At 45.8% G+C, this 72,089-nt stretch overlaps 1 protein-coding gene and 3 pseudogenes across 1 annotated transcript; 1 reads left to right on the top strand and 3 right to left on the bottom strand.

Moving 5' to 3' along the window:
• The first annotated feature begins 13,068 nt into the window (after positions 1-13,068).
• LOC147987215 (uncharacterized) lies at positions 13,069-14,006 on the top strand (annotated as a pseudogene).
• A 16,477-nt stretch (positions 14,007-30,483) lies between these two features.
• LOC147987214 (uncharacterized) lies at positions 30,484-31,588 on the bottom strand (annotated as a pseudogene).
• A 1,155-nt stretch (positions 31,589-32,743) lies between these two features.
• Positions 32,744-42,964, bottom strand: LOC147987212 (uncharacterized). The gene is made up of 4 exons (XM_087545180.1): positions 41,996-42,964; positions 39,045-39,213; positions 34,300-34,375; positions 32,744-33,314 (listed from the first exon to the last, which is right to left on the bottom strand). Exon 1 carries the CDS (start codon positions 42,962-42,964, stop codon positions 42,032-42,034), a length of 933 nt encoding a protein of 310 aa, XP_087401306.1. The 3' UTR covers positions 32,744-33,314; positions 34,300-34,375; positions 39,045-39,213; positions 41,996-42,031.
• Positions 36,624-39,026, bottom strand: LOC147987213 (uncharacterized; annotated as a pseudogene).
• Positions 42,965-72,089: the final 29,125 nt, after the last annotated feature.

The following is a 72,089-nucleotide window of genomic DNA, read 5'->3' as shown; positions in this document are numbered from 1 at the left end:
GGGATTTTGGAATCACTTGATTATGAATCACTTGATGCTTGCGAACCATGCCTCATGGGCAAGATGACTAAAACGCCGTTCTCCGGAACAATGAAGAAAGCAACAGATTTGTTGGAAATCATACATACTGATGTATGTGGTCCGATGAATATTGAGGCTCGCGATAGATATCATTATTTTCTGATCTTCACAGATGATTTGAGCAGATATGAGTATATTTACTTGATGAAACAAAAGTCTGAAACATTTGAAAAGTTCAATGAATTTCAGAGTGAAGTGGAGAATCATCGTAACAAGAAAATAAAAGTTTCTACGATATGATCGCAGAGGTAAAATATTTGAGTTACGAGTTTGGCCTTCAGTTAAAACAATGTGAAATAGTTTCACTACTCACGCCACCTGGAACACCACAATGTAATGGTGTGTCCGAACGTCATAACCGTACTTTATTAGATATGGTGCGATCTATGATGTCTCTTACCAATCTACCATTATCGTTTTGGGGTTATGCATTAGAGACAGCTGCATTCACGTTAAATAGGGCACCATCTATGTCCGTTGAGACGACACAATCTGAACTGTGGTTTGGCAAGAAACCAAGGTTGTCGTTTCTTAAAGTTTGGGGTTGTGATGCTTATATGAAAAAGTTTCATCCTAATAAGCTCAAACCCAAATCGGAGAAATATGTCTTCATAGGATACCCAAAGGAGACTGTTGGGTACACCTTCTATCACAAATCCGAAGGCAAGACTTTTGTTGCTAAATTCGGAGTTTCTCTAGAGAAGGAGTTTCTCTCGAAAGAAGTGAGTGGGAGGAAAGTAGAACTTGATGAGGTAACTGTACCTGCTCCCTTATTGGAAAGTAGTTCATCACAGAAATCTATTCCTGTGACTACTACACCAATTAATGAGGAAGCTAATGATGATGATCATGTAACTTCAGATCAAGTTACTACCAAATCTCGTAGGTAAACCAGAGTGAGATTCGCACCAGAGTGGTACGGTAATCCTGTTCTGGAAGTCATGTTACTAGACCATGACGAACTTGCGAACTATGAGGAAGCGATGATGAGCCCAGATTCCGCGAAATGGTTTGAGGCCATGAAATCTGAGATATGATCCATGTATGAGAACAAAGTATGGACTTTGGTTGACTTGCCCGATGATCGGCAAGCCATAGAAAATAAATGGATCTTCAAGAGGAAGACGGACGCTGATAGTAGTGTTACTATCTACAAAGCTAGAATTGTCCCAAAAGGTTTTCGACAAGTTCAAGGTGTTGACTACGATGAGATTTTCTCACTCGTATCTATGCTTAAGTCTGTCCGAATCATGTTAGAAATTGCCGCATTTTATGAAATCTGGCAAATGGATAAACAAAACTGCATTCCTTAATGTATTTACTAAAGAAGAGTTGTATACAATGCAACTAGAAGGTTTTGTCGATCCTAAAGGTGTTAACTAAATATGCAAGCTCCAGCGATCCATCTATGGACTGGTGCAAGAATCTCGGAGTTGGAATATATGCTTTGATAAGTTGATCAAAGCATATAGTTTTATACAGACTTGCGGTGAAGCCTGTATTTACAAGAAAGTGAGTGGGAGCACTACATCATTTCTGATAAGTATATGTGTATGACATATTGTTGATCGGAAATAATGTAGAATTATTCTGCAAAGCATAAAGGAGTGTTTGAAAGGAGTTTTTCAAAGAAAGACTTCGGTGAAGCTGCTTACATATTGAGATTCAAGATCTATAGAGATAGATCAAGACGCTTGATAAGTTTTTTCAATGAGTACATACCTTGACAAGATTTTGAAATAGTTCAAAATGGAGCAGTCAAAGAAAGAGTTCTTTCCTGTATTACAAGGTGTGAAGTTGAGTAAGACTCAAAGCCCGACCACGGCAGAAGATAGAAAGAGAACGAAAGTCATTCCCAATGCCTTAGCCATAGGTTCTATAAAGTATGTCATGCTGTATACCAGATTTATTGTATACCCTGCATTGATTTGGCAAGGGAGTACAATAGTGATCTAGGAGTAGATCACTGGACAGCGGTCAGAATTATCCTTAGTGAAATAAGGATATGTTTCTCGATTATGGACGTAACAAAAAGGTTCATCATAAAAAGTTACATCGATGCAAGTTTTGACACAGATCTGGATGACTCTAAGTCTCGATCTAGATACATATTGAAAGTGGGAGCAATTAGCTAGAGTAGCTCCGTGCAGAGCATTGTTGACATAAATATTTGCAAAATACTTACGGATCTGAATGTGACAGACCCGTTGACTAAAATTATCTCACAAGCAAAACATGATCACACCTTAGTACTCTTTGGGTGTTAATCACATAGTGATGTGAACTAGATTACTGACTCTAGTAAAACCCTTTGGGTGTTGATCACATATCGATGTGAACTATGGGTGTTAATCACATGGTGATGTGAACTATTGTTGTTAAATCACATGGCAATGTGAACTAGATTATTGACTCTAGTGCAAGTGGGAGACTGAAGGAAATATGCCCTAGAGGCAATAATAAAGTTATTATTTATTTCCTTATAATCATGATAAATGTTTATTATTCATGCTAGAATTGTATTAACCGGAAACATAATACATGTGTGAATACATAGACAAACAAAGTGTCACTAGTATGCCTCTACTTGACTAGCTCGTTAATCAAAGATGGTTATGTTTCCTAACCATGAACAATAAGTTGTTATTTGATTAACGAGGTCACACCATTAGTTGAATGATCTGATTAACATGACCCAGTCCATTAGCTTAGCACCCGATCGTTTAGTATGTTGCTATTGCTTTCTTCATGACTTATACATGTTCCTATAACTATGAGATTATGCAACTCCCGTTTACCGGAGGAACACTTTGGGTACTACGAAACGTCACAACGTAAGTGGGTGATTACAAAGGAGTACTACAGGTGTCTCCAAAGGTACATGTTGGGTTGGCATATTTCGAGATTAGGTTTTGTCACTCCGATTGTCGGAGAGGTATCTCTGGGCCCTCTCGGTAATGCACATCACATAAGCCTTGCAAGCATTGCAACTAATGAGTTAGTTGCGAGATGATATATTACAAAACGAGTAAAGAGACTTGCCAGTAACGAGATTGAACTAAGTATTGGATACCGACGATCGAATCTCGGGCAAGTAACATACCGATGACAAAGGGAACAACGTATGTTGTTATGCGGTCTGACCGATAAAGATCTTCGTAGAATATGTAGGAGCCAATATGGGCATCCAGGTCCCGCTATTGGTTATTGACTGGAGACGTGTCTTGGTCATGTCTACATTGTTCTCGAACCCGTAGGGTCCGCACGCTTAAGGTTATGATGACAGTTATATTATGAGTTTATGCATTTTGATGTACCGAAGGTTGTTCGGAGCCCCGGATGTGATCACGGACATGACGAGGAGTCTCGAACTGGTCGAGACGTAAAGATTGATATATTGGAAGCCTATGTTTGGATATCGGAAGTGTTCCGGGTGAAATCGGGATTTTAGCGGAGTACCGGGAGGTTACCGGAACCCCCCGGAAGCCATATGGGCCTTATTGGGCTTTAGTGGAAAGGTTAAAGGGGCTGCCCATGGTGGGCTGCACGCCTCCCCCCTCCCCTAGTCCTATTAGGACTAGGAGAGGTGGCCGGCCCCCCTCTCTCTCTTTCCCCCTCGGGGATTCCTAGTCCAGCTAGGATTGGGGGGGGGAGTCCTACTCCCGGTAGGAGTAGGACTCCTCCTGCGCCCTCCTCCTGGCCGGCGGCCCCCTCCCCCTTGGCTCCTTTATATACTGAGGCAGAGGCACCCCAGAAACACACAAGTTGATCCACGTGATCTATTCCTTAGCCGTGTGCGGCGCCCCCAGCCACCATAGTCCTCGATAATATTGTAGCGGTGCTTAGGCGAAGCCCTGCAGCAGTAGTACATCAAGATCGTCACCACGCCATCGTGCTGACGGAACTCTTCCCCGACACTTTGCTGGATCAGAGTCCGGGGATCGTCATCGAGCTGAACGTGTGCTCGAACTCGGAGGTGCCGTAGTTTCGGTGCTTGATCGGTCGGATCGGGAAGACGTACGACTACTTCCTCTACATTGCGTCAACGCTTCCGCAGTCGGTCTGCGTGGGTACATAGACAACACTCTCCCCTCTCGTTGCTATGCATCACCATGATCTTGCGTGTGCGTAGGAAATTTTTGAAATTACTACGTTCCCCAACAGGAGGACGGCGGCACGACGCGGGTCAGGGCGGGGACGACGGCGGCGCGGCACGGGGAGAGGGTGGCGGCGGCGGTTGGGGGAGAGAAACGAGTCGAGGAGAGGAGACGTGCAGCGAGTGGAGGAGAGGAGGGCGTGGAGCGACTGGATAAGGTTGGACCTAAGCCGACGGCCTAGCCGTCGGCATAGGCTTGGTACCACCTGCCAGCGACCGAGCCGAGTGGATAAGGTATGAGATATGCCGACGGCCTAGCCGTCGGCATAGGTACTTTGCATTTTTTTTATTACGGCATTTTTTAAATTTTTTTACGGCATATTTGTTTTTTATAAATTCAATTATTATTATTATTCAGTTTGTCGTGTGTAACCTGTGGTGGCCCTTTCCCCCCTTCGTGAGATGGCGGCAGCGATGCCTGTGAGGGTGGCACACCCCGGAGCCGCGGGGAGGGTGGCGGCGGCTAACGCCCGGCACGCGTCTCCGGGGTGTGCTCCCCTCACGGACGGCGCCGCCGCCGGCACCTGGAGGGGGGAAACGGACGCGTCGGGTCTACACGGAGGGGATCTTGCCGTGGGTCTGCCCCGGATGTTGCTCCAAAGTGTTCCTATGGGCTGACCTAACACAACCGGATGCATACGTCCACTGCTCAAAGCCCGTCCGTGCAAAGTCAAAGGGGTAGATCCCGTGGTCAAACGCTACAGGGTTAGCCGGGACGGGGGCCCTGGGGGGTAGCAATGCCACCCGAGCGTCGCACCGGGCCCTCATACATGAGGGGTGGTGTGGTGGCATGTCCGAAGAGGCAGCACGCGTCTCCGGGGTGTGCCCCCCCCCCTCACGGACGGCGATGACACGGTAGTAGACATTCTGCGGTAATGATGCGGCGTGAATATTATTAAATACTCGGAGCGCGATAAAATCAAGAGTTTTTTACGACATGGGCACATGTGCTGTAGGACTGATGGTAATTTTTCATAATTGTTCATGATGGAGTACTACCTGAACAATTCCCTCTTACGCGGATTGCTCTTCGCGTGTCTACGACTGTGTCCGGCGGCCTCCGGGGGCTAGCATGCCACCAAATCTTGCGTAGGCGGCCTCTCATAAGTCTGGAAGTGTTGTGGCGGGTGCAAACGCCCGGCACGCGTCTCCGGGGTGTGCCCCCCCCTACTCAAGGATGGCGCCGCCGCCGGCACCTGGAGGGGGGGAACGGACGCGTCGGGTCTACACGGAGGGGATCTTGCCGTGGGTCTGGCCCGTATGTAGCTCCAAAGTGTTCCTATGGGCTGACCTAACACAACCGGGTGGATACGCCCACTGCTCAAAGCCCGTCCGTGCAAAGTCAAAGGGGTAGATCCCGTGGTCAAACGCTACAGGGTTAGGCGGGACGGGGGTCCTCGGGGGGGGTAGCAATGCCACCCGAGCGTCGCACCGGGCCCTCATACATGCGGGTGGTGTGGTGGCATATCCAAAGAGGCGGCACGCGTCTCCGAGGTGTGCCCCCCCCTCACGGACGGCGATGACACGGTAGTAGACGTTCTGCGGTAACGATGTGGCGTGAATATTATTAAATACTCGGAAGTCGATAAAATCATGAGTTTTTTACACGACGTGGGCACATGTGCTGTAGGACTGATGGTAATTTTTCATGATTGTTCATGATGGAGTAGTATCTGAACAATTCCCTCTTACGCGGATTGCTCTTCGCGTGTCTACGACTGTGGCCGGCGGCCTCCGGGGGCTAGCATGCCACCAAATCTTGCGTAGGCGGCCTCTCACAAGTCTGGAAGTGTTGTGGCGGGTGCAAACGCCTGGCACGTGTCTCCGGGGTGTGCCCCCCCTCACGGACGGCGCCGCAGCCGGCACCTGGAGGGGGGAACGGACGCGTCGGGTCTACACGGAGGGGATCTTGCCGTGGGTCTGGCCCGGATGTTGCTTCAAAGTGTTCCTATGGGCTGACCTAACACAACCGGGTGGATACGTCCACTGCTCAAAGCCCGTCCGTGCAAAGGCAAAGGGGTAGATCCCATGGTCAAACGCTACAGGGTTAGGCGGGACGGGGGCCCTGGGGGGTAGCAATGCCACCTGAGCGTCGCACCAGGCCCTCATACATGCGGGGTGGTGTGGTGGCATGTCCAAAGAGGCGGCACGCGTCTCCGGGGTTTGCCCCCCCTCACGGACGGCGATGACACGGTAGTAGACCTTCTGCGGTAATGATGCGGCGTGAATATTATTAAATACTCAGAGCACGATAAAATCATGAGTTTTTTACACGACGTGGGCACATGTGCTGTAGGACTGATGGTAATTTTTCATAATTGTTATTGATGGAGTAGTATCTGAACAATTCCCTCTTACGTGGATTGCTCTTCGCGTGTCTACGACTGTGGCCGGCGGCCTCCGGGGGCTAGCATGCCACCAAATCTTGCGTAGGCGGCCTCTCACAAGTCTGGAAGTGTTGTGGTGGGTGCAAACTCCCGGCACGCGTTTCCAGGGTGTGCCCCACCCCCTCACTTACGGCGCCGTCGCCGGCACCTGTAGGGGGGGGGAACGGACGCGTCGGGTCTACCCGAAGGGGATCTTGCCGTGGGTCTGGCCTGGATGTTGCTCCAAAGTGTTCCTATGGGCTGACCTAACACAACCGGGTGGATACGTCCACTGCTCAAAGCCCGTCCATGCAAAGTCAAAGGGGTAGATCCCGTGGTCAAACGCTACAGGGTTAGCCGGGACGGGGGCCCTGGGGGGTAGCAATGCCACCCGAGCGTCGCACCGGGCCCTCATACATGAGGGGTGGTGTGGTGGCATGTCCGAAGAGGCAGCACGCGTCTCCGGGGTGTGCCCCCCCCCTCACGGACGGCGATGACACGGTAGTAGACATTCTGCGGTAATGATGCGGCGTGAATATTATTAAATACTCGGAGCGCGATAAAATCAAGAGTTTTTTACGACATGGGCACATGTGCTGTAGGACTGATGGTAATTTTTCATAATTGTTCATGATGGAGTACTACCTGAACAATTCCCTCTTACGCGCATTGCTCTTCGCGTGTCTACGACTGTGGCCGGCGGCCTCCGGGGGCTAGCATGCCACCAAATCTTGCGTAGGCGGCCTCTCATAAGTCTGGAAGTGTTGTGGCGGGTGCAAACGCCCGGCACGCGTCTCCGGGGTGTGCCCCCCCCCTACTCAAGGATGGCGCCGCCGCCGGCACCTGGAGGGGGGGAACGGACGCGTCGGGTCTACACGGAGGGGATCTTGCCGTGGGTCTGGCCCGTATGTAGCTCCAAAGTGTTCCTATGGGCTGACCTAACACAACCGGGTGGATACGCCCACTGCTCAAAGCCCGTCCGTGCAAAGTCAAAGGGGTAGATCCCGTGGTCAAACGCTACAGGGTTAGGCGGGACGGGGGTCCTCGGGGGGGTAGCAATGCCACCCGAGCGTCGCACCGGGCCCTCATACATGCGGGTGGTGTGGTGGCATATCCAAAGAGGCGGCACGCGTCTCCGAGGTGTGCCCCCCCCCTCACGGACGGCGATGACACGGTAGTAGACGTTCTGCGGTAACGATGTGGCGTGAATATTATTAAATACTCGGAAGTCGATAAAATCATGAGTTTTTTAGACGACGTGGGCACATGTGCTGTAGGACTGATGGTAATTTTTCATGATTGTTCATGATGGAGTACTACCTGAACAATTCCCTCTTACGCGCATTGCTCTTCGCGTGTCTACGACTGTGGCCGGCGGCCTCCGGGGGCTAGCATGCCACCAAATCTTGCGTAGGCGGCCTCTCACAAGTCTGGAAGTGTTGTGGCGGGTGCAAACGCCTGGCACGTGTCTCCGGGGTGTGCCCCCCCTCACGGACGGCGCCGCAGCCGGCACCTGGAGGGGGGAACGGACGCGTCGGGTCTACACGGAGGGGATCTTGCCGTGGGTCTGGCCCGGATGTTGCTTCAAAGTGTTCCTATGGGCTGACCTAACACAACCGGGTGGATACGTCCACTGCTCAAAGCCCGTCCGTGCAAAGGCAAAGGGGTAGATCCCGTGGTCAAACGCTACAGGGTTAGGCGGGACGGGGGCCCTGGGGGGTAGCAATGCCACCTGAGCGTCGCACCAGGCCCTCATACATGCGGGGTGGTGTGGTGGCATGTCCAAAGAGGCGGCACGCGTCTCCGGGGTTTGCCCCCCCTCACGGACGGCGATGACACGGTAGTAGACCTTCTGCGGTAATGATGCGGCGTGAATATTATTAAATACTCAGAGCACGATAAAATCATGAGTTTTTTACACGACGTGGGCACATGTGCTGTAGGACTGATGGTAATTTTTCATAATTGTTATTGATGGAGTAGTATCTGAACAATTCCCTCTTACGTGGATTGCTCTTCGCGTGTCTACGACTGTGGCCGGCGGCCTCCGGGGGCTAGCATGCCACCAAATCTTGCGTAGGCGGCCTCTCACAAGTCTGGAAGTGTTGTGGTGGGTGCAAACTCCCGGCACGCGTTTCCAGGGTGTGCCCCACCCCCTCACTTACGGCGTCGTCGCCGGCACCTATAGGGGGGGGGGGAACGGACGCGTCGGGTCTACCCGAAGGGGATCTTGCCGTGGGTCTGGCCTGGATGTTGCTCCAAAGTGTTCCTATGGGCTGACCTAACACAACCGGGTGGATACGTCCACTGCTCAAAGCCCGTCCATGCAAAGTCAAAGGGGTAGATCCCGTGGTCAAACGCTACTGGGTTGGGTGGGACGGGGGGCCTGGGGGGTAGCAATGCCACCAGAGCGTCGCACCAGGCCCTCGTACATGCGGGGTGGTGTGGTGGCATGTCTGAAGAGGCGGCACGCGTCTCTGGGGTTTGCCCCCCCCCCCCTCACGGACGGCGATGACACGGTAGTAGACGTTCTGCGGTAATGATGTGGCGTGAATATTATTAAATACTCGGAGCACGATAAAATCATGAGTTTTTTACACGACGTGGGCACATGTGTTGTAGGACTGATGGTAATTTTTCATAATTGTTAGTGATGGAGTAGTATCTGAACAATTCCCTCTTACGCGGATTGCTCTTCGCGTGTCTACGACTGTGGCCGGCGGCCTCCGGGGGCTAGCATGCCGCCAAATCTTGCGTAGGCGGCCTCTCACAAGTCAGGAAGTGTTGTGGCGGGTGCAAACGCCCGGAACGCGTCTCCGGGGTGTGCCCCCCCCCCACCCCCTCACATACGGCGCCGTCACCGGCACCTGGAGGGGGGGAACGGACGCGTCGGGTTTCCACGAAGGGGATCTTGCCGTGGGTCTGGCCCGGATGTTGCTCCAAAGTGTTCCTATGGGCTGACCTAACACAACCGGGTGGATACGTCCACTGCTCAAAGCCCGTCCGTGCAAAGACAAAGGCGTAGATCCCGTGGTGAAATGCTACAGGGTTAGGCGGGACGGGGCCCTGGGGGGTAGCAATGCCACCCGAGCATCGCACCGGGCCCTCATACATGCGGGGTGGTGTGGTGGCATGTCCGAAGAGGTGGCATGCGTCTCCGGGGTTAGGCCCCCCCTCACGGACGCGATGACACGGTAGTAGATGTTCTGCGGTAACGATGCGGCGTGAATATTATTAAATATTCAGAGCGCGATAAAATCATGAGTTTTTTACACGACATGGGCACATGTGCTGTAGGACTGATGGTAATTTTTCGTAATTGTTCGTGATGGAGTAGTATCTGAACAATTCCCTCTTACGCGGATTGCTCTTCGCGTGTCTACGACTGTGGCCGGCGGCCTCCAGGGGCTAGCATGCCACCAAATCTTGCGTAGGCGGCCTCTCACAAGTCTGGAAGTGTTGTGGCGGGTGCAAACGCCCGGCACGCGTCTCCGGGGTGTGCCCCCCCTCACGAACGGCGCCGCCGCCGGCACCTGGAGGGGGGAAACGGACGCGTCGGGTCTACACGGAGGGGATCTTGCCGTGGGTCTGGTCCGGGTGTTGCTCCAAAGTGTTCTTATGGGCTGACCTAACACAACCGGGTGGATACGTCCACTGCTCTAAGCCCGTCCGTGCAAAGTCAAAGGGGTAGATCCCGTGGTCATGACGCTACAGGGTTAGGTGGGACGGGGGCCCTGGGGGGGTAGCAATGCCACCCGAGCATCGCACCGGGCCCTCATAGATGCGGGGTGGTGTGGTGGCATGTCCGAAGAGGCGGCACGCATCTCCGGGGTTTGGCCCCCAGCAAGTGACGGCGGCACTGCCTTGCGTGCCGAGGGGCACAGCGCGGAGCCCCAAGACGGGCGTCTACGCATGCCTGAACACTTTCACATATGCATCGGGACCCGTGCGATGTTTCGGTGACATAGCTACATCCCGAATCCCCCCACCAACCAGAATTCCCTCTGTGTCGACAGTTTCCCCCCTCCGTGACACGGCGATAGCGACGTTCGTAACGGGGGGCAATCGATATACCATCGGGGTATGTTTATTTAGATAAGGTATAATTATCTTATGCAAAAACAAAACTAAAATAAAGTAAAATAAAAATATAAAGTAAAATAAATGTATGCCGACGGCAACGCCGTCGGCATATCTGCACACACTCGGAGGTTGTCCCACGGATCGATGACGTGGCATGGCACACGGATCGATGACGTGGAAGAGGGGCCTATGCCGACAGCAAGGCCGTCGGCATATCTATGCACACACGGAGGTTGTCCCACGGATCAATGACGTGGCATGGCACACGGATAGATGACGTGGCAGAGGGGCCTATGCCGACGGCTATGCCGTAGGCATACCTCTGCCACAGATATGCCGACGGCCGCCGTTACCTCCCGTCGGCGTAGGTTCAACGCCGTCAAATGGTCAGCGCTGACCGGGCAGGTGGGCCCGGGCTATGCCGATGGCCGCGCCTATGCCGACAGGCCCCGTAGGCGTATCTCGGGCGGTCCCGACGGCCTCGTCTATGCCGACGGGGATATGTGCCGACGGCTTTTCTACGCCTACGGCCTATCCTTGGCCGTCGGCATAGGTCCATCTATGCCGACGGGGGCAACCCAAGATTTTCTGGTAGTGTTTCGTCATCCTGATAGCCACTACAGGATTTATTTCTTCCTTCTCATGCTTGAAGCGATTACGCGAGTGCCATATGGACCACATAATGGTTATAATCTTTGTTCTTTCTGAATCTGAAAACCTGGGATCACACAATATGTCCCTTGCACACGAGCTAGGATGTAGCCTGGGTAACCGAAGATCAAACCAAGCATAAGTTTCCTTCCAGAAACGTTTGGCATGTGAGCATGAAATCAATGCGTGATGGAGATCTTCATCCATGGCAAGGCAAATATTGCATCTGCTTACTTCTCAAAGTGTATTCATCAGGAAGAATTCCACGGAGAACTCTTCACCAAAACACTCTGACTTTGGGCACCACATTGAATTTCCAGAGGGCTTTCCACATCTGTTCGCTGTTCCGTGAGGTCCCGGTAGCCGCCCCTTCCTCTAGAGCAGATCGCTCTTTTTGAGTCACTAGAGCACGGTACGCCATCTTCACAGAATAGTTGCCCGATCGATCGAACGCCCAAGCGAAGAAATCTTTCCCACCACCATGGCGTAGCGGGATATTCAGAATGGCCTCAGCGTCGGGTGCAGTAAATGTGTCCTTGATTAGCTGCTGCCGCCAAGTCCAGTTCTCAGTATCTATCAAGTCTGAGACTCGATCAACTAAAGTATGAGCTGGTTTTACCAAAGGGGACATGGAGATCGTCCCTGGTATCCACTTATCAGACCACACTGAGATGGAAGCTCCATCTCCCACTCGCTTCAATAAGCCAACCTTTAGAGTCTCCCTGCCTGCTATAATTGCACGCCAAGTCACCGAAGCGGTCTTAGGTGCAGTAGCTTGCATAAAATCACACTTAGGGAAATAGCGCCCTTTGAGGACATGGGAGCAGAGTGAGTCTGGCTTTGTCATTAGCTGGAAGCCATGCTTGCCCAAGAGAGCAAGGTTAAATTGTTTCATGTCACGGGAATAAATTGACCATGGGATTCTAAAAAAAACATAGAAGGAGATGATAAAATTCTAGGAGACTTGTCTCTAGCAAGTCATGCTACAACTTTTTTTTGCGGGGTATGTCACGCTACAACTTGGCCCCATCTATCAATAAAGAGTTTCTATGCTAAATGCTTATAAATTCTAATGACAGGTGGTATTGAATTAGGGATTGTCTAGGGCATATCTAGATGTGCATAGTTATTGCACATCTAAGTGACACAATCAAGTATGAAAAGGAAAAGAAAAACAAAGCAAAAAAAATCCCACACGAATCTCCGCATAATACCGATGACATAGGACTTAGATGTGCAATATTTATGACACATCTAGATATGATTTAGCAATTTTTTTAAGTTATTCAGTTTTTACTTTTTAAGTACGTTCCTGCATAACAGATTCAGTCATTCTCTTCTTTTTATTGTTTACTTTCAAGAATCTAAATATGCAGTTGTACGTCTTCCCCTTGGCCAATCCCCACCGTTAGATCTGGAATGAACGTCAAATAAAGGGGGGAAAGCCACCTGGTCTCTTTCCCATCCTATCCCAGCCACTGCCGCCGCCGCCGTCGCCGTCGTCGTCGTCCCCGCTGCAACCGCCACCTTTGATTCGGCGGAATTGGAGGGGAAGACAATTGGACCTGGCCGCCACAGGTATTAGTCCTTATTTCTCTTGCCCGTTGGTGGTTTGTCTTTTATTTCCCTGGTCGATCCTCTTTGCTTTCGTGGAAGGGAAGTGCATGGTTCTGGGGCATATCATTCATCATCTAATTCGTGATCTTTCTTTGTTGGTAGGATTGGTGAGCAATGAAGGCGCGGAAGTTCATGAATGTTGTGGTGCAGAGGTATGGCAGTGGCAGAACCTGGTATACGGTGAGTCGAATCAAGGCCAGCGAGCATCTCTTCTACGGGTCCACGGTGGAAGCACGGGCGGCAGCAAAATCCAAGGTCAATATGGATTGGCCATCACCAGGCGTGGTGCCACCATGGATGGAGACCGTCTCGTCGATTGCTCCGCCCAGGCTCAGGTTCGAACGGTCCATCCCAGACAAGGAAAGAACGGATTTCCTGCCCTTCCATGAACGAGGCAGCCGTGTTGCTAGCAAGATCCTCTACGTGGATGCTGCTGGCCACGCCGTCTTATACGACATGGACGCCGGCTCCCTCCAGCCAATTCCACACCTCAACAGTCCCAGGGGAAGTAGGCCCATCAGCTTCTCCGCCACTAATCGTGAAGCCTCCGACCCCGAGCGTGCTGATGTCTTCTACGTCATGGGGAGGTTCCCTTCCAGCTACGACCCCTACAACTTCGAGGTACTCATGTACAGTGACCCTTCCAATGGCAGGACGATGAAAGGCTGGAACTGGCTCAAGCTACCATCACCGCCTGCCTATGCTGACAATTGCATTGTCAATTCCATGCGCTGCTTGACGTTGAAGGTGACATGATTCTTGTTGTCTCCTCTGGAGAAGAAAGCCTTGGCACCTACTGCTTCAACACGGCCAGTCGCAAGTGGTTCAAGGCTGGCTCCTGGATGCTGCCATTCTTAGATCGTGCTGTGCACGTACCAGAGCTCAACAACCTCGTGTTTGGCATTGCCAACAATGTAGATGAACACTACCCCTTTGCCAGAACACTACCCCATTCTTGTTTCTTTTTTTCCACTTCCAATTCCAATATGCGTGGAGGCATAGCATGCATGGACGCCGGAGAGGCCAAGGAACCTGTCAGCCATGTGGCATAGATCGTCACCTCGCCTCTCGCTGCCATAGACGCTACAAGCAAGATTTTCTTGGCCTGGGCAACAATGGCAAAGGGAATGATAAGCAGGCTGTAGCCGCTATGACGGGTCATGAGCACGGGCGCACTTCGTCCAACTTCCTTGATCCTGCGTGGTATATGGATATAGGAGCAACGAGTCATCTCACTAGCGAGATGGGCAAGCTCTCCATTCAAGAACCATATCGTGGCCATGATCAGGTGCACACTGACAATGGAGCAGGTATGCGCATCTCCCATGTTGGTCAGGCTTCACTTCTTGCACACAATTTTCGCAAGCTGCATCTTTCTAGTGTCCTTCGAGTTCCCTCTGCCACACGTAGTTTGTTGTCTATTCCGCAACTTACTTGTGATAATAATGTCCTTGCTGAGTTTCACCCTTTTCGTTTCTTTATCAAGGATCGGAACACGACGGCCGTTCTGCTTAGCAGTCGTCTTCTCCATGGCCTGTATGCACTTGACGCACCGCTTGCATCTCCTACGCAGTCTTCTCCCCAGGTGTTCAGTGGTGTTCGTGTGTCGCCTATGCACTGGCATGCGCGCCTTGGTCACCCTGCTGCTCCTATAGTTCCTCATGTACTGCATCGCCATGAACTACCAGTCGTGTCCAATAGAAGTGTTGAAACTATCTGTGATGCCTGTCAGCAGGGCAAGAGTCACCAACTACCCTTTTCAGAGTCTAGTCATGTTGTGAAACATCCTCTTGAGCTTGTGTTTTCTAATGTATGGGGTCAAGCCCAAACGTCTGTTAGTGGCCACAATTATTATGTCAGTTTCATTGATGCTTACAGTCGGTTTACTTGGCTATATCTTATTAAGCGTAAATCTGATGTGTTTGACGTTTTCATTCAGTTTCAAGCACACGTTGAGCGTCTCCTTAAGCACGAAATTCTTCATGTTCAATCTGATTGGGGGGGTTAATATCACAACCTCAATTCGTTTTTTAGCAAGCTTGGGATCTCACATCGAGTGTCTTGTCCTCATACACATCAGCAGAATGGCGCCGCTGAACGTAAGCATCGTCATCTTGTAGAGACTGAACTTACGTTACTAGCTCATGCCTCCGTTTCGTTTCGGTTATGGAGTGATGCTTTTTCCACCGCCTGTTTCTTGACAAATAGGCTTCCCTCGTGACTTATGAAAATGAAAACCCCTCTTGAGCTCTTGCTCAATGATATCCCAGACTACACGTTTCTCAAAGTGTTTGGATGCGCGTGTTGGCCGTACTTGCGTCCGTACAACAAGCGTAAGTTAGAGTTTCAGTCTAAGAAGTGCGTTTTCCTTGGGTACAGTTCTCTCCACAAAGGGTACAAATGTCTACATGTTCCCAGCAATCGTGTCTACATTTCTCGTGACGTCGTATTTGATGAGAATGTGTTCCCGTTTCATGCACTTCCGAACCACTCTACCACTGCTATACCACCTGTGCACTCAGTTACACCTTCGCCTGATCAATTTGTGGATGTTGCAAATGCTCCTGTGTTGCTTCCTAACCATGCTGCAGGTATTGGATGTGGTGCTCGTCTTGAACTCCTTGATGATGAAGCTACGGACACCACTCACGATGGGCACGTCGATCCTGCACATGGCTCATGCATGGCGGGTTGTGCCCGCCAGCCCGACACACCCGCACCGGCTCCACGTGTGCCGACTGCACCCGCAGCTGCCCCGCGAGCGTTGGCCTCGCCCGGCTCGCCTGGCCCGGTGGCCGCTTCGCCTGGGCCTGCTGACGGGTTCACCCCGCGGGCGTCGCCTTCGCCCGGCCCAGCGGCAGGCGGCCCAGCGGCTTCTTCAGCTGCGCCGAGCAGCCCCACCTCAGCCCCCTCGGCTCCTCGTGAGCTGGCCTCGTTGCCGGATGGACTAGGCAGCCCTGCCTCGGCCACGTCGCATGCCTCTGAGCCAGACGACTCTGGCTCGTCCAACTCGGGGTCAGGGTTGGCCTCGCCTTCGTCTCCTGTGGCAAGCCCAGAGTTGCTGGCGATGCCTGCTACGGTTGTTCTTTGTCCCCACACACGCAGCCGGTCTGGTATTTTTCGTCCAAAGGAACGTTCAGACTGGACTGTTACGTGGCTTGCCTCTTGCATGGCTCATGCTGCTGCGGATCCGACGGCCGAGCCGTGTCACTTTGAGGCTGCGTTGGGTATTCCTCACTGGCGTGCTGCGATGGAGCAGGAATTTCAGGCTTTGCTGAAAATGGCACTTGGCAACTTGTTCCTCCGTCTCTGGCATCAACATCATTGATTCCAAATGGGTGTTTAAAGTAAAACGACATGCGGACGGTTCTATTGAACGCTACAAGTCACGACTGGTTGCCAAGGGCTTCTAGCAGAGGTATGGTCTTGATTATGAAGACACGTTCAATCCAGTTATCAAGCCTACCACCATTCGTATGCTGTTGTCTCTTGCTGTTACTCGCGGGTGGTCTCTTCGTCAGCTTGATGTGCAGAATGCCTTCCTACATGGAGTTCTGAAGGAAGAGATTTATATGCGTCATCCACCGGGTTTTGTTGGTCCTACGCGTCCTCATCATCTCTGTCATCTGGTCAAGGCGTTGTATGGACTTAAACAGGCTCCTTGTGCGTGGCATGCATGCCTCGGTTCTGTTCTCTGGGCTCTTGGGTTTGTTCCCTCCACTGCTGACACGTCACTGTTCCTCCTTCGGCGTTCTAAGGTTACGATGTATCTATTGGTTTATGTTGATGATATCATCTCGTCAGTTCCTCTGATGCTGTTGCTGATCGCCTTGTGAATGCGTTAAGTGAGGATTTTGCTGTCAAGGATTTAGGTTCTCTGCATTACTTCCTTGGTCTGGAGCACTAGTAGAAAACGGGCCTATTGTCCCGGTTCGTAAGGGCCTTTTGTCCCGGTTCCTGAACCGGGACTAAAGGGTCGTTACTAATGCCCTGACCCTTTTGTCCCGGTTCTAACCAGAACCGGGACAAATGGGCCTCCACGTGGCCTGTGCGCTGAGCCCAGGCAGGAGGGCCTTTGGTCCCGGTTGGTGGAACCAACCGGGACCAATAAGCATCCACGCGTCAGCATTTCTATGGCTGGGGGTTTTGTTTTTTTTAAGGGGGGGGGGGGGGGTTGGGGGTTTTGGGGGGTTAATTTAGGTATTTCATATATTGTGTTAGCTAGCTAATTAATAGAGAGAAGTGTCCTCTCTTATGTCCGTGCTTGGTCGACGCTACGTACTATACATACGTATAGAGAGGACTAGACACGCTAGCTAGCTAGTAAGCAAACGAAGGAAACAGAAGATCGTCATGAACATATATGCATACAGAGAGAAGTGATATCGACCACCTCTCCTTCTCCGAGAGATTGGTCGAAAAAAAAGTTCTCGTATATCTATCCGACACTACCGGCTACATATATACAATAATTATCTCTTACAAATATAATCTCCTAAATTACGGACGCATGGTCCACATAGTATTCTCCATCTTCAGCGATCACGTGGTCAAGAAACAATGCCGCCAATTCCTCTTGAATTGCTCGCATGCGATCTGGTGCTAGGAGTTCATCCCTCATCCGGAACATCTAATTTGAAGAAGGGGGTCAATACATATATATATGAATGAATGAAAATCAACACAAATGATGGTAATAAAATAAAATTGTGAATATTGTTATTTACGCACTTCATATTGTTCGGCAGAGTAGCCCCGCTCACAGGTCGTGTGGCGGATGGACTCGCAAACGTAGTATCCACAGAAATCATTCCCTTGGTCCTACCACAACCACTTTACAAGAAATAGAGGTCAATCAAACAGATAAGCAAGAATGCCAAATGGTATTGATGAAACTAGCGCTTGAATCAATAGCTAGGAGATGCGCGGAACATGCTACTATAGTACTTACTTTCGGGTGTCTAAATTACAGCTCCTTCGGCAGTCCCGGAGCTTTTTTGGTGAATTTTCTCCAAACCCTGCCAGACAAAGAAAACAATTACTTGATATCAGAAATGAACAAAGTTGCTGATATGGTGGATAATGATCGATTTAACTTACTTCTGGAGTATTTGAGTCATGTCCGCATACTCTTGGGGATCTTTTCGTTTATAGTCCAAGACAGTTACTACTCCCTGCTCAAGCCTAATCTCTAGGAGAATATAGTGGTACCTACGCACGCATGCATAACTCATCAATTAATTTAACTTACTTCTGGAGTATTTGAGTCATGTCCGCATACTCTTGGGGATCTTTTCGTTTAGAGTCCAAGACAGTTACTACTCCCTGCTCAAGCCTAATCTCTATGAGAATATAGTGGTACCTGCGCACGCATGCATAACTCATCAATTACATTACTATAACCTGGACTAATATATAAGGGAACCCGAATATGCACAAGACAGTAACACTCACTTGAAGTTGTAAGGAAAGAGTATTATATCTTTGTTTTCATTTATTTTGAATGATCGTAGTTAGTTGGCCTCGGTATCTGCGGCATGAAATTTAACCTCAGTTGCATCTATGAGATATGTGTTAATGAACCCAATATCACCGACTTGTCTTTTCTTCAATTCGACGATCTTCAATCTGCATAATTAATATAGTGAGGATAATTATAAATACATGCAATGAAAGAGCTGAGCTATATAGAGAGACTTAATGATAGAAGTAGTAGTACTTACAGACAATAGCAGGTGATCGTTGCTTTATCGAGGGCCAATCGATTGAAAAACTGATAGAACTCCTCAAATGGAATAGGCAACAGATCAATTCCAACGAGGTCATGCTCCTTTTTAACTCTCAGATACAAAGTATTCCTCCCCCCAGACTCTCTGCACATTTTCAAGTACCAATCATGCAATCTTCGCATCATCGTTGATAGAGATCTTTCATCTTTTACGAGAGGCTTCCCGTACTCGTATCTGTGTATCTGCACGTCCATGAAATCACAATGTACATCGTCGGGCAGGTAATCTCCAAGATTGCTATAACCAGGCACCATCCTCGGATCGACGATGTCGCTAGACACCTTGAGCGGGGGGCACGATTGATTCCCTTGTTCGCCGAGCTGGGCAATTTGTTTCCCATCTGCTCATCGTTCTTTCATCCTTTGATCACTGACTGTACTTCCCGACCGCTCCGCTTCGGCCCATGTCTTTCCAATAATGCGCTCATAGTTGCTTTTTGGCGGAGACTTGGGTGGTTTTGCCAGGGCAGCCAGAGTGCACTTCGCTTTCACCGGATCTACCTTCTCCTCCGGAGGTGGATGTCTCTTTGCTTTCAACCCTTGAAACCAGTCATCCACTTCGGTTTGCGTGATCTTCGCGTTCTCCTCCGGGGTCCTCTCGTATGGTAACTTCTCTGGAGTCTTCAGAGAAGGACCGAATCTGTATGTCCTCCCACCTCTGGCTGTACTGCTAGACGCCGGCCGAGAAGACGGAGCAGTTGTCTTCTTTACTTGCTTACGAGGCGGAGGAGAAGGACTACGACGCGCCGGAGCAGCTGCCGGAGCGGCGGCGGGTCTCTTCCACCCTTGCTGACGAGGCGGAGAAGGAGGAGGCTGGCTGCTCGGGCGCGCCGGCGCAGGCGGCGAAGGAGGCAGAGTGCCGCCACGCGTCGGAGAAGGAGCCGGCCGATTGCCCTGATCGTCACTCGCCGGAGGAGGAGGCGGAGTGCCCTGACTCGCCGGAGGAGGAGGAGGAGGCGGAGGCGTCCAGTTCGGAAGGTTGATGAGCTCCTTCCGCCATAGGCATGGAGTCTTCAGACAAGAACCCAGCCGAGTCTCCCCTTCTCCGTTAGGGTGGTCAAGCGGGAGGTCCTCAAATCCCTCCGTTATTTCATCCACCATCACCTTAGCATATCCTTCTGGAATCGGCCGGCAGTGAAAAGTTGCGCTGGGTTCATTAGGAAAAACAGAGCCAATAGCCGCCTTGACCTTCATATTAATCCATTGCGTCATAAGGTGGCAATTTTGAGACTCCGTGATAGCATCCACGGGATAGCTAGCAGGAGCCGTCAAGACATGCTCCGGCTGAAGCAGATCGGTGGAAGCCACGCTGCTTCTTCGCTGAGATGGCGGGGTAGCTTCAGGGGAAGCTTTAGCAAGTCGTTTGCTGCGATTTGCTTCTCGTTCCTCTATCGCTTCTACCCTTGCGTGCAGCGCCTGCAGTTCGGTCTGCTGCACTTTCTTCCTCCTCTCGTGGCATTTGTAACCGCCTGTGTCCGAAAACCCAGCCTTCCACAGAATGGAGCCTGGCGTGCCTCGTGTCCGTCCAGGGTGCTCAGGATTTCGGAGGGCCTTTGTGAGCTCGTCGTTCTCTCTGTCTGGAGGGAACGTCCCTTTCTGCGCTGCATCGATATAGTACCGAAGTTTCTTGAAGGGTATATCAAGTTGCTCGCCCGTCCAAATGCATTTCCCTGTTACAGGGTCCAAGGATCCGCCAGCCCCGAAGAACCAAGTCCGGCAACGGTCTGGCCAGTTCATTGTCTCTGGTTCGATCCCTTTATCAAGCAGATCAGTCTCAGCCTTTGCCCACTTAGGCCGTCCTTTGAGGTAGCCACCTGACCCCGTGCGATGGTGAAGCTTCTTCTTCGCAGCATTTTTCTTGTTTGTCTCCGACATCTTCTTACTCTTATCCGATGTCTTGTGGGCCACAAATGCGGGCCATTGATCTCTGATATTCTCATATTTGCCCTTGAATTCTGGTGTCTCTTCTTTGTCGACAAACCTTTTCAGCTCATTCTTCCACCTCCTGAATAGCTCTGCCATCTTCTTAAGAGCAGCAGACTTAATTAATTGCTCTATAACCGGCTTCTCCGGATCCTCCTCTGGCAGTAGGGTGAAATTTGCCTTCAGCTCATTCCAAAGATCATCTTTCTGCATATCATTGACATAAGACACCTCAGGGTCTTCTTTAGCCGGCTTAAACCATTGGTGGATGCTGATCGGGATCTTGTCCCTAACAAGAACCCCGCACTGAGCAGTAAATGCATCCTTCGTCCGGATGGGTTCAATCGGTAGGCCGTTGCGCGCGATTGCTGTGATCTCAAACCTTTCATCCTCGTGCAACTTTTTCTTCGGGCCTCCTCTCTTTACCGAAGTTGTGCTCGATCCGGAGGGCTAGAAAAAAGAAGAAAGATGAGAGTTAATTAATATGTGTACATACCAAAACAATGAATGCATCAATTAGCTAGTCTCAGCACAGGCTTAACTAATATATTTACCTGGCCGGACTCTGTTCGGTCACCGGAGCCGTCACCCTGTTCTTCCGGACCTGCTTCTTCACCCTGCTATTCTTCCAGACATGCTTCTTCACCCTGCTGTTCTTCCAGACCATCATTGTCGTTAAGAAAACACGACATGACATCACCTCCGTCTAAGATTATGTCCCGCAACCTCTCTTCTGCTTCCTCGTCTCATCCGTGCTCCATTGTTTCTACAAATATATATTACAACATGGCAATTATTACACAAGCATGACAGCACATGGATATATTAGTTTGGGTGTACTCCTCGAGAGTTTTCATTGTCGAAGTTATCCGGGAGGGGGTAATATCGACAACGATGAGATACATACACGGAAAATAATGTTATCGGGGAGCGGGTATATCGACCCCCCCCCACATGTTGAAGTTATCGGGAGGGGTACATTTATATTGACAACGATGATATACGTACATGGGAAAATAATATTATCGGGGAGGGGGTATATCGACCCCCCCCCCATGTGTTGAAGTTATCGGGAGGGGGTATATCGACCCCCCCTCGTGTTGAAGTTACCGGGAGGGGGTAATATCGACAACGATGAGATACATACACGGGAAAATAATGTTATGGGGAGCGGGTATATCGACCCCCCCCCCACGTGTTGAAGTTATCGGGAGGGGTTTATATATCGACAACGACGACATACGTACATGGGAAAATAATATTATCGGGGAGGGGGTATATCGACCCCCCCCCCACGTGTTCAAGTTATCGGGAGGGGGTATATCGACCCCCCCTCGTGTTGAAGTTACCGGGAGGGGGTAATATCGACAACGATGAGATACATACACGGGAAAATAATGTTATCGGGGAGGGGGTATATTGACCCCCCCCCACGTGTTGAAGTTATCGGGAGGGGTATATCGACGACGACAGACCCGATAAAACATAACAAAACGAAGAAGAAATAAAAAGAGGAGAAGAATAAAGGAATAGCTAGAGGAGAAGATCGAAGAAAAAAAAGAAGCAGAAAAAAGAGGAGAAGAAGAGAAAATAGAATATATTCTATTTTCTCTTCTTCTCCTCTATTCCTTTCTTCTTCTCCTCTTTTTCTTCTTTTTTCTTCTTCTTATTTATTTCTCCTCTTCTTCCTCTCCCCTCTTCTTCTCCTTTCTTCCTCTTCTTATTTCCTTTTTCCTCTCATTCTTTTTCTTCTTCTTCCTTCTTAAAAATACATGAAGTAGTATTCCCTAATTCATTGTTCATATGAATATACAAACATTTGCATATTTACAATAATTAATATCACCAAAAAATCTATGAACAGAAAAAAATCCTAATTTTTCTAAAAAACTATCTTTTGCATATATACATGAACATATATATACATAGAGAACATATATACATATATATAAAAGACAAGCATATATATGAAAAAAAGCATATATATGAAAAAAAATGCTAGCTAGGGAGGGCGCCGGCTGGACCAGGAGGACCGCGGGGTCGGCGGCGAGCATGGCGACGGGGCAGTGGGCGCGCGCTCGGGGTAGGAGGCGCGGGCGACGGCGAGGGCGGGCCGGGGCGGCGCGCGTCGGGTAAGGGGCCGGCGAGGGCGGGCCGGGGCAGCGCGTGTCGGGGCAGGGGCGCGGGCGACGGCGACGGGGGCCGGCCGGGGCGGCGCGCGTCGGGGCAGGGGCGCGGGTGATGGCGACGACGGGGGCGGGCCGGGGTGGGCGGCGTCGGCGTCGTCGGGGGCGGCAACTGCAAGATGAGAGTGAAAATTTCCTAAGTGTGGACTTATATAGCAGAGCCTTTAGTCCCGGTTTGTGGCAGCAACCGGGACTAAAGGTGGGCATTAGTCCCGGTTGGTGCCACCAACCGGGATCAAAGGCCACTTTTCAGCAGCCCAAAGGGCGGGAAGCGGCGGCCTTTGGTCCCGGTTGGTAGCACCAACCGGGACTAAAGGGGGGCATTGGTACCGGTCCGTGGCACCAACCGGGACCAATGCCCACCTTTAGTCGCGGTTGGTGCCACCAACCGGGACCAAAGGCCTTGTGCTGATGCGCCCGCGTCGAAAGTTTAGTCCCACCTCGCTAGTTGAGAGGGGTGCGCAGTGGTTTATAAGCCCCACTGCCGCACCCCTCTCGAGCTTCTCTCCATTGCAGGCTTACGGGCCTAATTGTCACTGCTATGCCTGTGGGCCTACTGGGCCTCCTGCGGGCCTGAATCCTGGCCATGGATGGGTTTCTAGTCGTATTCAGGCCGTGGGGGCCCAGTAGGTGGCACTTTTTTTGTTTTTTTGTTTTTTTGTTGCTTTATTTATTTTATTTTCTTTTGTTTTTTGCTTTATTTTTTAATTCTTTATGCTTTTAGTTTTAGAAAAATTATAAACTTTTTGTTAATGCCATTAGTTTTCAATTTTGAAAACACTTTTTTTGTTTTTTTGTTTTCTTTGTTGCTTTATTTATTTTATTTTGTTTCTACTTACAACAAAATACTTATTGTTGCTATTTTTATTTTTTTCAGTTTTTTGATTTGTTTTCTGCATTATTTATTTTCTTTTGTTTTTTGCTTTATTTTTTTAATTCTTTTTGCTTTTAGTTTTAGAAAAATTATAAACTTTCTGTTAGTGCCATTAGTTTTCAAATTATAATAGTTAAAATTTGAATTCTTTGAAATTTTGTGAATCACAAGTTTGTGATTAACTTTACCAATGGCCCGCGTGGCTGCCCTATTGAGAGTGTTCTTGGTGAGAACATTTTTGACAAGGAGCGAGCCGGGATTAATGGTATTACGAGGGCCAAACCATAAGACATTAAAGCATTTGAAATGAACTCTGAAAAAGTTGGCATAGCATGTGCATGTACAAAACGGAGAATGGTATCATACTCGTCTGTTACAAAGTTGGCATGGTATCATCATAATAGTTGCGGGAGAAAGTCTTCACTTTTTCTTCGCTTGTGTCATTTGCTTATTGCGCCGTAACCATGGATAATCTTCATCGTTTATCAGGATGCTTGGGTCCCTTGACTTTGAAGGGAGGAATTTCATGAAACTTTTCATAATCTTCAGACATGTCTGTCTTGCCCTCCACTCCCACGATGTCCCTTTTTCCTGAAAGAACTATGTGGCACTTTGGCTCATTGTATGATGTATTCGCTTCCTTATCTTTTCTTTTTCTCGGTCTGGTAGACATGTCCTTCACATAGATAACCTGTGCCACATCATTGGCTAGGACGAACGGTTCGTCAGTGTACCCAAGATTTTTCAGATCCACTATTGTCATTCCGTACTGTGGGTCTACCTGTACCCCACCTCCTGACAGATTGACCCATTTGCACTTAAACAAAGGGACCGTAAAATCATGTCCATAGTCAAGTTCCCATATGTCCACTATGTAACCATAATATGTGTCCTTTCCCTTCTCGGTTGCTGCATCAAAGCGGACACCGCTGTTTTGGTTGGTGCTCTTTTGATCTTGGTCAATCGTGTAAAATGTATTCCCATTTATCTCGTATCCTTTTTAAATCAATACAGTCAAAGATGGTCCCCTGGACAATAAGTACAGCTCATCACAAACAGTGTTGTCACCTCTGAGACGTGTTTCCAACCAACTGCTGAAAGTCCTGATGTGTTCACATGTAATCCAGTCGTCGCACTGCTCCGGGTGTTTGGAGCGCAGATTGTTCTTGTGTTCATCGACATACGGGGTCACCAAGGTAGAGTTCTGTAAAACTGTGTAGTGTGCTTGAGACCAAGAATATTCGTCCCTGCATATTATTGAGTCCCTTCCAAGCGTGCCTTTTCCAGTCAGTCTCCCCTCATACCGCGATTTAGGGAGACCTATCTTCTTAAGGCCAGGAATGAAGTCAACACAAAACCCGATGACATCCTCTGTTTGATGGCCCATGGAGATGCTTCCTTCTGGCCTAGTGCGGTTACGGACATATTTCTTTAGGACTCCCATGAACCTCTCAAAGGGGAACATATTGTGTAGAAATACGGGCCCCAGAATGACAATCTCGTCGACTAGATGAACTAGGACGTGCGTCATGATATTGAAGAAGGATGGTGGGAACACCAGCTCGAAACTGACAAGACATTGCGCCACATCACTCCTTAGCCTTGGTATGATTTCTGGATCGATCACCTTCTGAGAGATTGCATTGAGGAATGCACATAGCTTCACAATGGCTAATCGGACGTTTTCCGGTAGAAGCCCCCTCAATGCAACCGGAAGCAGTTGCGTCATAATCACGTGGCAGTCATGAGACTTTAGGTTCTGGAACTTTTTCTCTGGCATATTTATTATTCCCTTTATATTCGACGAGAAGTCAGTCGGGACCTTCATACTGAGCAGGCATTCAAATAAAATTTCTTTCTCTTCTTTCGTAAGAGCGTAGCTGGCAGGACCTTCATACTGCTTCGGAGGCATGCCGTCTTTTTCGTGCAAATGTTGCAGGTCCTCCCGTGCCTCAGGTGTATCTTTTGTCTTCCCATACACGCCCAAGAAGCCTAACAGGTTTCACGCAAAGGTTCTTCGTCACGTGCATCACGTCGATTGAAGAGCGGACCTCTAGCTCCTTCCAGTAGGGTAGGTCGAAGAATATAGATTTCTTCTTCCACATGGGTGCGCGTCCCTCAGCGTCATTCGGAACAGCTAGTCCGCCGGGATCCTTTCCAAAGATTATGTGTAAATCATTGACCATAGCAAGTACGTGATCACCGGTACGCATGGCGGGCTTCTTCTGGTGATCTGCCTCACCTTTGAAATGCTTGCCTTTCTTTCAACATTGATGGTTGGTCGGGAGAAATCGACGATGGCCCACGTACACATTCTTCCTGCATCTGTCCAGGTATATACTTTCGGTGTCATCCAAACAGTGCATGCATGCGTGGTATCCCTTGTTTGTCTGTCCTAAAAGGTTACTGAGAGCAGGCTAATCGTTTATGGTCACTAACAGCAACGCCTTTAGGTTAAATTCCTCTTGTTTGTGCTCATCCCACGTACGTACACCGTTTCCATTCCACAGCTGTAAAAGTTCTTCAACTAATGGCCTTAGGTACACATCAATGTCATTGCCGGGTTGCTTCGGGCCTTGGATGAGAACTGGCATCATAATGAACTTCCGCTTCATGCACATCCAAGGAGGAAGGTTATACATACATAGAGTCACGGGTTAGGTGCTGTGATTGCTGCTCTGCTCCCCGAAAGGATTAATGCCATCCGCGCTTAAATCAAACCATACGTTCCTTGGGTCCTTTGCAAACTCATCCCAGTACTTTCTCTCGATTTTTCTCCACTGCGACCCGTCAGCGGGTGCACTCAACTTCCCGTCTTTCTTACGGTCCTCACTATGCCATCACATCAACTTGGCATGCTCTCCGTTTCTGAACAGACGTTTCAACTGTGGTATTATAGGAGCATACCACATCACCTTCGCAGGAACCCTCTTCCTGGGGGGCTCGCCGTCAACATCACCAGGGTCATCTCGTCTGATCTTATACCGCAATGCACCGCATACCGGGCATGCGTTCAGATCCTTGTATGCACCGCGGTAGAGGATGCAGTCATTAGGGCATGCATGTATCTTCTGCACCTCCAATCCTAGAGGGCATACGACCTTCTTTGTTGCGTATGTACTGTCGGGCAATTCGTTATCCTTTGGAAGCTTCTTCTTCAATATTTTCAGTAGCTTCTCAAATCCTTTGTCAGGCACAGCATTCTCTGCCTTCCACTGCAGCAATTCTAGTACGGTACCGAGCTTTGTGTTGCAATCTTCGCAATTGGGGTACAACCCTTTTTTGTGATCCTCTAACATGCGATCGAACTTCAGCTTTTCCTTTTGACTTTCGCATTGCGTCCTTGCATCGACAATGACCCGGTGGAGATCATCATCATCGGGCACATCGTCTGGTTCCTCTTGATCTTCAGCAACTTCACCCATTGCAGCATCATTGGGCACATCGTCTGGTTCCTCTTGATCTTCACCAGCTCCCCCCGTTGTAGCATCACCGTATTCAGGGGGCACATAGTTGTCATCGTACTCTTCTTCTTCACCGTCTTCCATCATAACCCCTATTTCTCCGTGCCTTGTCCAAACATTATAGTGTGGCATGAAATCCTTGTAAAGCAGGTGGGTGTGAAGGATTTTCCGGTCAGAGTAAGACTTCGTATTCCCACGGTTAGGGCATGGACAACACATAAAACCATTCTGCTTGTTTGCCTTAGCCGCTTCGAGAAATTCATGCACGCCCTTAATGTACTCGGAGGTGTGTCTGTCACCGTACATCCATTGCCGGTTCATCTGCGTGCGTTATATATAATTAAGTGTGTCAAAAACCATTATAGAAAATCCTGAATAGATAATTAAGTGACCAAATTAATATAAGTTCATCATCACATTAAAACCAAAGTACATACATAGTTCTCATCTAACAACATATAGCTCTCCAGAGCATCTAATTAATTAAACCATACATTGAAACTATGTAAAACATTTCAATGCAAAAACAAACGCGATCATAATCGCAACCAAGGTAACAATTGATCGAACGGCATAATGATATCAAGCCTCAGTATGAACGGCATATTTTCTAATCTTTCTAATCTTCAAGCGCATTGCATCCATCTTGATCTTGTGATCATCGACGACATCCGCAACATGCAACTCCAACATCATCTTCTCCTCCTCAATTTTTTTTATGTTTTCCTTCAAGAAATTGTTTTCTTCTTCAACTAAATTTAACCTCTCAACAATAGGGTCGGTTGGAATTTCCGGTTCACATACCTCCTAGATAAATAAAATCTATGTCACATTGGTCGGCATAATTTTCATAAACAATAAATGAACCAATAGTTATAAAGATAATATATACCACTTCCGAATCATAGACAGGACGAGGGCCGACGGGGGCGGATACCAAAACCATCGCACTATATAAGATGCAATAATAAAAGTAAGAAAATTATACAAGTATCTATCTAAACATACAAGTAAGAATATTTTTCCTTTCAGAAAGAAGATAAGAACAAGAGGCTCACCACGGTGGTGTCGGTGATGAGATCGGCGCGGGTGATCGACGGCGGTGAAGACGAGGGCGTGACGGACCGCTAAACCTAGACAAATACTGAGGAAAATGGAGCTTGGAGGTCGAGCTTGGAGAGGAGAAAGCTTAAGTAGTGTGGCTCGGGCATTCCATCGAACACCTTGTGTGCATAGGAGGTGAGCTAGAGCACCACCAAGCCCTCTCCCCCTCGGCCAGAAAAAATAGAGCAGTGTGCTCTGCTCTTGCGCGAGGGGGTATATATAGGCACCACCATTGGCCCCGGTTGGAGGCATGAACCGGGACTAAAAGGGGGGCCTTTGGTCCCGGTTCATGCCTCCAACCGGGGCCAATGGTGGTGGGCCAGGAGCCAGGACCATTGGTCCCGGTTCGTCCCACAAAACGGGACCAGAAGGTCCATACGAACCGGGACCAATGGCCCACGTGGCCCGGGCGGCCCCCTAGGCTCACGAACCGGGTCCAATGCACCCATTGGTCCCGGTTCTAGACTGAACCGGGACTAGTGGGCTTACCCGGCCTGAACCTTTGCCCCCTTTTCTACTAGTGGAGGTGTCACGGTCTTTTGCTGGGTTGACTCTGACTCAGAAGAAGTATTCTTTGGACTTGTTGCGTCGTGATGGCATGCTCAAATGAAAACATGCTATCACTCCGATGTCTGCGACTGATCGGTTGTCTGCCCTTGATGGAGATCCTCTTTCCCTTGATGACGCTACTGAGTATCGCAGTCTTGTTGGCGGTCTGCAATACCTCACTATCACCAGGCCTGATGTCTCTTATGCAGTTAACCGTGTATGTCAGTATCTTCACGCACCTCGTACATCTCATTTCTCGGCAGTGAAGCGTATTCTGCGATATATCTCTTCCACTGCCTTGTATGGTTTGCCCCTTCAGCCTGCACCGTCTTGTGAACTTTCAGCTTTTTCTGATGCCGATTGGACTGTAAGTCCTGATGATCGGCGATCCACGGGGGGGATACGCAATGTTCTTTGGTCCTAACTTGATCACCTGGAATGCTCGCAAGTAAGCTACCGTGTCTCACAGCAGTACTGAAGCTGAGTATAAGGCAGTTGCTGATGCTACCGCTGAGATTATATGGGTACAGTCCTTATTGATGGAGTTGAGAATCTCTCCAGGTCATCCTCCAGTTCTTTGGTGTGATAACATCGGTGCCACATATCTTTCGTCTAATCCGGTGTTTCATGCTCGGACGAAACACATCAAGGTCGATTATCACTTTGTTTGGGAACGTGTTGCACAAAAACTACTCTGTATCAAGTTCGTCTCCTCAAAGGATCAACTTGCTGACATCTTCATGAAGCCTCTTCCACAACCACAGTTTGTAGGCTGTAGGCGCAATCTTAACTTACTTTGTACTTCAGGCCATAGTTAAGATTGAGGGAGGGTGTTAGACTGTATATACATAGTTTATATACACCTTGTATTATACCTCTTGGTACGTCTATATAATGAGATAGCCGCACCCCGTTTAGGGTGTCAAGCCAGTTTCCCAAACCCTATGTTTTACAGAGGAATGAACAAATGGACAAGAGAAGTCCGAACACGACCGCTCGGTGATATCAAGCACAACACATGTCATATTAAAACCATATCATCATCAGAATCAACTTTAATATATGACTATAAAAATGATACTAACCTAATTTCGCATATTAAAAACAGAAGAAAAAAGGAGGGGTACTATCTACATGGAGCAAACAAGGGGTCGCCACAGGAGAGAGCAGTGGCCGGCGGAGCGGACGTTGGGCGGTGAACGAGAAGGGCAGCAACAGTCGAGGGCAGTCGCCGGGTCATGCCTGGGGTCCATCGAGGACGAGGCTTGGGGCCGGCTATGGTCGGGGGTGTTCGGTAGCGGTGGACGACTGTAGCGCGGAGGCAGTGAAGTATGGCCGGAACCACAAAGGATAGCGGTGGAGTACGGCCGGATCCACAACGAGAGGCGACGGAGCTCATGCGCGTGTATTTCGGGGTTGCGTTGTCAATTTTTAGTGTTCTTCACCAAATAGATTCCGCACGAAATGAGCACAAGTTGCATCCATGTTGCGGTGAACTACAGTACTACCCCAAAACTAACATACCTGAAGTTGTAACTACTAAATACAAATGGAAAGGGGAAGACGCACAGTTCCAGTCCTGGAGGGAATACCCGGAGGGAATACTCGTTTATTTGCTCCCCTTTCACTAGTGAGTTACCCTTACAAGACACGGTCGATTTCATCTGAGATGAAGTTGTAGAATTTGGACCTATGGTTGACCATAACAAGTCTAGACTTCTTGTGACGCACTACCTCCACACCAGACATGACAGCACCCGTGTGTGTCGTGTGGCCTGTGCGTTGGTCGAAACCAAACTCAAAGACTTTGGTAATGCAAAACCTCCCAGCTCCCAGGTAGACAAAGCTGCAATCCATCATCGCCCAGTCCTGAGGCAGATTGTCAAGGTGTGGCCAGTTGTACACCGAAGGCCGACCCCTCTTCGTGAGAATACGGGAGATGACATCCATTGCACAAAAGGGGTGGCCTTCATCATTAGCAATTCCAAACACAAGGTTGTCAAGCTCTGGCACATGCACGGCACGATCAAAGAATGGCAGCCTCCAGGAGCCGGCCTTGAACCACTTGCGACTGGCCGTGTTGAAGCAGTAGGTGCCGAGGCTTTCTTCTACGGAGGAGACAACAAGAATTCTGTCACCTTCAACGTCAAGCAGCACATGGGAATTGACAATGCAATTGTCAGCATAGGCAGGTGGTGACGGTAGCTTGAGCCAGTTCCAGCCTTTCATCGTCTTGCCATTGGAAGGCTCACAGTACATGAGTACCTCGAAGTTGTAGGGATCGTAGCTGGAAGGGAACCTTCCCATGACGTAGAAGACATCATTAGTGGCGGAGAAGCTGATGGGCCTGCTCCCCTTGGGACTGTTGAGGTGTGGAATTGGCTGGAGGGAACCGGCGTCCATGTTGTATAGGACGGTGTGCCCCTCGGCGTCCACGCAGAGGATCTTGCTAGCGCCGCTGCTGCCTCGTCCATAGAAGGGCAGGAAATCCATCCTTTTGTTGTCTGGGATGGACCGTTCGAACCTGAGCCTGGGCGGAGGAATCGGCGAGACGTACGGTCTCCATCCATGGTGGCACCACGCCTGGTGATTGCCAATCCATATTGACCTTGGATTTTTCTGCCGCCCGTGCTTCCGCCGTGGATCCATAGAAGAGATGCTTGTCGGCCTTGATTCGACTCACCGTATACCAGGTGCTGCCACTGCCATACTGCATCACAACATTCATGAACTGCCGCGCCTTCATCGCTCACCACTCCTACGGTCCTACCAACAAAGAGAGATCGCGAATTAGATGATGAATGATACCCCAGAAACCAGGCACTTCCACGGAAACTAATAAGATGGACCAGGGAAATAAAACGGGTAAGAGAAATAAGGAGTAATACCTAGGCAGACAGATTCAAATCTCTTCTACCTCCAATTCCACGGGACAACCACGGCGACGACGGCGGCGGCTGGGATAGGATGCGAAAGAGATGAGGTGACTTGCCCCCCTATATCTGACGTCCATTCAAGATCTAACGGAGGCGATTGGCCCAAGGGGAAGACAGCTCCCTATTTAGATTCTCACAAATAAATTATAAAAAAATAACAGAACCTATTATGCAGGAACGTACAGTGTTAAAGAAGCAAAAACTGAATAATTCACTACCACTTGTCATTAGAACATTTAGCATAGAAACTCTTTAGCACTTGGCATAAAAATTGAGAATCAGTGTAACAATTGTAGATGCACTCACATTTACAAGGCACTAACGATTACAAAGCACTTAAAAAAAGCAATTTGACATCCTTAAAATCGGAGAGCTTGTTACTGACTTTACAACGGAATCGACCGGTGCGACAGATAACCAGAAAGGAATCCACGGAGGTCTTTAGTCTACAGCAGCCCCTCCTTGGGGGGGGGGGGGGGGGCATCCCCGTCCTCTCCCCCCTCGGCCGTTGTGTTGCTCGCTCTAAACCCTCTGCGCGACATGGGAGACAACAAACTCGTTGAGCCTGATTGGAGCGTTGCCATGTGTTTCTGATAAGAAATTTGCTGCCGAAAACTGCGAAGTGTGGGCTGTTTTACCCTTGGTCCGATCCCTTTCGTTGGATACATGATGACGTCAGATAGAGCCTAGAGGGGGCCAAGTTGTAGCGTCACTTGCTAGAGAGAAGTCTCCGGGTGTCTTATCATTTTCTTCTCCAGTTTTTTAGAATCACATGGTCACTTTATTGCACTATAGTGAGGAGTACAATAGAAGGATCCCATGGCTGAAAAAGCCAAGATAATGACCATGATCAAGGGAGAGAACACTCTTTACAAGATTCTTATGCGCCTTGTAGTTCAACGCTCCAGCGTCATGAATAAATCTTACTGAACTGAAGAAACTGAGTTGTATGCGCACGTGCTCCCTTCATTGATGATCTTTACTATGTTGGACGCATCACATGAAATATCAAAAAAAGCACATACAATGTTGCCCTAGAACATAAGCACATTCCATCTAAACGTGTGTATACACACACATGATACATGTACATGATATATGTCAAATGCTCCCCCAGTTAACTGAAAATTCCTTTGTTCCTTGCTCCGACTTGACTTATGTGGCCATTCTTCAACTTTGGCCGCATGTCAGACTAGAGCCCGAGCACTGATAAAACCAAAGCCCTTTTGAGCTCCTTGGTGTACTATATCTACACGTTAGCATAGGGTGGTGTGTGTAAACATAATAGTAAGCATCAGGTGGACATTATGATAGTTCACAAGAACAAAAGTTAAATGAGATACATAGGTTTACCCATGTCCTATCGCACAACTTGGGATGCATATATAGGTTTATGTCCTATCACACAACTTGGCTTCTGAAGAATTTCTCCCACCAGAACACCAGAAGCAAGTCATTGCTAGAGTATGGAATTTGCTTCTTAGAAGCTTCAGATGTGTGTTCAGAAGCTCACGCAATGAAGAGTTCAATAAGTACCTGAGGAAAAGAAAAGCAGTCAAATGAATTATATAAGTGTCTCATTGGAATTGCTTCCTTTCCTTCCAGCCGTAGAAAACAACTCACTCTTAAATGTCGTACAAGAAATGAAGCTAGTTGCCTATTTCTAGTATAACTTCAAGAAGTAAGCTGCTAAGAAGATGTCCTGTAAGAGAATAAAATGACATAACAGGCCGCCCTCATAACACATAATTCAGAGATTTTCTTCTTCCTCTTGAGAAGCAGCAGGAAAGAAATAAATACACTACGGAATAAATAATGTCAAAATTGACTAAGCTCGCTTCAGTTAGTGGGCATATGCAGAATATCTTTTGGTAAGAAATCTGTGTTTACAAAATCAATGGTAAAAGTAAGTCAATATACAGAAAAATAACATTCTCTTGATAACTCCTGAACTTCAAAAGTTCATCAGGCAATTGAGATCATTCATACAGAATCAAATAAACTGATGGTGAAAACACAAAAATGGAAAGCGCAAGAAACGAATCAAATGTTTTCATGAGAAAAAACCCTGGATAGATTTCAACGCATGGAAAAACTCAAAGCAATTAAATTCTCAAAACAACTATTAGCCAGGAAAATTGAGTAGCTTCAGCGAAAAGGAGAAAAAGAAACCAAGAAACTAACTCGTCCACTGTAGAAGTATTGAAGTGTACAGGAAGAGGCAAGAACATCTAAATGGTACTGGATGGTTGTATGAGAAGCAGAGCACGCATATCTCTAGTTTTAGAAGCAAAAGTGTGCTACTCAATGCTACTCTTGTTCATTATGCATCAGCCTAAACTAAACACCGACTTGAAAAAGACTTCAAACATGTAAATTCCATTGCCAGTAACTAAGTGATGTAGGCTATGTGCTTGTATTTCATCTCAGAAAGGATTAAAAGAAAAGCTGTTTTGTGTCGCTTCAACAGACATGCTGAAGAGGAAGAATGTAGTTACATGTGCTGCCTTGTAGTACTTACAGATGTCGTCCATGTAGTCGACAACAGCGGGCTCATTGTGGCCATCGAGCTCGTCGATATCATCCACTTAGGTGTCCTGCGATTAACACGCAAGCAGACTTCAGACTTGTAATAAAGGTGTCCTTCCATGTCGCTGGTTTACAGGGGGGAAATACAACAGTCTCCCCCTTCATTTCCTAACAAAAAGAGCTAGCCAGATAAAATTTCGCAAACAGTATCCATAGGAAATACTCCCTCCGTCTCAAAATAAGTGTCTCAACCTTAGCACAATTTTATACTAAAGTTAGTACAAAGTTGAGACACTTATTTTGGGACAGAGGGTAAAACTAATTTGTAATTTCACAGGAAATGATCCTCGTAGAATGCATACAGACAATAATCAAGCCAACAATTTTATTTTTATAATGATATGTTAAAAAAAACTTTAGTTGTGCTATTACTTGTTAGGAATGAGCAACTAATCTTTACTGAGGGCCAGAGGCCATTACATATACATGTGTGACAAAGTGCAGGAAACCCCTTATACAATGGGGATATACCAAACAGAGACTATATACATTTAACACCCCCCCTCAAACTCATGGTGGATCAACAACACTGAGTTTGGAGAGGAAAAACCCATGCTGTGCTCGAATCTGTGCCTTCGTGAAGAAGTCAGCTAACTGTAACTCAGAGGGCACATAGTGAAGAGCAAGGGTCTGATCCTGCACAGCAGCACGCACAAAGTGGGTGTCCACACCGATGTGCTTGGTGAGCTCATGCTTCACCGGGTCACGCGCAATACTGATAGCATCGGTACTGTCGGACAGTAGAGGAGTGGAGGTAGTAGCAGACACACCAAAATCCTCAAGTAACCATCGTAACCAGATCACCTCAGCTGTCAACATAGCCATGGCTCGTAACTCAGCCTCTGTACTCGAGCGAGAAATGGCAGTCTGCTTCTTTGTCTTCCAGGCAATAAGAGAGCCACCAAGAAAGACACAGTAAGCAGACAACGATCGGCGATCAGAGGGATCACTAGCCCAGGTAGCATCAGAGTAGGCCTGGAGCTCAAGATGTGGAGGAGGAGGATGGGGAAGATGGGGTCGGTGGTGAAGGAGAAGAAAGGAGAGGTGCAAGAGGAGGAGGTGAAACATGAGGCACATAGCAGGGTGTAGCAGGAAGAAGAAGAAAAGAAATATCATCCACAGAGAAGCTCGAGGAAGAAGGACGTGGGTAGTAAGAGCGAGACTCGTCAAAGGTCACATCACGCGAGATGCGTAAGCAGCGACCAACAGGGTCCCAACAGCGATAGCCCTTGTGCTCATCACTGTAACCAAGGAAAACACACTCAACCGACTGAGCAGTCAGTTTGGTGCGTTCTCGCGGAGCAAGGAGAACATAGCACACACATCCAAACATGCAAAGAGCAGAGTAGTCAGGAGAGCGATCAGTGAGACACTCCATAGGAATACCACCCTGCAGAGCAGTCAATGGCTGAATGTTAATGAGATAGGTGGATGCAGAAACAGCCTCAGCCCAAAAGCGAGGTGGAAGAGAAGCGGCAATCATCAGTGCACGAGCTGTCTCGAGCAGATGACGATGCTTACGTTCGGCAACGCCATTCTGAGCATGAGCACCAGGACATGAGAATTGGGCAAGAGTGCCCTGTTCCGCAAGAAAACCACGCAACAGCTAAGAGATATACTCTCCAGCAGAGTCAGCACGAAAGATACGAATGGGCGTGGAAAACTGGGTGTGAACCATGGCAGCAAAACGTTTGTATATAGAGAGAACCTCGCTACGAGATTTCATGAAGTAGAGCCAAGTGTAGCGAGAGAAATCATCAATAAACAAAACATAGTAGCGATGACCACCTTTCGAATCAAAGGGAGCAGGACCCCAGACATCAGAATGAAGTAAGTCAAAAGGACGCTGAGATACAGACTCGCTAGTAGGATAAGGTAACTGAGTTTGTTTGCCAAGTCTGCAACCATTACAATGTAAGGAGACATCTCCAGATACAGACCCTAAGAGGCCCTGACAAACTAAAGAAGACAAGCGAGAGCCACAGATGTGACCAAGACGATGATACCACTGCTGAAAAGACGCAGACGAAGAAGCAACAAGAGCATGGGAGCTGGCAGAAGTGGTGGCAGCGGAAGGAACACAAAGCCAGTCAACCTCCCAAAGGCCCTCTGCCTCACGGCGCCGGGGGCCAGCACCAACCAAAGTCTTGGTGCGACGATCCTGAATGGAGCAAGAGTCGGTATCAAGAATGACCCGAAAACCCGAATCAGTAAGTTGGGTAGCGAAAAAAAGATTCATTGTAAGGCGAGGAACATGTGAAACACTAGGAACAGAAAAATATGGAGTGGAAAGAAGACCACGACCAGCAACAAGAAGTGGTGTGCCATCGGCAGTAAGAACATTGACAGGCGAATCAAGAGGTCGAAGAGAAGACAACACAGAAGAATCAGAAGACAGGTGAAAGGAGGCTCCAGAATCTAGAACCCACGAAGATGTACCTGACTGTGTAGATGCCTGCGGTGGTGGAGAAGCGGATGCAGTCACAGCAGCAGCGGAACCGGTCGACGAAGAGCCTGAGGAAGCCAAGAGACGCTTGAGCCTCACAATGTCCTGGTCAATGAGTGACGGAGTCGGGGAAGATCCAGGAGTCCCACTGGAAGAGGAGCGCCTCTGGTCACGCTTCTTCTCACGGCAATCAGACTCAGGATGACCTGGCCGAGAGCAGTAGCCACAGAAAGTGTCACGGCGCAACCGGCCCCTCTCAGTGTAAGGAGGGCGACCCACCCCCCTGCAGGTGTGGGCAGGAGCGGTGGAGCGGTGAGCCGAGCAGACGACACAGGAGCCCGAGCAGCCAACACAGACGGGACCACCAGCAAACCAGCAGAGCGAAGACGGGTCTCCTCAGCACGAAGCTCGACAAGCACCTCCGAGATGGGAACACGACCACGAGCAAGCAAGTGAGCACGTCTGGGCTCAAATTCAGAGCGGAGACGAGATAAGAACTCATGGACGCGCTGAAACTCCAGATCAGACCGAGTGGTCTGACAGCAACGACAGGTGCCACAAACAACTGTGCGAAGCGAGTCAAGCTGATGCCAGATGGCAGAGCACTGTGAATAGAACACATCAACGGAGGAATCACCTTGCTGGAGGGCGTGCTCCTGACGCACCACAGATAGGTAGAGAGCATCACCAGAGGGCTGATAGCGCTGACAAAGATAAGACCACATTGCTGCAATTGTGCCAAGTCCCATGAACTCTGAAGCAAACTGAGGGAGGACACTCGCAGTGAGAACAGCAGCAACACGAGCATCGTCATTGCACCACTGAGTATAAGCAGACAGATCATCGCGGTACACCGAGAGAGCATCGGAGTAAGCAGATACCTGCTGATCATAAGCATCAACTGCCGCATCATCAAGGGCCTTGGTAGCATCCCGGTCAGCCTGAGAAGCCTCAGCAGCAAGTACCGGCGGCACCGGTGGGATCGGGGTCACGGGTGCAACAGGGCATGGCGGACAGGGGACCTCGCCAGAAAGAACACCCCACAGAAGAAGACCACGCATAGGATGCGCATGAACCCCACAAACTCAGCGTAGTTGGTGCCATCGAAGATCACCGAACACCGAGGAACAGCAACATAGCCCGAAGAAGACATAACGAGATCTTCTTGTGCTTGCTCAGCTCAGTCTCGCCTTTTTTTTGGTCAACGCAAGGAAGACAGCCGATTCAGATCGGGCTGGAGCGAAGCAGGCGCGCTCGATCTGAAGGAGGGGCGCCCGCGCTCGATCTGAAGGAAGGCAGCCTAGCCCCGCTCAATCAGAAGTAAGGGCGGGCAGGCGGCCAGGCCCCGCTTGAGCGGAGTCAGGGGCGCGCGGGGGAGGGCGCCTCTCGATCGGAAGCAGGGGCGCGCGGGATCGGGAGGCCGCTCTCCCGATCGGAAGCAGGGGCGCGTCGGGCCCGCCCTCGATCCGAAGCAGGGGCGCGCGAGCGAGCTACCTGACGCAGGCAGCCACGCACAGCAGCGACCCACGAGCGACGGACGAAGAGAGCCGAGAGCGCCGGCGGCGTAGAGGGCACCCGGATCCAGAGACAAGGTCAGTCGGCCGGAGAAGGAGAGCTCCGGGCGCAGGGCGCCGGGTCCGGCCAGCGACGGACTCGAGCAGCCGGAGACGAGGCTGAACGGGACAGCCGGAGCGGCGGATCCGGACGGGATGAGAGCGACGGTGGCGGCCAGAATCGAGCAGAAGAGCACGGAGTTGCAGCGTGCGGGAGAGCGAGGGGAACCTAAGCATCTGATACCATGTTAGGAATGAGCAACTAATCTTTACTGAAGGCCAGAGGCCATTACATATACATGTGTGACAAAGTGCAGGAAACCCCTTATACAATGGGGATATACCAAACAGAGACTATACACATTTAACATTACTAACACATATTTCGATTGGTGAATAAGAAACTTAATGACCTCGCCTGTTGTTTGAGGATGAAAATGGTATTTCTCTCCATAGAACAATTGCTTCAATTCTTTCAAAATAGAACCATACAGCAAAAGGCTTCAGAACCCGAGGGGTCAACATACTCTAAATCAGTTCATAAAATCTAAAATCTAAATCCATGCCATATACATTCAGCGTCTACTACCATGAAGTTGCAGCTAGAAGCCAGAATGTATTACACTTCAATGACTGAGAACTTGAACGAGGAATAATGGAGAAAAGTGGAGAACTAACCTCCAGTTGGAAGGGCATGGAGAAGCGAGCTCCTCCTCTGCTGTATGCCTGTATCTTCCTTAATATCCATTCGACTAAACATTTATGTTCCAAAGCTGGAAAGAACAGAAATTTACAAATATGCGCATTGGCACACATATCCATTCCACTGAACATATGCAACCCATATCTGCAAAAAATAGAAATTTAGTACATATTCACAAAGAATAAGTAACAGCACATGGTCCTTCTGGTCTCAATATCCAGAGTCTCATGTTGGATACATTTTATTAATTATGTTCAATTTCACAACTAAGCAGAACAAATTAATTCACAGAGAAGTGATAGCTCTAAATAGGTAAAATAGCTCACAAATCTAACGAGACAAAACTACAAGATTGTCTTGAAGGACCATTATGTATAGTTCTCCTGTGACACATCCTGGACCTCACAAATGCCTTGTGTTAGAATTAAAAGGTGAATGCTCTAAATAGGATCCTAAGGGAAAGGAAGAATAAGTAGATCCAGAATGCAGTAGTGTGAATGTGTGATGTATAGATAAAAACTCTAATAGTAAAGCCTCCTGAATCCTGATTCACTCAAGGTGCAGAAGTTGTAGGGCTAACAATCGGCTCGTCTAAAAGGGACATTTCTCTATTTTTGTCCCCTTACATTGTTTTTATGCAAGTGACTTACAGAAGAATTTAAGAACAAACAAATTTTATGCAAGTGCTTTACAGAAGAATTTAAGCACACAAGTTAATTTCATTCTTGGAGAGGTGCGGACTGCAATAAAAGCTAAAGACCAGGGAACACTAACAGAACCTCTTACATCTGCCATATATCAAATAGGCGTCGGTATCGTTAGTTTGATGGCCTGTCAGTATAACCAGCTGGAGTTAATCATCAGTTTTACAGTAAAATCTTGGGCATAAGTGTTATCTCCAATAGATCGAGCATGACACACATTAGAATCCTTACTGGACCGTACTTTGCAATTCGAGATGAAGGCCCCCAGACCGAGAACCTTGCAGCCCCTTATTGGAGCTTGGTGCCACAACGCAAGCGCTAACATGAGACGATGTGTGCGTGCAAGAAGTGGAGCAATGGAAGCGTCCAGGCTCAAGAGCAGCAGGCAGTGGTGCGAAGTGCGGCAGCGTGGCGTTTGCTGCCCTGAGCCAATGTGACAGCGCGATGCACCGATGCGTGCGCTCTTCCCTGAGCCGAGCGAAATAAGTCCACATAACCCCCTGGGGTTGCATTGTTGCACAAACCGGCCACCCCACCCCCTGAAGTCGAAAACCAGTTTCTTGATCCCCTAACCTTTTCAATACAATTTAAACAGCCCCCTAAACCAGATTAGAGCAGTTTTAGCAGGCTGCTTTGCCCGCGTGGCAGGAGGGGTGCCAGGTTAGCTATGTGGATGCACGGATCCTTTGGAATATGTGGGAACTGGCGCTGGAGGTTTCTCCTGCTGCCATTTCTCCGTCCACAAGCACCACTGCTGTCGTCGCACACCAGCAGAGCTCAAGCTAGTGGTGTCCTGCACTCAGGATATTGTAATTGGCTTAGACAAATCTGATGGCTAAGCTACAACCAAGTGTCCAATCAAAACGTTGGAAAAGCAGCAACTTTCTATGTAGAAAGGGAAAGGCTAAATATAAAGATGAAACAAGAGGTAATTCAGTTGTGAGTTGATAATCTGCATTACTGCATACATGTCGTTAATGAGTGCTCCGACGAAGAGATCTGGCTAATGGAGAAAAAGCAGCAGCAAGATCCTCTACTGAAGCATGCTAATCCTGTCCTTAATTTTCACATAAAGAAAAAGGCTGAAGCACTTGACATGTCAGTTGCTGTTCTTCACTTGGAAAAGCAAAATTCAGACTGAATGTACTCTGTTTCTAGGCTGAATATACTATGTTTTCAAACTGAATGTACTCTATTTTCAGATTAAAAGTGGTCTGGTAATTCAGCATCATTGTTTTCAAAACTTGGCAAAGATCAAACATGACAGAAATATATGACATACACATCAGAGGATAGAGTAAATGGCATAAATGTCATGATCAGGACTTGGCAAAGATCAAACAGTTAACATGTCAAACATACTTGGCATAGATTTCAAACCCTAGCTGGCTGGCCCCAAACACCTATGTCCACAAGTCCACAACCCTAACCCCAGCACCAAACAGACGCAATCCTCCCAAAAATCAAAATGTTACCAACGCTGTAACATTGGGAGTGATCGGGATGGATCCTGACCTGCACGGAGAACTGCATACATTTGCGGAGAACGACGACCCAGTAGCGGCGCATCGAGTGATGCGATCATGGCGGTGCCAAGGGGTTATAAGGAGTGACCAGATGTATGGGGAGTGGAGCCATGTGTTGGGTTCATGTGTTCCAACCGAGTTGTATTTTCTCGGTTTTCTTTCTGTAATTTCATGGGTTCCAACCAGCTTGTATTTTCTAGGTTTTCTTTCTGTAATTTTCTTTATACTGCTGTGTGGTGTGGATGGATTGTGGTGTAGGAAAGGGGGTGGAACCATCGCGACGACCGCAGACTCCCCTCTAATAGTAGAGCTTTGCCCACTTTTAGCACCCGTCTTGAAAATCCAGCTCTAAGATACAACATTGCTGCACCAAATGGTGTTTCTATCCGATAATTTGCATAATCACTAATTCCACTATACATTATATGAACATTCCAGCTTTTCAAACCATTCAGGCTTTTACCAGTTGAACCATATCATAATTTCATCAAGATTCTAGTCCATCTAATAAAATAAAATCACCTAAGAAGCTATGTATACAGCAACGGCGCAAATATAGTGATACAACATACTGAAAGGAAATGAGCACTACTACCCAAAAACTAACATAGCTGAAGTTGTAACTACAGTACTAAATAGTAAATACATATGGAATGGAAAGGGGAAGACACACAGTTCCAATCCTCTAGGACATACCAGTTTATTTGCTCCCCTTTCACTAGTGAGTTACCCTTACAAGACACACTGGATGTCATCCATGATGAACTTGTAGAATTTGGACCTATGGTTGACCATAACGAGTCCAGACTTCTTGTGGCGCACTACCTCCACGCCAGACATGACAGCACCTGTGTCAGTCGGGTTGCCAGTGCGTTCGTTGAAACCAAACTCAAAGACCTTGGTAATGCAAAACTTGCCAGCTCCCAAGTACACAAAGCTGCAGTCTAGCATCCTCCAGTCCTCAGGCAGTTCGTCAAGGTGTGGCCAACTGTACGCCAAAGGCGGGCCACTGTCCGAGCGTAGAGGGGAGATATCCATTGCACAAAAGTGGTGCTCATCATTGTCAATGCCAAACAAGAGGTTGTCGAGCTCTGGTACATGCACAGCACGACCGAAGAATGGCAGTGTCCAGGAGCCGGCCTTAAACCACTTGCGACTGGTCGTGTTGAAGCAGTAGCTTTGTTCTCCAGAGGAGACAACAAGAATCGAGTGGCCGTCAATGGCAAGCAGCGCATGGCAAATGACATTGTAATTGTCATCAGCGACAGGTGGTGGCGGTAGCCGGTGCCAATGCCAGCCTTTCAACCTCCCGCCATTGGAAGGGTCGCTGTACATGAGTGCCTCGAAGTTGCAGGGACTGCGGCTGACACGGTACCTTCCCATGACGTAGAAGGCATCAGCACGCTCGGGGTCGGAGGCTTCGGCATTAGTGGCGGAGAAGCCGATGGGCCTGCTCCCCTTAGGACTGTTGAGGCAGGGAATTAGCTGGAGGGAGCCGGCGTCCATGTCGTATAGGACGGTGTGCCCCTCGGCGTCCACGCAGAGGATCTTGCTAGCACCACCGATGCTTCGTTCATAGAAGGGCAGAAAATCCAGTCTTTTGTCGTCTGAGATGGACCGTTCGAATCCGAGCCTGGGCGGAGGCATCCGCGAGATGCTCTCCATCCATTCCGTTAGCTTATCACACGATCGTTTAGTATGTTGCTATTGCTTTCTTCATGACTTATACATGTTCCTATGACTATGAGATTATGCAACTCTCGTTTACCGGAGGAACACTTTGTGTGCTACCAAACGTCACAACGTAACTGGGTGATTATAAAGGTGCTCTACAGGTGTCTCCGAAGGTACTTGTTGGGTTGGCATATTTCGAGATTAGGATTTGTCACTCCGATTGTCGGAGAGGTATCTCTGGGCCCTCTCGGTAATGCACATCACTTAAGCCTTGCAATCATTGCAACTAATGAGTTAGTTGCGGGATGATGTATTACGGAACGAGTAAAGAGACTTGCTGGTAACGAGATTGAACTAGGTATTGAGATACCGACGATCGAATCTCGGGCAAGTAACATACCGATGACAAAAGGAACAACGTATGTTGTTATGCGGTCAGACCGATAAAGATCTTCGTAGAATATGTGGGAGCCAATATGAGCATCCAGGTTCCTCTATTGGTTATTGACCAGAGACGTGTCTCGGTCAATATCTACATAGTTCTCGAACCCGTAGGGTCCGCACGCTTAACGTTTCGATGACAGTTATATTGTGAGTTTATATGTTTTGATGTACCGAAGGTTGTTCGAGTCCCGGATGTGATCAAGGACATGACGAGGAGTCTTGAAATGGTCGAGACATGAAGATTGATATATTGGAAGCCTATGTTTGGATATCGGAAGTGTTCCGGGTGAAATCAGGATTTTACCGAAGTACCAGGAGATTACCAGAACCCCCCGGGGACTTAATGGGCCTTAGTGGGCCTTGGTGGAAGAGAGAGGAGGCAGCCAGGGCAAGGGCCGCGCCCCTCCCCCTAGTTCGAATAGGACAAGGAGAGGGGGCGGCGCCCCCTTCCTTCTTCTCCTCCACCTCTTTCCCCTCTCTCTCCTAGTCCAACAAGGAAAAGGGGGGAGTCCTACTCCCGGTAGGAGTAGGATTCCTCCTAGCGTGCCCCTCTCTAGGCCGGCCGCACCCCCTTGCTCCTTTATAAACGGGGGCAGGGGGCACCCTAGAGACACAACAATTGATCTGTTTGATCTTTTAGCCGTGTGCGGTGCCCCCCTCCACCATAGTCCACCTCGATAATACTGTAGCGGTGCTTAGGCGAAGCCCTGCATCGGTAGAACATCAACATCGTCACCACGCCGTCGTGCTAACAAAACTCTCCCTCAACACTCGGCTGGATCGGAGTTCGAGGGACGTCATCGGGCTACACATGTGCTGAACTCAGAGGTGTCGTGCGTTCAGTACTTGATCGGTCGGATCGTGAAGACGTACGACTACATCAACCGCGTTGTGCTAACGCTTCCACTTTCGGTCTACGAGGGTATGTGGACAACACTCTCCCCTCTCGTTGCTATGCATCACCATGATCTTGCGTGTGCGTAGGAATTTTTTTGAAATTACTACGTTCCCCAACAGTGGTATCAGAGCCTGGTTTTATGCGTAGATGTCATATGCACGAGTAGAACACAAGTGAGTTGTGGGCGATATAAGTCATACTGCTTACCAGCATGTCATACTTTGGTTCGGCGGTATTGTTGGATGAAGCGGCCCGGACCGACATTACGCGTACGCTTACGCGAGACTGGTTCTACCGACGTGCTTTGCACACAGGTGGCTGGCGGGTGTCAGTTTCTCCAACTTTGGTTGAACCGAGTGTGGCTATGCCCGGTCCTTGCGAAGGTTAAAACAACACCAACTTGACAAACTATCGTTGTGGTTTTGATGCGGAGGTAAGAACGGTTCTTGCTAAGCCCGTAGCAGCCACGTAAAATTTGCAACAACAAAGTAGAGGACGTCTAACTTGTTTTTGCAGGGCATGTTGTGATGTGATATGGTCAAGACATGATGCTAAATTTTATTGTATGAGATGATCATGTTTTGTAACTGAGTTATCGGCAACTGGCAGGAGCCATATGGTTGTCGCTTTATTGTATGCAATGCAATCGCCTTGTAATGCTTTACTTTATCACTAAGCAGTAGCGATAGTCGTAGAAGCATAAGATTGGCGAGACGACGACGATGCTACGCTGCAGATCAAGGTGTCGCGCCGGTGACGATGGTGATCATGTCGGTGCTTCGGAGATGGAGTTCACAAGCACAAGATGATGATGGCCATATCATATCACTTATATTGATTGCATGTGATGTTTATCTTTTATGCATCTTATCTTGCTTTGATTGATGGTAGCATTATAAGATGATCCCTCACTAAATTATCAAAGTATAAGTGTTCTCCCTGAGTATGCACCGTTGCGAAAGTTCTTCGTGCTGAGACACCATGTGATGATCGGGTGTGATAGGCTCTACATTCAAATACAACGGGTGCAAAACAGTTGCACACGCGGAATACTTAGGTTAAACTTGACGAGCCTAGCATATAACAGATATGACCTCGGAACACGGAGACCGAAAGGTCGAGCGTGAATCATATAGTAGATATGATCAACATAGTGATGTTCACCATTGAAACTACTCCATCTCAAGTGATGATCGGACATGGTTTAGTTGATTTGGATCACGTGATCACTTAGAGGATTAGAGGGATATCTATCTAAGTGGGAGTTCTTAAGTAATATGATTAATTGAACTTAAATTTATCATGAACTTAGTACCTGATAGTATCTTGCTTGTCTATGTTTGATTGTAGATAGATGGCCCGTGCTGTTCTTCCGTTGAATTTTAATGCGTTCCTTGAGAAAGCAAAGTTGAAAGATGATGGTAGCAATTACACGGACTAGGTCCGTAACTTGAGGATTATCCTCATTGCTGCATAGAAGAATTACGTTCTGGAAGCACCACTGGGTGCCAGGCCTGCTGCTGATGCAACTGACGACGTTAAGAATGTCTGGCAGAGCAAAGCTGATGACTACTCGATAATTCAATGTGCCATGCTATACGGCTTAGAACCGGGACTTCAACGACGTTTTGAACGTCATGGAGCATATGAGATGTTCCAGGAGTTGAAGTTAATATTTCAAGCAAATGCCCGGATTGAGAGATATGAAGTCTCCAATAAGTTCTACAGCTGCAAGATTGAGGAGAATAGTTCTGTCAGTGAGCATATACTCAAGATGTCTGGGTACTGCAATCACTTGATTCAACTGGGAGTTAATCTTCCGGATGATAGCATCATTGACAGAATTCTCCAATCACTGCCACCAAGCTACAAGAGCTTCGTGATGAACTATAATATCCAAGGGATGGATAAGACGATTCTCGAGCTCTTCGCAATGCTAAAGGCTGTGGAGATAGAAATCAAGAAGGAGCATCAAGTGTTGATGGTCAATAAGACCACTAGTTTCAAGAAAAAGGGCAAAGGGAAGAAGAAGGGGAACTTCAAGAAGAATAGCAAGAAAGTTGCTGCTCAGGAGAAGAAACCCAAGTCTGGACCTATGCCTGAAACTGAGTGCTTCTACTGCAAGCAGACTGGTCACTGGAAGCTGAACTGCCCCAAGTATTTGGCGGATAAGAAGGATGGCAAGGTGAACAAAGGTATATGTGATATAGATGTTATTGATGTGTACCTTACTAATGCTCGTAGTAGCACCTGGATATTTGATACTGGTTCTGTTGCTAATATCTGCAACTCGAAATAGGGGCTACAGATTAAGCGAAGATTGGCTAAGGACGAGGTGACGATGTGCGTGGGAAATGGTTCCAAAGTCGATGTGATCGCGGTCGGCACGCTACCTCTACATCTACCTTCGGGATTAGTATTAGACCTAAATAATTGTTATTTGGTGCCAGCGTTGAGCATGAACATTATATCTGGATCTTGTTTGATGCGAGACGGTTATTCATTTAAATCAGAGAATAATGGTTGTTCTATTTATATGAGTAATATCTTTTATGGTCATGCACCCTTGAAGAGTGGTCTATTTTTGATGAATCTCGATAGTAGTGATACACATATTCATAATGTTGAAGCCAAAAGATGCAGAGTTAATAATGATAGTGCAACTTATTTGTGGCACTGGCGTTTAGGTCATATCGGTGTAAAGCGCATGAAGAAACTCCATACTGATGGACTTTTGGAACCACTTGATTATGAATCACTTGGTACTTGCGAACCGTGCCTCATGGGCAAGATGAATAAAACGCCGTTATCCGGTACTATAGAGAGAGCAATAGATTTGTTGGAGATCATACATACAGATGTATGTGGTCCGATGAATGTTGAGGCTCGTGGCGGATATCGTTATTTTCTCACCTTCACAGATGATTTAAGCAGATATGGGTATATCTACTTAATGAAGCATAAGTCTGAAACATTTGAAAAGTTCAAAGAATTTCAGAGTGAAGTTGAAAATCATCGTAACAAGAAAATAAAGTTTCTACGATCTGATCGTGGAGGAGAATATTTGAGTTACGAGTTTGGTCTACATTTGAAACAATGCGGAATAGTTTCGCAACTCACGCCACCCAGAACAGCACAGTGTAAAGGTGTGTCCGAACGTCGTAATCGTACTTTACTAGATATGGTGCGATCTATGATGTCTCTTACTGATTTACCGCTATCATTTTGGGGTTATGCTTTAGAGACGGCCGCATTCACGTTAAATAGGGCACCATCAAAATCCATTGAGACGACGCCTTATGAACTGTGGTTTGGCAAGAAACCAAAGTTGTCGTTTCTGAAAGTTTGGGGCTGCGATGCTTATGTGAAAAAGCTTCAACCTGATAACTCGAACCCAAATCGGAGAAATGTGTCTTCATAGGATACCCAAAGGAGACTGTTGGGTACACCTTCTATCATAGATCCAAAGGCAAGACTTTTGTGGCTAAATTCGGAGTTTTTCTAGAGAAGGAGTTTCTCTTGAAAGAAGTGAGTGGGAGGAAAGTAGAACTTGATGAGGTAATTGTACCTGCTCCCTTATTGGAAAGTAGTTCATCGCAGAAACCGGTTTCTGCGACACCTACACCAATTAGTGAGGAAGTTAATGATGATGATCATGAAACTTCAGATCAAGTTGTTACTGAACCTTGTAGATCAACCAGAGTAAGATCCGCACCAGAGTGGTACGGTAATCCTGTTCTGGAAGTTATGTTACTAGACCATGACGAACCTACGAACTATGAAGAAGCGATGGTGAGCCCAGATTCCGCAAAATGGCTTGAAGCCATGAAATCTGATATGGGATCCATGTATGATAACAAAGTGTGGACTTTGGTTGACTTGCCCGATGATTGGCAAGCAATTGATAATAAATGGATCTTCAAGAAGAAGACCGACGCTGACGGTAATGTTACTGTCTATAAAGCTCGACTTGTTGTGAAAGGTTTTCGACAAGTTCAAGGGATTGACTACGATGAGACCTTCTCACCCGTAGCGATGCTTAAGTCTGTCCGAATCATGTTAGAAATTGCCGCATTTTATGATTATGAAATTTGGCAAATGGATGTCAAAACTGCATTCCTGAATGGATTTCTGGAAGAAGAGTTGTATATGATGCAACCGGAAGGTTTTTTCGATCCAAAGGGAGCTAACAAAGTGTGCAAGATCCAACGATCCATTTATGGACTGGTGCAAGCCTCTCGGAGTTGGAATAAACGCTTTGATAGTGTGATCAAAGCATTTGGTTTTGTACAGACTTTTGGAGAAGCCTGTATTTACAAGAAAGTGAGTGGGAGCTCTGTAGCATTTCTAATATTATATGTGGATGACATATTGTTGATTGGAAATGATATAGAATTTCTGGATAGCATAAAGGGATACTTGAACACGAGTTTTTCAATGAAAGACCTCGGTGAAGCTGCTTATATATTGGGCATCAAGATCTATAGAGATAGATCAAGACGCTTAATTGGACTTTCAAAAAGCACATACCTTGACAAAGTTTTGAAGAAGTTCAAAATGGATCAAGTAAAGAAAGGGTTCTTGCCTGTGTTACAAGGTGTGAAGTTGAGTAAGACTCAATGCCCGACCACTACAGAAGATAGAGAGAAAATGAAAGATGTTCCCTATGCTTCAGCCATAGGCTCTATCATGTATGTGATGACCCACAAGTATAGGGGATATATCGTAGTCCTTTCTATAAGTAAGAGTGTCGAACCCAACGAGGAGCAGAAGGAAATGATAAGCGGTTTTTAGCAAGCTATTCTCTGCAAGTACTGAAATAAGTGGTAACAGATAGTTTTGTGATAGGATAATTTATAACGAGCAACAAGTAACAAAAGTAAATAAGGTGTAGCAAGGTGGACCAATCCTTTTTGTAGCAAAGGACAAGCCTGGACAAACTCTTATATAAGGAAAAGCGCTCCCGAGGACACATGGGAATATCGTCAAGCTAGTTTTCATCACGTTCATATGATTCGCGTTCGGTACTTTGATAATTTGATATGTGGGTGGACCGGTGCTTGGGTGCTGTTCTTACTTGAACAAGCATCCCACTTATGATTAACCTCTATTGCAAGCTTCCGCAACTACAACAAAAGTATTAAGGTAAACCTAACCATAGCATGAAACATATGGATCCAAATCAGCCCCTTACGAAGCAACGCATAAACTAGGGTTTAAGCTTCTATCACTCTAGCAACCCATCATCTACTTATTAGTTCCCAATGCCTTCCTCTAGGCCCAAATAATGGTGAAGTGTTATGTAGTCGACGTTCACATAACACCACTAGAGGCTAGACAACATACATCTCATCAAAATATCGAACGAATACCAAAGTCACATGACTACTAATAGCAAGACTTCTACCTTGTCCTCAGGAACAAACTTAACTACTCGCAAAACATATTCATGTTCATAATCAGAGGGGTAATAATATGCATAAAGGATCTGAACATATGATCTTCCACCAAATAAACCAACTAGCATCAACTACAAGGAGTAATCAGCATTACTAGCAACCTACTAGCACCAATCGCGAAGTTGGAGACAAGAATTGGATACAAGAGATGAACTAGGGTTTGGAGATGAGATGGTGCTAGTGAAGATGTTGATGGAGATTGCCCTCTCCCGATGAGAGGAGCGTTGGTGATGACGACGGCGATGATTTCCCCCTCCCGGAGGGAAGTGTCCGCTGCAGAATAGCTCTGCCGGAGCCCTAGATTGGTTCCGCCAAGGTTCCGCCAAGGTTCCGCCTCGTGGCAGCGGAGTCTCGTCCCGAAAGGTTGCTTCTTGTTTTTTCCTCGAAGAAAGACTTCATATATCAGAAGATGGGCATCGGAGAGCCACCAGGGGGCCCACGAGGTAGGGGGTGCGCCCTAGGGGGGCGCCCCCACCCTCCTGGACAGGGTGTGGGCCCCCTGGTCTTCATCTTTGGCGAGGATTTTTTATTACTTATTATAAGATATTCCATGGAGTTTCAGGACTTTTGGAGTTGTGCAGAATAGGTCTCTAATATTTTCTCCTTTTCAAGCCCAGAATTCCAGCTGCCGGCATCCTCCCTCCTTATGTAAACCTTGTAAAATAAGAGAGAATAGCCATAAGTATTGTAACATAATGTGAAGTAACAACCCATAATGCAATAAATATCAATATAAAAGCATGATGCAAAATGGACGTATCAACTCCCCCAAGCTTAGACCTCGCTTGTCCTCAAGCGAAAGCCGATAACGATAAATATGTCCCCATGTTTAGAGGTAGAGGTGTCGATAAAAATAAAATACGGACATGAGGGCATCATGATTATTCTCATAACAGCAACATATATAGATATTGTCATATGATTACTTATGTTCAAGTGATGATCTATTCACAATGCAAAAGTATGAATCAGAAACCTTATTGAGAACCGACAAACTATAACCTCGGTCATTGAAACAATTGCAATTTATCATAACATCACAAAGAGTCTATGTCAGAGCTAAAAAGCAAGTCCACATACTCAACTATCATCTAGTCCTTCATAATTGCTAACACTCACGCAATTCTTGTGGTTACGGAGTTTTAATCGGACACAGAGAAAGATAGGGGCTTATAGTTTCGCCCCACAACCTTTTACATCGAGGATAATGTCAACAATAATAACTCATGCTCCCCTACATCCAATTAGATATATATATATATATATATATATATATATCAGTTCTTGCCAACATGTCGGGCATGCCAAATGATAAAATGAAAACGGAAAGGTGAAGATCACAGTGACACTTGCATGAGGTAGAAGATAATAATAAAAGATAGGCCCTTCGTAGAGGGAAGCAGAGGTTGCCATGCGCTTTTATGGTTGGATGCATAAATTCTCAATGTGAAAGAATGTCACTTTATATTGCCCCTTGTGATATGAACCTTTATTATGCAGTCCGTCGCTTTTATTACTTCCACATCACAAGATCGTATAAATCTTATTTCTCCCACACCAATCAATCATACATATTTAGAGCAATTTTTATTGCTTTGCACTGATGACAACTTACTTGAAGGATCTTACTCAATCCATAGGTAGATATGGCGGACTCTCATGGCAAAACTGGTTTAAGGGTATTTGGAAGCACAAGTAGTATCTCTACTTGGTGCTGAGAATTTGGCTAGCAAGAGGGGGAAAGGCAAGTTCAACATGTTGGAGGATCCACAACATACTTTATCTCAGATATAAGAAAACATAACTCATTACGTTGTCTTCCTTGTCCAACATCAACTCTTTAGCATGTCATATTTTAATGAGTGCTCCCAATCATAAAAGATGTCAATGATAATATATCTATATGTGAAACCTCTCTTTCCTTATTACTTCCTATTAATTGCAACGATGACCAAAGCTATGCCTGCCAACTCCCAACAACTTTTAAATCATCATACTCTTCCTATGTGAAGTCATTACTCTCAATAAGATCAATATGAACTTTTGTTTCTTTTTATTCTTTTTCTCTTCTTTTCTTTTATTCACCCAAGATCATTGCAAGAAAATCAAGCCCTTGACTCAACACTAATCTTTATTATATAGCTCACGGACTCGCTTACATAGAGAGATCATAAAGCAAAACTCAAAACTAGATCATGCCATAAACTTTATTCTACTAGATCAAGATACTACTAATAGGATCGAACTAAGGAAAACGGTAAAGATAGGAGTTGTGATTGTGATACGATACTGGGGCACCTCCCCCAAGCTTGGCAGTTGCCAAGGGGAGTGCCCATACCCATGTGATTATATCTTCTTCTTTGTTGTTGGTGAAGATGGAGGTGATGGATAGTCGCACATCGAGCGTAAGAGGTCCTCTAGCTTGCGAATAATGCCCTTGAGTGCAAAGATATGCTCCTTCAACAAAATATTTTCACTTGTGAGATACTTGTTTTGAATACGAGTTAACTCAATCATCTGGAAAGCTTCGATCTCAGCTGGGGTAAGAAGGCTGTGATCAAATTGAAGGATGTCTTCTATTGCCGGAGCTTGGTTCTCCGTGGCCTTCTTGATCCCTTCATCCTTGTTGATCTCCATGGGTTCTTCCCTCTTCAGCTCTATCTTCATTAGCCAAGCATCTTTGTCACTGTTATTGGAGGAGGGGGACGACATGATGCCTGGCCTTGACAACCCTGACAGAGAACAACCCAAAACAAGAACATATGACATTTGCGTGATACGGGAGTCAAAACCTTCGGGAGAATATGTAATGAATTTTTACCGACCAAAATACGTATCGTGCAAGAAAACAGAGTCCGGAAGGCACACGAGGTGCTCACAAGGTAGGGGGGCGCGCCCAGGGGGGTAGGGCGCGCCCTCCACCCTCGTGTCCTTCCCGGACTGCTACTTATTTTTCTATTTTTCTAAATATTCCAAAACAGAGAAATATTGCCTTAAAAATTGTTTTGGAGTCGGTTTACTTACCGTACCACATACCTATTCCTTTTCGGAGTCTGAAACGTTCTGGAAAGTGTCTCTTATGTATTCCTCCGGGGCTACGGTTTCAATAATATTGGTTTCAACATTTATGGGATTACTTGAGATATAATGTTTAATTCTCTGACCGTTTACCACCTTCGGATTTGTGCCTTCAAAGTTGTTGATTTTTATGGCACCGGAACGATAGACCTCCTCGATAACGTAGGGGCCTTCCCATTTAGAGAGAAGTTTTCCTTATGTGCAGTTCTGTCTCCCGCATGGTGTCCTCCATAAGCTTCGGAGTGGCACTTGTGTAGGATCTGTTCCTGTTCATGCTCAGGTACACAACGTCTAATAACACCATCTACTCCTTCTTTATAAAGATGTGGATCATCCCAAAAGTAATGTCTCAAATCATAGAAGAACTTTTTCTTTTGTTGGTATGTGAAGCTAGGTGGTATGAATTTAGCAACAATGTAATTAGCATAATCTGCATACCAAGGAGTACTACGATAAGTACTTATAACATTTAATTGCTCGTCAGAAAAGCTATCATCAATAGGTAGTGGGTCATCAAGAACATTCTCTAACCTAGATAAGTTGTCTGCAACGGGGTTCTCAGCTCCTTTTCTATCAACAATATGCAAATCAAATTCTTGTAGCAAGAGAACCCATCTAATAAGTCTAGGTTTAGTATCTTTCTTCTCCATAAGATATTTAATAGCAGCATGATCAGTGTGAATAGTTACTTTAGAATCAACAATATAAGGTCTGAACTTATCACAAGCAAATACAACTGCTAAAAGTTCTTTTCCAGTAGTAGCATAATTTCTTTGAGCATTGTCTAGAGTCTTACTAGCATTATGGATAACATTTAATTTCTTATCAACTCTTTGCCCTAGAACAACACCTACAGCATAATCACTAGCATCACACATAATTTCAAAGGGTAAATTCCAATCAGGTGGCTGAACAATAGGTGCAGAGACTAATGATTTCTTAAGTATTTCAAATGCTTCTACACAATCATCATCAAAGACAAATGGTATATCTTTTTGTAATAAATTAGTCAGAGGCCGAGAAATTTTTGAGAAGTCCTTAATGAACCTCCTACAAAATCCGGCGTGACCAAGGAAACTTCTTATACCTTTTATGTCCTTGGGACATGGCATCTTTTCAATAGCATCAACCTTGGCTTTATCAACTTCAATACCTCTTTCAGAAACTTTATGCCCCAAGACAATACCTTCATTAACCATAAAGTGGCACTTTTCCCAATTCAAGACAAGATTAGTTTCTTCACATCTTTGCAAAACTCGATCAAGATTACTCAGGCAATCATCAAAGGAAGATCCATAGACGGAAAAGTCGTCCATAAAAACCTCACAAATCTATTCACAAAAGTCAGAGAATATAGCCATCATGCATCTTTGAAAGGTAGCAGGTGCATTACATAAACCAAAAGGCATACGTCTATAAGCAAAAGTACCAAAAGGGCATGTAAAAGTAGTCTTTTTTTATCTTTAGCCGACACAGGTATTTGAGACAAACCAGAATAACCATCTAGAAAGCAGTAGTGTGTATGTTTGCATAATCTTTCTAGCATTTGATCAATAAAAGGTAAGGGGTAATGATCTTTCTTAGTAGCCTTATTTAATTTGCAAAAATCAATTACCATCCTATAACTTGTAATAATTGTTTGTGGAATTAATTCATCTTTATCATTAGGAACAACAGTAATACCTCCCTTCTTAGTGACATAATGGTCAGGACTTCCCCACTGACTATCAGCAACGGGATAAATTATACCTGCCTCCAGAAGCTTTAGTATCTCTTTTCTCACCACTTCTTTCATTTTAGGATTCAGACGTCTTTGAGGATCACAAACTGGTTTGGCGTCTGCCTCCAAATTTATTTTATGTTGACATAGAGTGGGCTAATGCCCTTAAGATCATCAATAGTATATCCAATAGCAGCATGGTGCTTCTTCAGAGTTTTCAATAATCTTTCTTCTTCATGATCTGAAAGGTTAGCACTAATAATAACAGGATATATCTTCTTTTCATCAAGATAAGCATATTTAAGATTATCAGGCAACGGTTTAAGCTCAAACACGGGATCACCCTTAGGTGGAGGGGGATCCCCTAGGATTTCAACAGGCAAATTGTGTTTCAGAATAGGTTCCTGTTTAAAGAATACTTCATCTATTTCCCTTCTTTCATTCATAAACAAATCATTCTCATGGTCTAGCAAATATTGTTCTAAAGGATCACTAGGAGGTACGGCAATATAAGCAAGACCAATAATTTCATCCTTACTAGGCAATTCTTCTTCTCGGTGTTGTTTACTAAATTTAGAGAAATTAAACTCATGAATCATATCATCCAAGCCAATAGTAACAACATTCTTTTCGCAGTCTATCTTAGCATTAACAGTGTTCAAGAAGGGTCTACCAAATATAATGGGACAAAAGCTATCTTGTGGGGAACTGAGAACAAGAAAATCAGCAGGATATTTAGTTTTACCACAAAAGACTTCAACATCTCTAACAATTCCCATTGCTGAAATAGTATCTCTATTGGCAAGTTTAATTGTGACATCAATATCTTCTAACTCAGCAAGTGCAATTTCATGCTTAATTTCTTTATACAAGTCATAAGGTATAACACTAGCACTAGCACCCATATCACATAAGCCATGATAACAATGATCTCCTATTTTAACAGAAATAACAGGCATGCCTACAACAGGTCTATGTTTATCTTTAGCACAAGGTTTAGCAATTCTAGCAGTTTCACCGCAGAACTGAATAACATGCCCATCAATATTATCAGCCAAGAGATCTTTAACAATAGCAACATTAGGTTCAACTTTAACTTGTTCAGGAGGTGTATAAGTTCTAATATTGCTTTTACGAACCACAGTTGAAGCTTTAGCATGATCCTTTATTCTAACAGGGAAAGGTGGTTTCTCAACATAAGAAGTAGGAACAATAGGATCATTATAAGTGATAGTCTTTTCTTCAACTTTAATTGGTGCAGCTACTTTTACTTCTATGGGAGGATGATATTTAAACCACTTCTCCTTAGGGAGATCAACATAAGTAGCAAAAGATTCACAGAAAGAAGCTACTATCTCAGAGTCAAGTCCATATTTAGTGCTAAACTTACAGAAAATATCGGTATCCATAAAAGATTTAACACAATCAAACTTAGGTGTCATACCTGACTCCTTACCTTCGTCGAGATCCCAATCTTCAGAGTTGCGTTTAATTCTATCCAATAAATCCCATTTAAACTCAATAGTCTTCATCATAAAAGAGCCAGCACAATAAGTATCGAGCATGGTGCGATTGTTTTTAGAAAGCCGAGCATAATTTTTTTGGATAATTGTTTCTCTTGGGAGCTCATGATTGGGGCATGAATATAACATTGATTTAAGCCTCCCCCAAGCTTGAGCGATGCTTTCTCCTTCGCGAGGCCAAAAATTATATATATAATTGCGATCATGATGAACAAGATGCATAGGATAATACTTTTGATGAAATTCCAATTTCAGTCTTCTATAGTTCCATGATCTCGTATCATCACATAGCCTATACCATGTCAATGCATATCCCTTCAAAGATAAAGGGAAGACCTTCTTCTTAGCAACATCATCGGGTATACCTGCAAGCTTAAATAATCCACAAACTTCATCCACATATATTAAGTGCTCATCGGGATGCTTTGTTCCATCTCTTGTAAAAGGATTAGCTGACAATTTTTCTATCATGCCCGAAGGAAATTCAAAGGGAACATTTTCATTTTCAGTAGGTTCAGTAGGTTGAGGAGCAACTCTTTGCTCTACTGGTCGGGGTGAAGATACCCCGAACAAGCCCCTCAGAGGATTACTTTCCATAGTAACAAGTGACAGTAAATTTCAGCACACTATATAAATTTTTCCTTACCAAATTCCACCTACCAAAGTCGCTTCACTCCCCGGCAACGGTGCCAGAAAAGAGTCTTGATGACCCACAAGTATAGGGGATCTATCGTAGTCCTTTCGATAAGTAAGAGTGTTGAACCCAACGAGGAGCAGAAGGAAATGATAAGCAGTTTTCAGCAAGGTATTCTCTGGAAGTACTGAAATAAGTGGTAACAGATAGTTTTGTGATAGGATAATTTGTAACGAGCAACAAGTAACAAAAGTAAATAAGGTGCAGCAAGGTGGCCCAATCCTTTTTGTAGCAAAGGACAAGCCTGGACAAACTCTTATATAAGGAAAAGCGCTCCCGAGGACACATGGGAATATCGTCAAGCTAGTTTTCATCACGTTCATATGATTCGCGTTTGATACTTTGATAATTTGATATGTGGGTGGACCGGTGCTTGGGTGTTGTTCTTACTTGAACAAGCATCCCACTTATGATTAACCTCTATTGCAAGCATCCTCAACTACAACAAAAGTATTAAGGTAAACCTAACCATAGCATGAAACATATGGATCCAAATCAGCCCCTTACCAAGCAACGCATAAACTAGGGTTTAAGCTTTTGTCACTCTATCAACCCATCATGCACTTATTACTTCCCAATGCCTTCCTCTAGGCCCAAATAATGGTGAAGTGTTATGTAGTCGACATTCACATAACACCACTAGAGGCTAGACAACATACATCTCATCAAAATATCGAACAAATACCAAAGTCACATGACTACTAATAACAAGACTTCTCCCTTGTCCTCAGGAACAAACTTAAATACTCACAAAACATATTCATGTTCATAATCAGAGGGGTAATAATATGCATAAAGGATCTGAACATATGATCTTCCACCAAATAAACCAACTAGCATCAACTACAAGGAGTAATCAACACTACTAGCAACCTACTAGCACCAATCCCGGAGTTGGAGACAAGAATTGGATACAAGAGATGAACTAGGCTTTGGAGATGAGATGGTGCTGGTGAAGATGTTGATGGAGATTGCCCTGTCCCGATCAGAGGAGCGTTGGTGATGATGATGGCGATGATTTCCCCCTCTCGGAGGGAAGTGTCCCTGGCAGAACAGCTGTGCCGGAGCCCTAGATTGGTTCCACCAATGTTTCGCCTCGTGGCGGCGGAGTCTCGTCCCGAAAGGTTGCTTCTTGTTTTTCCTCGAAGAAAGACTTCATATATAAGAAGATGGGCATCGGAGAGCCACCAGGGGACCCACGAGGTAGGGGGGCGCCCCCCACCCTCGTGGACGGGGTGTGGGCCCCCTGGTCTTCATCTTTGGCGAGGATTTTTTATTATTTATTATAAGATATTCCGTGGAGTTTCAGGACTTTTGGAGTTGTGCAGTATAGTTCTCTAATATTTGCTCCTTTTCCAGCCCAGAATTCCAGCTGCCGGCATTCTCCCTCCTTATGTAAACCTTGTAAAATAAGAGGGAATAGCCATAAGTATTGTAACATAATGTGAAGTAACAGCCCATAATGCAATAAATATCAATATAAAAGCATGATGCAAAATGGACGTATCAGTATGCAATGCTGTGTACCAGACCTGATGTGTGCCTTGCTATAAGTTTAGCAGGGAGGTACCAAAGTAATCTAGGAGTGGATCACTGGACAGCGGTCAAGAACATCCTGAAATACCTGAAAAGGACTAAGGATATGTTTGTCGTGTATGGAGGTGACAAAGAGCTCACCGTAAATGGTTACGTTGATGCAAGCTTTGACACTGATCCGGACGATTCTAAATCAAAAACCGGATACGTGTTTACATTAAACGGTGGAGCTGTCAGTTGGTGCAGTTCTAAACAAAGCGTCGTGGCGGGATCTACGTGTGAAGCGGAGTACATAGCTGCTTCAGAAGCAGCAAATGAAGGAGTCTGGATGAAGGAGTTCATATCCGATCTAGGTGTCCTACCTAGTGCATCGGGTCCAATGAAAATCTTTTGTGACAATACTGGTGCAATTGCCCTGGCGAAGGAATCCAGATTTCACAAGAGAACCAAGCACATCAAGAGATGCTTCAATTCCATAGAAATTTTCAAGATACATACGGATCTGAATGTTGCAGACCCGTTGACTAAGCCTCGTCCACGAGCAAAACATGATCAGCACCAGGGCTCCATGGGTGTTAGAATCATTACTGTGTAATCTAGATTATTGACTCTAGTGCAAATGGGAGACTGAAGGAAATATGCCCTAGAGGCAATAATAAAGTTATTATTTATTTCCTTATATCATGATAAATGTTTATTATTCATGCTAGAATTGTATTAACCGGAAACATAATACATGTGTGAATACATAGACAAACAGAGTGTCACTAGTATGCCTCTACTTGACTATCTCATTGATCAAAGATGGTTATGTTTCCTAGCCATAGACATGAGTTGTCATTTGATTAATGGGATCACATCATTAGGAGAATAATGTGACCGACATGACCCATTCCGTTAGCTTAGCACACGATCGTTTAGTATGTTGCTATTGCTTTCTTCATGACTTATACATGTTCCTATGACTATGAGATTATGCAACTCCCGTTTACCGGAGGAACACTTTGTGTGCTACCAAACGTCACAACATAACTGGGTGATTATAAAGGTGCTCTACAGGTGTCTCCGAAGGTACTTGTTAGGTTGGCGTATTTCGAGATTAGGATTTGTCACTCCGATTGTCGGAGAGGTATCTCTGTGCCCTCTCGGTAATGCACATCACTTAAGCCTTGCAAGCATTCCAACTAATGAGTTAGTTGCGGGATGATGTATTACGGAACGAGTAAAGAGACTTGCCGGTAACGAGATTGAACTAGGTATTGAGATACCGACGATCAAATCTCGGGCAAGTAACATACCGATGACAAAAGGAACAACGTATGTTGTTATGCGGTTAGACCGATAAAGATCTTCGTAGAATATGTGGGAGCCAATATGAGCATCCAGGTTCCGCTATTGGTTATTGACCAGAGACGTGTCTCGGTCATGTCTACATAGTTCTCGAACCCGTAGGGTCCGCACGCTTAATGTTTCGATGACAGTTATATTATGAGTTTATATGTTTTGATGTGCCGAAGGTTGTTCGGAGTCCCGGATGTGATCAAGGACATGACGAGGAGTCTCGAAATGGTCGAGACATGAAGATTGATATATTGGAAGCCTATGTTTGGATATCGGAAGTGTTCCGGGTGAAATCGGGATTTTACCAGAGTGCCAGGAGGTTACCGGAACCCCCCGGGGACTTAATGGGCCTTAGTGGGCCTTGGTGGAAGAGAGAGGAGGCGGCCAGGGCAAGGGTCGCGCCCCCTCCCCCCTAGTCCGAATAGGACAAGGAGAGGGGGGCGGCGCCCCCCTTCCTTCTTCTCCACCTCTTTCCCCTCTCTCTCCTAGTCCAACAAGGAAAAGGGGGAGTCCTACTCCCGGTAGGAGTAGGACTCCTCCTGGCGCGCCCCTCTCTAGGCCGGCCGCACCCCCCCTAGCTCCTTTATATACGGGGGCAGGGGGGCACCCTAGAGACACAACAATTGATCTGTTTGATCTTTTAGCCGTGTGCGGTGCCCCCCTCCACCATAGTCCACCTCGATAGTACTGTAGCGGTGCTTAGGCGAAGCCCTGCGTCGGTAGAACATCAACATCGTCACCACGCCATCGTGCTGACGAAACTCTCCCTCAACACTCGGCTGGATCGGAGTTCGAGGGACGTCATCGGGCTGAACGTGTGCTGAACTCGGAGGTGCCATGCGTTCGGTACTTGATCGGTTGGATCGTGAAGATGTACGACTACATCAACCGCGTTGTGCTAACGCTTCCGCTTTCGGTCTACGAGGGTACGTGGACAACACTCTCCCCTCTCGTTGCTATGCATCACCATGATCTTGCGTGTGCGTAGGATTTTTTTTGAAATTACTACGTTCCCCAACACCCAATACAATGGTAAATTGTATATGTGCACTAGTTCAGCGAAGAGGTGGTGATACAAGTGCAATATGGATGGTAGATATAGGTTTTTGTAATCTGAAAATATAAAAACAACAAGGTAGCATGTGGTAAAAGTGAGCGTAAACGGTATTGCAATGCTAGGAAACAAGGCCTAGGGTTCATACTTTCACTAGTGCAAGTTCTCTCAACAATAATAACATACTTGGATTATATAACTATCCCTCAACATGCAACAAAGAGTCACTCTGAAGTCACTAATAGTGGAGAGCAAATGAAGAGATTATGGTAGGGTACGAAACCACCTCAAAGTTATTCTTTCCAATCAATCCGTTGGGCTATTCCTATAAGTGTCACAAACAGCCCTAGAGTTCGTACTAGAATAACACCTTAAGACACAAATCAACCAAAACCCTAATGTCACCTAGATACTCCAATGTCACCTCAAGTATCCGTGGGTATGATTATATGATATGCATCACACAATCTCAAATTCATCTATTCAACCAACACATAGAACCTCAAAGAGTGCCCCAAAGTTTCTACCGGAGAATCAAGACGAAAACGTGTGCCAACCCCTATGCATAAGTTCATGGGCGGAACCCGCAAGTTGATCACCAAAACATACATCAAGTGAATCACGTGATATCCCATTGTCACCATAGATACGCACGGCAAGACATACATCAAGTTTTCTCAAATCATTAAAGACTCAATCCGATAAGATTACTTCAAAGGGAAAACTCAATCCATTACAACAGAGAACAGGGGGACAAGAAACATAAAATCCAACTATAATAGCAAAGCTCGCGATACATCAAGATCGTGCCAAATCAAGAACACGAGAGAGAGAGAGAGATCAAACACATAGCTACTGGTACATACCCTCAGCCCCGAGGGTGAACTACTCCCTCCTCGTCATGGAGAACGCCGGGATGATGAAGATGGCCACCAGTGAGGGTTCCTCCCCCCCTCCGGCAGGTGCCGGAACAGGGTCCCGATTGGTTTTTGGTGGCTACAGAGGCTTGCGGCGGTGGAACTCCCAATCTATTCTGCTCCCCGAAGTTTTTAGGGTATATGGATATATATAGGCGGAAGAAGTACGTCAGGGGAGCCACGAGGGGCCCACGAGGGTGGAGGGCGCACCCTAGGGGGGTGGGCGCGCCCCCTACCTCGTGGCTCCCTCGTTTCTTTCCTGACATGCACTCTAAGTCTATTGGGTAGCTTTCCTTCCAAAAATAACTTCTCCAGAAGGTTTCATTCCGTTTCGACTCCGTTTGATATTCCTTTTCTTCGAAATACTGAAACAAGGGAAAAAACAGGAACTGGCACTGGGATCTGGGTCAATAGGTTAGTCCCAAAAATAATATAAAAGTGCATAGTAAAGCCCAATATTGTCCAAAATAGTAGATAATATAGCATGGAGCAATCAAAAATTATAGATACGTTGGAGACGTATCAGCATCCCCAAGCTTAATTCCTGCTCGTCCTCGAGTAGGTAAATGATAAAAACAGAATTTTTGATGTGGAATGCTACTTGGCATAATTTCAATGTAATTCTTCTTAGTTGTGGTATGAATATTCAGATCCGAAAGATTCAAGATAAAAGTTCATATTGACATATAAATAATAATACTTCAAGCATACTAACTAAGCAATTATGTCTTCTCAAAATAACATGGCCAAAGAAGGTTCATCCCTACGAAATCATATGGTTTAGTCATGCTCCATTTTCGTCACACAAGAATACTCTCATCATGCACAACCCCGATGACAAGCCAAGCAATTGTTTCATACTTTAGTAATCTCAAACCTATAAACTTTCATGAAATATATGAGCGCGAGCCATGGACATAGAACTATCGGTGGAATAGAATATGATGATGGGGGTTATGTGGAGAAGACAAAAAAAGGAGAAAGTCTCACATCAACGAGGCTAATCAACGGGCTATGGAGATGCCCATCGATTGATGTTAATGCAAGGAGTAGGGATTGCCATGCAACAGATGCACTAGAGCTATAAATGTATGAAAGCTCAACAAAGAAAACTAAGTGGGTGTGCATCCAACTTGCTTGCTCACGAAGACCTAGGGCACTTGAGGAGGCCCATTGTTGGAATATACAAGCCAAGTTCTATAATGAAAAATTCCCACTAGTAAATGAAAGTGACAAAACAAGAGACTCTCTATCATGAAGATTATGGTGCTACTTTGAAGCACAAGTGTGGAAAAAAGGTAGTAAATGAAAGTGACAAAACAAGAGACTCTCTATCATGAAGATTATGGTGCTACTTTGAAGCACAAGTGTGGAAAAAAGGATAGTAGCATTGCCCCCCCTTTTTTGGGCCTTCCTTTTTTATTTGGCCTTTCTCTTTTTTTCTCCTTTTTTTGGGACAATGCTCTATTAAATGATGATCATCACACTTCTATTTATTTACAACTCAATGATTACAACTCGATACTAGAACCGAGTATGACTCTATATGAATGCCTCCGGCGGTGTACCGGGATATGCAATGAACCAAGAGTGACATGTATGAAAGAATTATGAACGGTGGCTTTGCCGCAAATACTATGTCAACTACATGATCATGCTAGCAATATGACAATGATAAATGTGTCATGATAAACTGGATGGTGGAAAGTTGCATGGCAATATATCTCGGAATGGCTATGGAAATGCCATAATAGGTAGGTATGGTGGCTGTTTTGAGGAAGATATAAGGAGGTTTATGTGTGAAAGAGCGTATCATATCACGGGGTTTGGATGCACCGGCGAAGTTTACACCAACTCTCAATGTGAGAAAGGGCAATGCACGGTACCGAAGAGGCTAGCAATGATGGAAGGGTGAGAGTGCGTATAATCCATGGACTCAACATTAGTCGTAAATAACTCACATACTTATTGCAAAAATCTACAAGTCATCAAAAACCAAGCACTACGTGCATGCTCCTAGGGGGGTAGATTGGTAGGAAAAGACCATCGCTCGTCCCCGACCGCCACTCATAAGGAGGACAATCAAAGAACACCTCATGTTTCAAATTTGTTACATAATGTTTACCATACGTGCATGCTACGGGACTTGCAAACTTCAACACAAGTATTTCTCAAATTCACAACTACTCAGCTAGCACAACTTTAATATCACTACCTCCATATCTCAAAACAATCATCAAGCATCAAACTTCTCTTAGCATTCAACACACTCATAAGAAAGTTTTTACTAATCTTGAATACCTAGCATATTAGGATTAAGCACATTACCATGCTGTTTAAGACTCTCAAAATAATATAAGTGAAGCATGAGAGAATAATAGTTTCTATAAAACAAATCCACCACCGTGCTCTAAAAGATATAAGTGAAGCACTAGAGCAAACGACAAACTACTCCAAAAGATATAAGTGAAGATTAATGAGTAGTCGAATAATTATGCAACTATATGAAGACTCTACCATTTAATAATTTCAGATCTTGGTACTTTATTCAAACAGCAAGCAAAGCTAAAGAAAATAAAATGACGCTCCAAGCAAAACACATATCATGTGGTGAATAAAAATATAGCTCCAAGTAAAGTTACCGATGAACGAAGACGAAAGAGGGGATGCCTTCCGAGGCATCCCCAAGCTTAGGCTCTTGTTTATCCTTGAATATTACCTTGGGGTGCCTTGGGCATCCCCAAGCTTAGGCTCTTGCCACTCCTTATTCCATAGTCCATCGAATCTTTACCCAAAACTTGGAAACTTCACAACACAAAACTTAACAGAAAATCTCGTGAGCTCCGTTAGCGAAAGAAAACAAAACACCACTTCATGGTACTATAATGAACTCATTCTTTATTTATATTGGTGTTAAACCTACTGTATTCTAACTTCTCTATGGTTTATAAACTATTTTACTAGCCATAGATTCATCAAAATAAGCGAGCAACACAATGAAAACAGAATCTGTCAAAAACAGAACAGTCTGTAGTAATATGTAACTAACGCAAATTTCTGGAACTCCCAAAATTATAAAATAAATTGGTGGACCTGAGGAATTTGTCTAGTAATCATCTGCAAAAAGAATCAACTAAATAGCACTCTCCAGTAAAAAGTTTTAGCTAATCTCGTGAGCGCTAAAGTTTCTGTTTTTTACAGCATGATCATAAAGACTTCACCCAAGTCTTCCAAAAGGTTCTACTTGGCACAAACACTAATTAAAACACAAAACCACATCTAAACAGAAGCTAGATGGATTATTTATTACTAAACATAACCAAAAAGTAAGAAACTAAAATAAAATTGGGTTGCCTCCCAACAAGCGCTAACGTTTAACGCCCCTAGCTAGGCATGATGATTTCAATGATGCTCACATAAAAGATAGGAATTGAAACATAAAGAGAGCATCATGAAGAATATGACTAGCACATTTAAGCCTAACCCACTTCCTATGCATAGGGATTTTGTGAGCAAACAACTTATGGGAACAATAATCAACTAGCATAGGAAAGCAAAACAAAAATAACTTCAAAACTTTAAGCACATAGAGAGGAAACTTGATATTATTGCAATTCCTCCAAGCATATATTCCTCCCTCATAATATTTTTCAGTAGCATCATGAATGAATTCAACAATATAGCCAGCACCTAAAGCATTCTTTTCATGATCTACTTGCATAGAAAATTTACTACTCTCCACATAAGCAAAATTCTTCTCATTCGGAATAGTGGGAGTATCATAAGAGACTTGAATACTATAAATTGTTTCCACATTAAAAGAGTAATGTTAAGAAAAAGGGGAATCATAATAATGACAAGTTTTATAAATATAATCATCACTACTCTTTATAGCATAAGTTTCATCACAATAATCATCATAAGTACCAACTTTGTTCTCATCATAATCGATTGAAACGTCTTCCGAAATAGTGGATACATCACTAAATAAAGTCATGACCTCTCCAAATACACTTTCATAAATATTATAAGATTCAACATCCTCCAAAATAGTGGGATCATTACTTCCTAAAGTTGACACTCTTACAAACCCACTTTCATCAATATAATCATCATAAGTAAGAGGCATGCTATCATCATAACAACTTTGCATATCAAAACTTGGGAGGCTAAAAATATCATCATTATTAAACATAGCATCCCCAAGCTTGGGACAAACATTAATTTCAGCAAATATATTTTATGTCATCCTCATCAAACATAGCTTCCCCAAGCTTGGGCCTTTTCATATCATAAGCATAATCACTGTCATCATTAATAGTATGGATAGCACCAATAGTATAGCAATTATCATATTCTTCCAAGCAAGTGCCAAAAATATTTTCAAGATCATAAGAAGTATCATTATCTTCCCAATCATAATCATCACAACAAGCAATAGGCATAATGAGATCATCATCAAGTGCATCATCTTCCAAAATTATTTTTGATTCATTTTCATGAGGCACAACAATAATAGGAGCAACATTATCTGGGAGAGATATCTTTTTACCTCTCTTCCTTTTTCTTTTCTTTTTCTTCACCACATCATGTGTGGGTTCAATCCTCTTTTTGGAGCTCCTTATTAATGAGATTGGTTGAATAGAAGGCTCCTCCTCGTTACCTGATTCAACATAAGAAATAATAGGAGGATATTGGGAAGTCTCTTCCCTTTCGTTAGCATTCTCTTCATCTTCTATTTGTTTTCTTCTATTTATGTAATTGGCAATATAAGGATTTTCAATGCAATTCACCGCGCAATACATATAAATCTCTTCTAGATCAATATCGAGGAATTTCTTAAGGTTATATTGTGGAATATGCTTAGTTTGACGTTTCATTTCTTCATAACCCAAAAGCAAACTAAGTTCATTATGATGTGCAAGGGAAATCAAGTCATCACAATTTTTGGACACGATTCGATCATGAAACAATTTGCAATTGATATTTAAATGACCATGTTCATTGCAAAGTTCACAAGTACGGTAAAGATATTTTAAATTTTCAACACTCACATTTAGCCTTTCTTGCAACCATTTAGTTTCCAAGTACTTATGCCTCTTGCATTATCTATCTTCCCTATTTGATGTGTAGTTGCAAACCCAATGTACTCCACAAAAATTGACATGTTTATAGGAGACATTTTCATCATAACTAGTGCAATCATCATTAGTACTATGGATATTCAAGCAGTTCATACTAACAACATTGCAATCATGCTCATCATTCAAAGATTTAGTGCCAAACATTTTAATGCATTCTTCTTCTAGCACTTGAGCACAATTTTCCTTTCCATCATACTCATGAAAGATATTAAAAAGATGAAGCGTATGAGACAAACTCAATTCCATTTTTTAGTTTTCTTTTATAAACTAAACTAGTGCTAAAACAAGAAACAGAAAGATTCGATTGCAAGATCTAAAGATATACCTTCAAGCACTCACCTCCCCAGCAACGGCGCCAGAAAAGAGCTTGATGTCTACTACGCAACCTTCTTCTCGTAGACGTTGTTGGGCCTCCAAGTGCAGAGGTTTGTAGGACAGTAGCAAATTTCCCTCAAGTGGATGACCTAAGGTTTATCAATCCGTGGGTGGCGTAGGATGAAGATGGTCTCTCTCAAGCAACCCTGCAACCAAATAACAAAGAGTCTCTTGTGTTCCCAACACACCCAATACAATGGTAAATTGTATAGGTGCACTAGTTCGGTGAAGAGATGGTGATACAAGTGCAATATGGATGGTAGATATAGGTTTTTGTAATATGAAAATGTAAAAGCAGCAAGGTAGCAAGCGGTAAAAGTGAGCGTAAACGGTATTGCAATGCTAGGAAACAAGGCCTAGGGTTCATACTTTCACTAGTGCAAGTTCTCTCAACAATAATAACATAGTCGGATTATATAACTACCCCTCAACATGCAACAAAGAGTCACTCCGAAGTCACTAATAGTGGAGAACAAACGAAGAGATTATGGTAGGGTACGAAACCACCTCAAAGTTATTCTTTCCAATCAATCCGTTGGGCTATTCCTATAAGTGTCACAAACAGCCCTAGAGTTCGTACTAGAATAACACCTTAAGACACAAATCAACCAAAACCCTAATGTCACCTAGATACTCCAATGTCACCTCAAGTATCCGTGGGTATGATTATACGATATGCATCACACAATCTCAAATTCATTTATTCAACCAACACATAGAACCTCAAAGAGTGCCCCAAAGTTTCTACCGGAGAATTAAGACGAAAATGTGTGCCAACCCCTATGCATAAGTTCATGGGCGGAACCCGCAAGTTGATCACCAAAACATACATCAAGTGAATCACGTGATATCCCATTGTCACCACAGATACGCACGGCAAGACATACATCAAGTGTTCTCAAATCATTAAAGACTCAATCTGATAAGATTACTTCAAAGGGAAAACTCAATCCATTACAAGAGAGAAGAGGGGGAGAAGAAACATAAGATCCAACTATAATAGCAAAGCCGCGATACATCAAGATCGTGCCAAATCAAGAACACGAGAGAGAGAGAGAGAGAGAGATCAAACACATAGCTACTGGTACATACCCTCAGCCCTGAGGGTGAACTACTCCCTCCTCGTCATGGAGAACGTCGGGATGATGAAGATGGCCACCGGTGAGGGTTCCCCCCCCTCCGGCAGGGTGCCTGAACAAGGTCCCGATTGGTTTTTGGTGGCTACAGAGGCTTGCGGTGGTGGAACTCCCGATCTATTCTGTTCCCCGAAGTTTTTAGGGTATATGGATATATATAGGCGGAAGAAGTACATCAGGGGAGCCACGAGGGGCCCACGAGGGTGGAGGGCGCGCCCTAGGGGGGTGGGCGTGCCCCCCCTACCTCGTGGCTCCCTCGTTTCTTTCCTGACATGCACTCCAAGTCTATCGGGTAGCTTTCCTTCCAAAAATAACTTCTCCAGAAGGTTTCATTCCGTTTCGACTCCGTTTGATATTCCTTTTCTTTGAAATACTGAAACAAGGGAAAAACGGGAACTGGCCACTACTAGGGAAAAGCCTATACACAGAATCTTACCAGCAGCACGCTTTAAAATCAGGCGCTGCTGCTAACTAGCAGCAGCGCGGGCCATAGAAACTCGCTGCTGAAACAAGTTTATCAGCAGTGCGTGCACTCCAAGAAGCGCTACTGCTAAAATTCCCACGACGCCGCCGCGAGGCCAGTTATAGCAGCATCGCTTTAAAATAAGCAGCGCTACTGCTACGTAACATAGCAGCAGCGCATTCAGGCAATAATCGCTACTGCTAAATTAACTACAAAAATTTAGTCCCACCTCGCTCTGTGAAGAGAGTTTTACCCACCTTAAATATGTTTCTTCTACAACTTTGTCAAGCACTTGGTCTTCATTGAACTCTATGTGTAGGATCTGTGGCCGCAATAGGAGTCTTCGCCAGTTCTTAAACGAACCGGCGAGGATTCCTATTGACAAATCAGATTGTACACAAAAAGACCATTGATGATCAATGTATTTTTTTATGTGTATGTCCATTTTTACATACTGACACATAGCAGTAGCGCGTTCAAGGCGAAAGGCGTTTCTAATAGGTTGCTTAGTAGTAGCGCGTTTACCTATAGCGCGCTACTGCTATGCCGTTGCATCTTCCCCCCACTAGCTAGCCTCATCCACAGATCACACTCACACACACTCTATCACGGTCTCCTCCTCACCCCCCGCGCCGCCGGTCTTCCCCCGTCGCCCCTCCCCCGATCTGTGCCGCTGTCGCCTCATCCTCCTGGTTGGACTCGGTACCGGCCTCCTCCTCCGTCCTCCCTCCACTTGCCGCTGGCCTCCCCCTCCTCGGTCCGCCTTCCTCCTCGATCCGTCCTCCCTCCACTCGCCGCCGGCCGGCCCCTCCTCGCTCCGCCTTCCTCCTCCGTCCTACTATCTTCTCCCTCCTCGAGTCGCCCCTCCTTGTCCCTCCTCCCTAATAAATTTTGATTTAGTAGGCTTTCATATGTAACATTTTGATTTAGTTGATATGATTCAGTTGATTTAGTAGGCTAGTTGGTTTAGTTGATTTAGAACATTTTGATTTAGTTTATTTAGTAGGCTAGTTGATTTAGAACATTTTGATGTAGTTGATTTAGTATGCTAGTGGATTTAGTATGCTAGTTGATTTAGTTGATTGAGTATGATCGATTTAGTTTTTTGTAATAAGTTATTTTTTGGCAAAATGTAGGTGCCAATGTAGTTAAATTTTCCACTTGTTTCATGTGAAGTGAATCGTTAATCCTTTGCTCATATTGCTTTACGAAAATGGCGCCACCACCAGCACCACTATGTCGACTGTGCAAGTCAAGGTGCGCCAACAGCCTTGCAACTGGCAAGCTATTCGGCATCTACTTCCATCCGAGTTTTCGTCATGCGGCGGTAAGAAATTAGATGAAATGTAACAACTATTTTATTTTTAGTGTTGGCATTACTGCATTGTGTCATTTTGCTTTTCTTACACAGATCGTCCCATGCAATGTGAGGTTGAAATTCAACAAGCTGACAGGAGACACTGTGACATTTGAGGCTCCTGGGGGGCCATACACTATGGAGGTCGAGAAAGGACGCAATATGTCGCAGATTGGAGGAGATGGATGGGCCCGTTTCCTCGCTCGCATGCGTCTTACTGGTGGTGAGTTGATTAGATTCTCCTTCAGAGCAGAAAGACCCAAGCTGGTTGTCATTTATATCAACCTGGTGGAAGATGATGAAGATGACGAAGATGATGAAGATAATGAGGACCCACTCAATGAAGATGATGATAACCCACTTCATGAAGCCATCATAGCTCAAAGAATGAGGCTGAGCGAGGAGGAGGTGTGGAACCTATGGGACATAATTCCACCACGTGATGATTTTGTCGGGGTGCCATTCGTGACCCGCCTGACAAGTACCATGGTCGATCGGCATGAAATGGTATGTTATACGCATATGCTTAGTGAATCCGATGATATGCTTAGTGTAGAGTCCAATGATATGCTTTGTGGAATCTAGTCGATGATATACTTTAGTGTAGAGTCTGATCACATGCTTATTAGTGTAGAATCGAAGGAACTATTAATAGTGTAGATAATCCATATATATACTTATTAGTAGAATTCATGATTAATTAGTACAAATGCATAGTACCGTGTCTTTTGATAGTGTAGAAATCTAGACTTAATAGAAATATATTTGCAAGAGTATATGTGAGGCTATTTATTAATTGATATGTTTTTCTTATTCAGAGATTGCCAAAGAACCTATCTGTGAGTTGTGGTATCGAGCCTGATGAAGAAGGCTCAGTTGGACTACGCCTTACCGCAAGGGGCTCCGTCACCACATGTACTTACCGCATGGGCACAGATGGTCGCACACAGTTGAACTCGGTTGGGTGGAAGAGATTCCTCGTTGGCAAGAATCTTCGTGCTAGACAGGCCATCCTAATTACTATCAGGAACACCCACCGCCCAGGCTTGAGGATGATGATCGTCGTCGATATCATCTAGAACTACATATGTGTGTGTGGCTATATCATCTAGAACTACATATGATGATCATCGTCGATATCATGTAGAACTACATATGATGATCGTCATCGATATCATCTAGAACTAAATATGATGATTGTCGTCGATGTCACCTTGTACTGCTTGAGGATGCATGTTGAGTATATATGAAATTGTTATCTAGTACTCCCTCGGTTCCAAATTACTCGTCGTGGTTTGAGTTCAAATTTGAACTAAAACCACGACGAGTAATTTCGAACCGAGGGAGTACTACCTAGTACCTATAATGCTTTATGAAATTGATATCTAGTAGTACCTAGTATCTGGAAATTGCAGTTTAGGAAATGGTGAAAGATATAACAGTAGCGCTGGACGAGGAAATCGCTACTGCTAAATAATCGCAACGCGTTCCTGAAAAGTGCTACTGCTATAGTCAATAGTGGTAGCGCGGGTACAGGCAGCGCTACTACTAAGAGTTAGCTGTAGCGCCTTATTGGTAGCGTGGGCACCCACGCTGCTGATAGGCCTAAAACCCGCGCTGCTGCTAGCCTTTCCCTAGTAGTGGGCACTGGGCTCTGGGTCAACAGGTTAGTCCCAAAAATAATATAGAAGTGCATAGTAAAGCCCAATATTGTCCAAAACAGTACATAATATAGCATGGAGCAATCAAAAATTATAGATACGTTGGAGACGTATCACATGCCCACCACCACCCTCGTCGCATTATGGCTATTACCCATTCTAGATGGGTCTAGATGCCCGACCATCGCTAGCCGCTACATGCATGGCATCGAACTCATCTCTCGATGCGTTTTTAATTGCTAGAGTGCTACGCGGGCCGTTGGCATTACTACCACAATGCATGCGCGTGTACACACGGGTTGGCTCGGGTGACTCG

Source organism: Triticum urartu, chromosome 2A (genome assembly GCF_056163025.1).
Source record: "Triticum urartu cultivar PI428250 chromosome 2A, HENAU_Tu73, whole genome shotgun sequence".
NCBI lineage: Eukaryota > Viridiplantae > Streptophyta > Magnoliopsida > Poales > Poaceae > Triticum > Triticum urartu.
This window is presented reverse-complemented; position numbering and strand designations above follow the sequence as displayed.

Excerpts from the sequence above, each read along its gene's own strand:
- LOC147987212 (XM_087545180.1), bottom strand. The coding sequence starts at position 42,964 with ATGGAGAGCATCTCGCGGATGCCTCCGCCCAGGCTCGGATTCGAACGG.